Raw genomic sequence first — 60948 nt, forward strand, 5'->3', positions numbered from 1 at the left:
AATAGTATTTTGTATGTATTTGATATTTATGTATCTGTTATTAAATGTTATTTTAGATAACAGTTATTTCAAATTCAGAATAACAGTTGTTATTTGTTACTTTCAAATACCTGTTATTTTTATCTGTTCCAATAAATACGCCTCACGTCTAAGTTGTTTTATTTAATATCACAATATATATGATGACATTGCTTATATCGATTTATCTCAACAACTGTTAAACAAATTGGAACGATTACAAAACATATGTATGCGCTTCATATTCGGGTTGCGCAAATTCGACCATAATATATCTACTACTACATATATCTACTACCATTTAACTGTACGAATATTGTATTATATAACTACGTTTAGTATTATACATTGATTTAATTGTGTGTAATGTACTTGCGTTGTTGATTGCGCACTATTACCGACAGATTTTTCTTATACTACTTTTATTAAAGGTTGACTGAAAGAGATCGCTAAAAGCGATAAGTAGTCAAGCCCACACGCGTTATCAAAAATTAGTCAAAAAGTTGTTATTAGCTCACGATGAAATTTAAAGGTCACACATGATAAACATTAGCTTTCGATTAAATTAAAAATCATTGAAATTGGTACACCCAGTAAAAAGTTATGCGGTATAATACAACGTAGGTCGACGAAAAAATAGTCAAGTAAAAACGCATTATTAGATATAACTCAAAAAGAAGTGTTAGCTTTCAATTAAATTTAAATAAGACCAAATGACACACACCACCTTTCGATTAAAAAAAATATCGAAATCGGTCCACCCAGTCAAAAGTTCTCAAGTAAAATACATAAAAAAATACAGTCGACTTGATAACCTTCTCCTTTTTTGGAAGTCAGTTAATAAAAAGGATTTTGTTTGGTCTACTTACGTTATTCTATCTGCTATAGTTGCCGCAATAATTTTTGATTGATTGATTGGTTTCATGGTTTTCAGTTGTGCTGTAGTTATATCTTTTTGCAAGTAAGACTTGTGTAAATTAGGAAAAATAATCTACTTTAAACACAATAGTGAAAACCTTGTCACCGTGATTATTAATTTGATTAACAGAGGTCGGGCACAGCAGGAAATTTCCTGCTCGAAATATGGAGCAGCCCGACAGGGGAAGTACCTCGACCTTGCAGTAAGAAGATCACAGGTAAATAATACTGTTTTCAAGCAGAGTCGTGTTCTTGTGGTGAGCAAGGAGACCAGAGCTCCTGGGGGGAATAGGGGATGGGGTCGGCAACGCGTTTGCAATACTTCTGGTGTCGTCTGAAACGTCTATAAGCTACGGTAATCGCTTTCCACCAAGTGAGCCGTACGCTTGTTTACCGACCTAGTTACATAAAATAAAATAAAATACAAGATACTGTTACGAAAATTAACAACCGCAGTACAAAATTTCGTCTTAAACAAAGTTACGCAGATCAAGAACAGTCAATATCGAATGTCTGGTTTCTACTTGTTACTAGATGGCACTCATCGTTGGTTGCTTATTGTGAATCGCGATAACGAGATTTTTATTTTTATATGTAAAGTTACTTACGATCACTTCGAAAATTGAAAATCTTGGAGAGCCGCATAACGCATCGTTATTCTGTTCTCCAAATTTTCGCGAATAATTAAATTATAAATTTCAAAATAAATATTCAACGTCGTCACGGACGACACTTACAGACGGTTACCAATACTGAATCGCTGTGACAAGATTAATAATTGAGACGAACAGACAGCGGAGTTTTATTAGTGTCGTTTCTTTAAAATCTTTGGGAAACGAAACTGCAAAAATAGTATTTTGAATTTTAGCAGTTATTTACTTATGTCAGTATCCATTATTTACAATATTTACCGTAGGTATACATTTGACAACTCGACAGTTAGTCTATATGTAAGGACCTCGTAACCTTGTCAAAACAATTGATATTTAAGCATGTTAAAGCTCAGTTCAATAATTGTGTTTGCTCGCTAACGAGAAATAAAGCGACTTCAATTACATTGACTAGTAATGTAACCCAGTAATACAACGTGGGTAGACGAAAAAATAGTCAAGAAAGTACGCGCTATTAAAGATTACTCAAAAAGTACTCATCCGATTGAAAAAAAATCACCACGTTCCAGATTTCCGTGAGCTCATAGCTGTGAAGGAACTTTGTTACTAAACATCGTCGTCCGTCTGTAACAAGACTGACATAAATAATAATTGAAATTGGTTTTCCTTGTAAGAAGTGTGTGTATTTCTTTATTTTTATCCGACTTCGAAAATATGAGAAGATTCTCAATTAGATTGTATTTATAATAATTGTGTTTGCTCGCAAACGAAAAAAAAACCGACTTCAATTACATCGCCGAGTAATACAACGTAGATCGACGAAAAAATACTCAAGTAACTGCGCGTTATCAAAGATTACTCAAAAAGTAGTTATCAGATCTCAATGAAATTTATATGTGACCACATGACAAACATCAGCTTACGATTAAATTAAAAATTATTAAAATCGGTACACCCAGTAAAAAGTTATTGCGGATTTTCAAGAGTTTCCCTCGATTTCGCTAGGATTCCATCGTCAGATCCTGGTTTCCTTATCATGGTACTAAACTAGGGATATCTCCTTTCCAACAAAAACTAGGATCTGATGATGGGATTGCTATACATGCTCTGCAACGTCGAATATACAGTGTTTGTAATCATGTCAAAGAATAATAATAAACGATGACAGTATGACTTGTTTTTAACCGACTTCCAAAAAAGGAGGAGGTTCTCAATTCGACTGTATTTTTTTTTAATGTATGTTACATCAGAACTTTTGACCGTGTGGACCGATTTCGAGAATTTTTTTTTAATCGAAAGGTGGTGTGTGTCAATTGGGCCCATTTAAATTTATTTGAGATCTAACGACTACTTTTCGAGCTATATCTAATAATGCGTTTTTACTTGACGCTTTTTTCGTCGACCTACGGTGTATTATACCGCATAACTTTCTACTGGATTTACCGATTTTGATAATTATTTTTTTCTTGGAAAGGGGATATCCCTAGTTTGGTACCATGATAAGAAAACTAGGATCTGATGATGGGATCTCAGATAAATCGAGGGAAACTCTCAAAAATCCGCAATAACTTTTTACTGGATGTACCGATTTTGATAATTTTTAATTTAATCGAAAGCTAATGTTTATCATGTGGTCACATATAAATTTTATTGAAATCTGATAACTACTTTTTGAGTAATCTTTACATAACGCATAGTTACTTGACTATTTTTTCGTCGATCTACGTTGTATTACTCGTCGATGTAATTGAAGTGGGTTTTTTTTTTCGTTTGTGAGCAAACACAATTATTTTTTAATGCCTTGTTCTAATTTACAAGTTAGGCCAAGATCACTCTGTAACAGTAGTAATGTTTTTATTTTTATTTTAAGTCTTTTTCAATTAAAATTGCAATAATTTTTTTTATTAATGGGATGGCAAATCGTTTTAAAATCTGTGTTTAGTAGGAATATTTTAAAATGAATAGGCACTGACAGTGTAGTTACTTTTTTTACAAAAATCATAAGTATTAACGCAACTAAATTTTAAAATGTATTTTAATGAAAATCTTCCTTTCTTCAATTAAAATTGGATATCTTTCTGTTAAACAAAGGGATCTGCTATTGTGATACCATTTTGAAATTGGTATTTAGTAGGCATATTTTTAAATGAATGGGCACTGACAGCTTAGTACATTTTTTTTACAAAAATCGCTCTTGAATTAGCATGATATGTTAAAAATTTGGGTTTAAAGTAGAGTAAAACCAATTTTTTTCTTCAAAAGCCTTAAATTTACATTAAAAACGTGTTATTTAACGATAGCTCTAGTGTTCAACAGTAATTAACAGTAATCAAAATGAAAAAATAATGGTATTTGTTAAAACTACAACCAAATTTGTAACAAGGGGTACAAATATCGTAAAAAAATTAAAAATAAAAATATTTCCGGAACCTTTGGGTAAAAATGAATAAAATTGTAATATGTTATAGTAAATTACCTGGTTTATCGAATCCTTAACGGTGGACCACTATTTACGCCACACCCTGTATAATGAATGTAATAAATGTAAGTTATAACGGTTTTACATATAAGACATGTGTTTAGATATCTGTTTTATTAATTAAAAGATATGTTTATATACTTTAGGTATAGTTATTTTTTTTTGTCAGTTGTTAGACATATAAAATCCTTTTAAATATTAATATAACTAATTACAGATTTCTAATATATAATGAATTTAATAAATGTAAGTTATAACGGTTTTACATATAAGACAAGCGTTTACTTATTTGTTTTATTAATTAAAAGATATGTTATATACTTTAGGTATAGTTATTTTTTTTTGTCAATTGTTAGTAAGACATATAAAATCCTTTTAAATATTAATATAAAAATAAATATTAATTGTAATAATTTAAATAAAAAAAAGAATGATTTTTATCTCAACACAACTTGTTAATAGTTTAGATTGGTAACACTGGGTGTGAAAAAAAAAGCAAATAATTGGCGGTAAAACACGGCTAGTTTGTAATCTTACTGAAATCCTACTCCTTTTTGTTACTAAAAGTTATGACTCAGTTCTTGAATTAATTATATATTTAGATTCATTACATAATTTATCCACGAAATTAACTCACTGATAATATTGTAAGTATTAATTTTCTCAAAGAATTAAATAAACAATATTTATGATAGAAATTTCTTACTTTACTAATGATGAATAATTTTCGTTTCATAGCCTAAAAGATTATGGAAAGATGATTAGTTAAGTTTTAATATTCCTATTTATGCCATAATACATCTAATAATATTTTTTTAGTGGTAAAAAATCTGTGAAAGTTAATTTAAAATGGATCGCTTCAATTTAAGAAAGAGGAAACGAATAAGCTATTATGAGCCGAGAGAACCCAAGTTAGATGAATACATATGTAAGTAAATGATAATTTTGTAATTTTTATTATGAATAATCATTACATAGTATAAAACAAAGTCCCTTCTCGCTGTCTGTATGCTTAGATCTTTAAAACTACTCAGCTAATTTTGATGCGGTTTTTTCAGTGATTTCAGAGGTTTATATGCATAATACATGCACATAATAGTAGAGAAACACTGATAGTTTTTGTAACCGTGCAAAGCCGGGGCGAATCGCTAGTGTTTAATAACACAAAATATTTGAGGATAAAATTTATAATTATTTATACAAATACAGGCATATATCATTTCTTATTCAATTCTTTTATAAAAAGATTTAAAGAAAGTAATGCTTTACTTTCAAAATAATATTATCTAACAACTATGTCTCGGTAATGTTACATTAATTATAAGACTACATATTTACTTGTAAAATAATTTTATTATCAATGTTTGTACAAACTCCTGTAGATAAATAATTAAAATATATTTAAAAAAATGAAATTCTGTTTTTATTACAGTTTGTTCGGACTGTAAAGACTATGTGTATGAGTACTGCGCCATACATGGTCCTTTGCTTGTTATACCTGACGACAAGGTAAGTGAATCATTTGCACAAAACATGCAACAGTAACAGAAGCATTAGAAAGAAGATTGTAGTGTACTCTCAACATATATGTATAAACTTTGTTTTATCTATGTGTCAAACCTCAAATTGTACATTTTTATGAAGAAAAAAAATTTCAATACAAGTCAAAAAATATATAATTTACATTTTCTTATTATGCGAAAATGCTCTATAATTATAAAGGTTGTGGAGTATAATAATAAACTTTTACTATGCTGAATAAGAACATAATGCTGTTTAACTGTACATAATAACAATTGTCCGATTGATCTCAAGATGCTCCGATGCTGGTCTCTGTAGTTCTGTGTTGATCTGGTTCAACTGGCAGCTAAAATAATGCCAACTCAACTTTCTAAACACTTCAATGTCCTATTGTGCTCTAATAGAGTTTTCAATACATTCTTGGAACAGAATTGGTTCTATTTTTAAAATGTTCTATTTTTAAATATTTGTTTTATTTAATAAAAATAAAAGGCAACTGGCCAGTGTATTAAATTAGTATGATCGTATCTATACAGACTTTTTGTAAAATACATATCTATAGCAATAATAACATCTCACAAAACTCACAGTTGAACAAAATAGATAAAATAAATGGCAATATGAATGTTACCATTAAAGTATATGTTAAGTGTTATCTCCTTTACATCTAAACTTTAAAAATATTGTTTACTTACCTTCTGTATCTGAACGAACAAAACCTTGAAAGTATTTGAAGTTATTTAAAATTTTTACTTTTTAAATATTTTACAGAAAGGTGATTGAAAAGGTAATTTACTTATTTCATACAACTATGTTAAGTGAATGCATATAAATGTGCTCTTTGTTTTATTAACATAACAAAAAAATATATTCCAAGTCACATATAATTGTAGTTATATTTTATTAATGTATTCAGCCCGTAACATCCCCTTGCCGGGCATAGGCCTCTTTCTCCATGTAGGAGAAGGATTTAATCCACCACGCTGCTCCACTGTGGTTTGCCAGATATATTCTTTTTATCCGGATGAGTAACAATTGCTATCAGGTGTTCATGATAACAACTGGGACCGACTGCTAAACATGCTGTCCGAGGCATGGAGGGGAGACTCACAAGGACAGACATCCAAACTGGAAATAAATATTTTTACAAATACAAATATCCTTCTCGAGCGGGAATGGACACCGCAAACCGTCAGGGTTTTTGGCGACTACTCGCAGCATTACACCAGGACGGTTGTTTATATGTAAATTTATATATAACAAAAATGTATTTGTTGGGGGGCCAAAAATTTGACATAGTGTGACCAAGTGGGAGGGAGTGGTTTAAAATTATGAAATTTTGGATGACGTATTTTGGGACGGGTCCTAAGGTTAATTCAATCAGAAATACTGTAGACCAGACCATTCAGACATCAATGGGCAAATCTGGGCGTATTCCTTGATTGCGGTGGCGTCCCCCTCCCCCTCCCTTGACCCCTCAATCCCTCTCCTCCAATGTAACGTATTTCTTATGTCGAATGCAAGGTGCCGGCGCAGTCCCCATACCCCTCTTGTGTCCCCCGCTCCGCGCTCTCCATACCCCGCGTATTCCTTCACCTCGCATGGTCCTCCATCCCAGGTAACCGGAACAGTGAACTGTAACCTGATCTATCCTATACTATTATATTTCTAGTGTTGTTATTTACATTTATTTCAATCGTTATTACTTTTTAACCGACTTCAAAAAAGGAGGTTCTCAATTCGACTGTATTTTTGTATGTATGTTACCTCAGAACTTTTTGAAGTAGTACTTCTTTAAACACGCTAAACTTGGGGAGTAAGCTGGTGAATGCGTGACGAGAGCGTTACGTAAAGTGTGATCGGGAAAGACGAACGGAGGTTCAGGAGGGGGGTGGAAGTTAGATGGAGCTGAAAAAGTTTTACTTTAGTCGTGCAGTCTAAAGCACACTCGTTATTTCGTCTATTTACGTTGTATTACTTTTCGACGTAATTGAAGTCTACAAACGAATTGAGAACCTTCTTCATTTCAAAATCGGTTAAAAACTAGATAAACGATTCTATAGTATTATATTTATATTTATTGAAGTAAAACTTGGGGAGTAAGCTGGTGAATGCGTGACGAGAACGTTACCAAAAGAGTGATGCGTGAGGCGAACGGAGCAAGAGAGAGAGAGATCCGAGCACAAATTTTCTTTTTCTCTTTCTCTCATAGCCAGTTACGTTTCGTATATCTAAGACACAGTGCAGGCATTGTGCACAAGTTTTACTTCATTCGTGTGGTCGAAAGCACACTAGTTTTTATTTTTATTTTAATTGTCAATACTTTTTATTTAGTTTTTTTTTTTTTAAAGATTAATTGCGGAGCTTATTCTCGGCAAATTCGGCGGTAGCTTTATATTAAATTTTATTGGTAAAATGACAAATGTGCTTTTGAATCCTACACGAATACATTTTTGAATATACCTGTATATTACTTATATTATACCTGTATGTCCGGTAATTAATGGATAACCCCGCAGGTGCTTGTGGAGAGCCTCTATTAGTGTAAGTGGCAAAAAATTTGAACGTTTATTAAAAAAACTACGTATTTGAAATTGTTGTTTAAATTATTAATGACACCCATAAAATACACTTTTACTGATTTTCGAAATTAAATTCTTATTTTATTATTTGTTTTGGTTTTATTTTTTATTTTTAATAATAATAATACTTTATTTCAGACCAAAGTATAAGTCCATATTGGGTTAGTACAACAAGACAAGACAACATTCAGAATAAAAAACAAAACAAAATTATATTAAAAAAATCAATAAGTAAAAATAAAATTAAATAGAATAAAAGTAAAATCAATAATCAAAAAAAAAATCCAAAAATTCAAAAATTTTTAAAAATTTAAAAAAAAAATTACAAATAGTGTTAGTAGACAAAACAGAAAATTCAGAAAATAAAAATAATTAACAATAAGAAAAATAGGGCTAGAGAAACACAGGTAGCAATAACTCGGTAATTTGGCAATAAAGAAATTGAGTAAAATTCTAAGTTAAGAAACTTCATGAAGTAGGCATGTTTTTTAAACTATGGGCCACCTAGGTCCCCCTACGTTTTTTTTATACCACAGGTGCTCAAACTTTATCATAAAAAATTCGAATACACTATATTTCATTTTTAAGTATTTAAAATAAAGAAGCAGTTGTGGCTAGAAATATTTTGTAATGCGCGTTAGCAAGGCCAATTATCCACGGTTATTTTCAGACAAAATAAATTCGTTATTATTGAATTTGCAGCCGTAGTGCCTAAAAGTTTGAACAAAGGTATCGAATTTCGTACTTAAATTATTTTTTAAATAAACCCTAGACCGTTGCAAATAGATTTATTTTTTATTTTTTGTCTGGGTTGGCCCTGTGCCCCTCCACAAGCACCTGTGGGGTTATCCATTAATTACCGGACATCCTGTATATATATATATATGTGTAACAAATCTTCGGTCGGCCAGGGGCGGGTATCGGTGTGTTCAGTTCGCTGACCCTGCCGCGCGGCGTGCGCTTCGGGCCGTACCGCGGCGCCGACACGCGCGCCCCGCGCCCCGCCTACTGCTGGCAGGTAGAGGGGGGGAGCTTGCTGCTTGGGAGGTGGGGTAGAGTATAGGGCGTATATATTGGGCGACTAAGGGATAACACAGTTCCACTACCACCTTGGGACTTAAAAAGCCGACTGATGGTGGGATAACCATCCAACTGCTGGCTTCGAAATACACAGGCCGAGGACGGGCAGCAGCGTCGTGCGACAAAGCCAGTACTGCGGTCACCAACCCGCCTACTCAGCGTGGTGACTATGGGCAACACACATGAGTTCACGTTATTTTTGGCGCGAACTTGTGGAGGCTTATGTCCAGCAGTGGACTGCGATAGGCTGAAATGATGATGATGAATTGACACGCACGCGATTGACTCATATGGCGGAACGGTGAAACTACAGGGCTTCTACCCGGACCAAGACGCTGTACCGATAATAATAATGTTTTAATTTTTATATATGACAGTAATCGTACTTAAGTTGCGTGTCGGAGCTGATACACACACTTCTTTCATCTTTACTTTTCATATCACCAAGGTAGGAACCGATAGTACGGTCCGCCTGGTGGTAAGCGAATATCGTAGCAACACTAGAAGCATCGCAAGCGCGTTGCCGACCGTAACCCTAACCTTCTCCAGGAGATTCGATTATATCTTACTCACCACAGGAACACAACATTGCTTGTGAGCTGCGTAATGACACTGCTAATATAGCTGTGATCTTCGGGCAGCCCCAGATTTTGAGCCGGATAGATCCTGCTAACCCTATCTCATTATAATTTTATTGTAATTTTGTTAGTTATTGCCTTATTTGCTTAGTCACGTTATTCAATTCTGAGGCGGTACGACGTTCGCCAGGGCAGCTAGAAATGGCAATAAATGTCAATAAATCTAAAATTACAAAGCGAAAAAGTGTGTTTGTTTGTTGGAACGCGTTTTTCTTCTCCTTAAATTAAACCGCGACTAGTAGGAATATATATCGACAGATACACGACGGTAACAACAAGCGCTCGCACTATGTGGACGCGACGGACGCGAACAACTCCAACTGGATGCGATACGTGAACTGCTCGAGACACAGCTCCGAGCAGAACCTCGTCGCCTACCAGTACAGAGGGATGATATACTACCGGTGACTGCTCTTGGGAATATTGATTACGATCACGGTTCAGCCTGTGAGATCCCGATACTGGGCGTAGGCCTCTTCCTCCATGTAGGACAAGAGTCTGAGCTTAATCCACCATGCTGCTCCACTGCGGTTGGTGGGATATACCTATTCCCTAATGATGAGTAACAATCGCTATCAGTAGCAATCGGGACCGACAGCTTGACGTGCTGGGAAACCACAAGGGCAGAGATCCTAACTGGAAATAAATATTTATACACATACCCATCCCGAGCGGGAATCGAACGCGTGAACCGCCGGTGTTTGTGCGCGTATGTGGGACAGCACTACACAAGTGGTTGTCTAAAATTATTAATCGTTTGAATACAAAAATAAACTAAATAAGTGTTTTTGCTAGCAAACGAAAACCGACTTCAATTACATCGACAAGTAATACAACGTAAGTAGAAGAAAAAAATTAACAAACGTCAATACGATTTTTAAAGGTTTCCCTCGATTTCCCTTGTATGCTATCATTGGTCCTGGTTTCCTTATATAGTACGACACTTGGGATATCTCCTTTCCAACTTTTGTTAAGAATTATCAAAATCGGTTCATAAACGACGAACTTATACGAGAACACAATATATATATATACTTTGAAATTGAGAAACCTCATTTTTTGAAATCGGTTAAAACCAAATTCAATTTACATTGCCTAGTAATAAAACGAGACGTCAAATACGCAGTAGTACTAATCATCATATAATATTTATTTAATTTTATTTGTTCCATATTTATAATACTAATAATTTTTGTTATTTATTATTACAGAACGATAGAGATAATACCAAAATTCACAGAGCTGTTGGTATTCTATGGCGGCGAATTTGCTCATAGACTCAACATTGATATCAAAAAATATAATACACCAATGGGATATGCTCGAACACTAGGTAATTATATAATTTTATTTATAACTTATAACGCTTCAGCCTGTAATACCCCAATGCTGGGCATAGGCCTCTTTCCCCATGTAGAAGAAGGATCAGAGCTTAACCCATGTTGCTCCAATGCGGGTTGGCGACTATATCCCTACTATGAGTGACGACGCTATCAGGTGGACATGATAACAACCGGGACCGACAGATTAACGTGCTCTGCGAGGCACGGTGGGGAGACCAACAAGTACTACCAACCAGATCGGAAATAAATATTTATATAAACACAAATGTCCACTCCGAGCGGGAATCGAAACTGCGACCGTCGGTGCTTAGGCGCCGCCGACACGGCACGCACCATTACTATAGCGGTATCTAATACTATTAAACGAGCAATTCTTGTTTAAATATAATCTGACTCTCGGAAACAGCTCCAACGATTTCCATGTAATTTAGTATGCAGGGAATTTCGGGGGAGATAAATCAATATAGCTAGGATTCCTTTTTTAGAAAATGTCGTTTTATCCCTGTCTTTAGGCAATGAAAAAATGGCTACAATGTCGTTACGAATACGAAGGTAAATTTCGCACTTGTCAGTAAAGTTGTAACAGCTGGGGTGGGAGATCGGCCGGTCGCGATCCACCGAAAAGACCGAGGTTGAAGTCCTCAAATTTCCAGATCGATTATTATTTTTCTTTTTTTTCTAATTGCACTCGTTATTTTTTATTGACTAGCCAGTTATTATTTTTTATTATTATGTCGGTATAATCGAAAAATATTATTCGTATTTTATCAATATGTAATTCGTATTTAAATATGATTTCCAAAACACACAATTTACCAAAAATATCGAGCTAAGCTTGGTCACCAAGGTACTGTAACTTATAAGACGAACATTATCATTGTGTACACTAACAAAACGTTTCAGGTGCCTTTAATCCTCTGAAACTGCCAAACAAAGAAAAAGCGAATGAAGTAGTCAGCAACGAAAAGGCTCCCGAACAACCAAATCCAATACTAGAAAATAGGCCAAAGGAAAGTAATGAACTTATTTTAAAAACAAGTGCAATTAATAAATTCAATAAAGACTCAAATAGTATAAATAAAATACCTAAAAATAGTAAGAAGATAAAAAAGTATGAGCTTCCGAAAAAAATACAGAAAGATTCCATTTTAACTAATTCTAACAATAGTCTTACAGAACCACATGTGACAAAGAATCCAAAAATACATAACCGAAATGAAAAATCAACACTAAATGAAACTAAACCAGCGAATCATATAAACTTAGCACTTACAAAAACTTCAAAAATACAAATAAATGACAAGCCAAATGACAAACAACACGACAGCGATTTTTTTGTTCCGAATAATAAATACATTTGTAATATATGTAATTATGAAACTGTAAGAAAAAAATGCTTAATTGTTCATTTAAGGTTGCACGATACTAAAGAAAAGAAACATTGTTGTGGTCAATGTCAGTATATGACTAATGTGAAAAACAGTTTTAACATGCATCTTAAAAAACACACAGGTGAAAAATCACACGAATGTCATATTTGTCAAAGAAAATTTAGTCATATGGTTTCTTTAAAGATACACATACAAACACACACAGGTGAAAAACCATACAAATGTCATATTTGTCAAAGAAAATTTAGTCGAATCGCAGATTTAAATAGACACAGAAGAACACACACAGGTGAAAAACCATACGAATGTCATATTTGTCAAAGAAAATTTAGTGATATCACTAATTTAAAGCCACACATAAGAACACACACAGGTGAAAAGCCATACGAATGTCATATTTGTCAAAGAAAATTTAGTCAAATGGTTTCTTTAAAGATACACACAAGAACACACACAGGTGAAAAACCATACGAATGTCATATTTGTCAAAGAAAATTTAGTCATATGGTTTCTTTAAAGACACACACAAGAACACACACAGGTGAAAAACCATACGAATGTCATATTTGTCAAAGAAAGTTTAGTGATATCACTTATTTAAAGATACACACAAGAACACACACAGGTGAAAAACCATACGAATGTCATATTTGTCAAAGAAAATTTAGTCAAATGGTTTCTTTAAAGACACACACAAGAACACACACAGGTGAAAAACCATACGAATGTCATATTTGTCAAAGAAAATTTAGTCAAATGGTTTCTTTAAAGACACACACAAGAACACACACAGGTGAAAAACCATACGAATGTCTCATTTGCCCAAAGAAATTTACACAAAAACATGGTTTAAAGTATCATTTAAGAACTCATCATACTTAAATAAAATATATATATTACTTTTTATAAGAGTTTACTCTTTCAGAAGCAATATAAGGAACTGAAATGAGAGAGTGACGCTTTTCATCCCTTTTAGCTTGTATGTAAGGTTTGTTAAGCTTTGGTCTGGTGATCATGACGCACAACGCTGCGGTATGCGCCGCAACGCAGCGTCACGACGCAGCATTTAGCGTCGCTGCGGAGAGGTGGTCAGTTGATTTTGCCGCAGCTACCAAGGTAGACGTGAACATGAACAATTTTTCTGTAATTTGTGCTTTGCTTGAAGAGGAGGAAGAAGAAGAATTTTTACTGCTTCTGAATAGACAAAGAAAATCTCCGAGGAACATGTTTTTACAACGGAGGAGTGAAGGTTATTACGAAACCTTAATAAAAAGGCATTTAATTAAACGTGTTAATAAACGTGTTTCTTTCTTTCTTAATTGATTTAAAATTTTGATTTTTAACTAATTCTATTAAATTGTCTTCGATAAATTCCATATTGACTCAGTGACGCACACCCGTGACGCACACCGCACACCGCAGTGTTGAACCGAGAATGACGCCGCGCTGTGCGGCAGTACACCTCCCCACTTCACCGCGCTTGCCCCTCGCCGCTGACGCATACTGCGACGGAACAAGAGAACATTCTCGACGTTTTTCATATGATTGAGTGTCCGGCAACGCATACCGTATACCGCAGCGTTGTGCGTCATGATCACCAGACCAAAGCTTTACCGAGTTGACCCGCACTCATCGTACCAAGGCGTCTGTTTATGTTATAATTGTAGTTTTAAATTTTATTTTGATTCAATACAACATTTCAAATCTTAAAACTCACAATAGGTAATCGTTTATAAGGAGTTAACTCCAATCGCGTGTCGCAGTTGACACACGCTTTTTATTTGTTCCTATTTTTTTTAAATAAAATATACAATTTTTGTTACGTCGCTTTTTAAGATTACAATTTTCTTTTAATTGTTCGATTGTAAACCATTGTTACATATGTTTATGCCGCTCATGGTATATTTATGCGTATGTATGTCAAATAGTTGACTTTTTTCTATAAAAGGTTTTTTTTTTTGTTTATTTATAAAATTCCATTGTGGGCGTGATTTGTTGTCTTTACTTAGTTTACTTAGTTTTTAATTGCTCCGTCTTTATTTTAAGATAACTTTTAATTATTGTTCTTATGATTACTTTTATAATTTTACTTTATAAATAAGATATTTGTTTGTCGGTTTGGCTTTTTATTTTTTTTTCTACATATACCTTGTTTTGTAATGAGGAGTAGGAATACATTCAAAATGTTTCATATCAAGCTCCCACTGCTACAAAGCTAAACCCTTACGCTAGTGATGTAGCAATTATCGGGTTTTTCTTAATAACCTTTCACAGAGTGTCAATGATGACACATGTATATATGTTGTACGTGTCGCTATATATTTTATTTTATTAATTTCAAAAAGAACCTCTGTAATTATTAAAACTAGTTTTTTTTTATATCACTAGGTCGGCAAACAAGCGTACGGCTCACCTGATGGTAAGTGATTACCGTAGCTTATAGACGCCTGCAACACCAGAAGCATCGCAAGCGCGTTGCCGACCCGATCCCCAATCCCCCCAGGAGATCTGGTCACCTTACTCACCAACAGGAACACAATACTGCTTGAAAACAGTATTATTTTGCTGTGATCTTCTGTAAGGTCGAGGTACTAACCCAATCGGGCTGCTCCATATTTTGAGCAGAAAATTTCCTGCTTTGCCTTACCTCGGTTAAACTCACACTAAGTAATAAAAATACGCCATTAAACTATCACCAAATCATCACATATAAATATTTAATATGATAATAACAGGTACACCTTTATTTCGGGATTGGCCCATAAAGTGTCATTAGGTAGTTTCTGAATCCTATTGTGGCTGCCGCGGAAATGTTTGTAATGACGCATGATAATTATGATAATCATCAACGTGCCTCTCCGCAAACCAAGACTGCGCTACCCTTGACCGAAATGGACACTTCGTGACAGTAGCTGCACATTAAATTAAATATAGATCGATTGTAAATTATTGACAAATCTATTTATTCTTATAAAAATGAGTCGCTGAATGTGTTGCTAAGCGCAAAACTCGAGAACGGTTGGACCGATTTCGCTAATTCTTTTTTTAAATATTCCTTGAAGTACGAGGATGGTTCTTTCGGAGAGAAAAATTGTAAAAAAAAAATTTAAATTTTCTGAAAAAGTCTAAAAACATCACTTTTCTATACTCCCATACAAAAGATTTGTGATAATACTTAAAAGTCAATTTGGACTTTAATACCATACGATAAAGTTTGTGTTAGGCGATACGAAGTTCACCGGGTCAGCTAGTATAATATAAAAATGAGTCGCTGAATGTGTTGCTAAGCGCAAAACTCGAGAACGGTTGGACCGATTTCGCTAATTCTTCTTTTAAAATATTCCTTGAAGTACGAGGATGGTTCTTACGGAGAGAAAAATTCTAAAAAAAAAATTTTTTAAATTTCCTGAAAAAGTCTAAAAACAACACTTTTCTATACTCCCATACAAAAGATTTGTGATAATACTTAAAAGTCAATTTGAACTTTAATACCATACGATAAAGTTTGTGTTAGGCGATGCGAAGTTCGCCGGGTCAGCTAGTACTGTATAAAAATCAATTGCTGTTCGTTTGTTTCGCTAAAACTGGAGTGGCTGGTCCGATTTGGCTAATTTTGTTCTTGAAATATTTGTTGAAGTTCAGGTGAGGTTTAAACGGTGATAAAGATAAATAATAAATAAGTAACAGCAAATAGTAAAAACGACAATTTAATTTTCCATTAAAAATGTTCCGAGCTGTCGTTTAGTCTGTCTACGCCGAGCTGTGAAACATTTGATGTCTTTTGTCAAAATAAATTGTCACTTGGTTGTCAAATATTTATATTATGTATATGCTTTCTGAAAGTATTGTTTACATTCTTCACAAATACCTACATGTAGGTAATTCGAAGTTCACCGGGTCATCTATATCGGGGCTGCAATAAAATAAAAAATGCGTAATATGTTTCAAATTATTGATTGATTCAGTAACGTAGTGGAATAGCATACAATAGTTACCTACTAGTTACGTACTGTTTAAATGAATAATAAAACAACAGTCACCTTTCTATTCCCTTTATTTTACTTCAAATTCGTGTGTTATATAACACTTGATATAATTGCTTAGCTAAATTAATTTAACTATAGACAATTTAATTTATCATTTAATACATTTATTAATATCATTACAATAAAGGAACGTTTGCACAATTCATTTATAAAACATGTAGAAACATGCATATTCATAAAAAGACATGTGCATTACGTTAAAGCAATACATTATTATCAGTCGCTGAAGTTTTTGTAATACATATTATCATTATTTTCGCAAGAAGAACTAACTCCCATATACCGCACTAAATCGCGCGATTTCTACACCCATAGGGTTACATGGTCTTTAAAAATTAATGCGTGTACCTACTTTATTTATGAAAACAAAAAGGTAGCAAACGGTTTGCAATTTATCGCAGTATTTCACACGAAAATTACGAGAAACACAAAAAATTTGATTCTATAAAATACAAATCGAGAATATTTTCCAATTTTGACGTCTAAAAAATTTTACATTATTTCCATAAAACCGACTGCGATCAGTCTGGCTAATTATTATGGCTACGTAGTTACTATGATTAAGGTTTTCCAATTAGATAAAGTCGTTGTAAATGAGACAATTTGTTTTGCGTTACACGACTGAACAAAAATATTGGTGGTCATAACAATCAATCAATTTTGTCGTCTTATATCGCAGTGAAGATGCATACAACAGATATTACGACTATTATAACTACAGAGTTGTCTCAATTTTTTTGGAACGAAGTTCCTTACGGTAGGCTTGACATTTGGCTGGGCGACCGAACTGAAAAAAATGTAAAACTAAAACCGTAAGAAAAATACATAACGGAAGTGACGTAATATCAGTCACATGACTGTATAATATGACGTTTGTAAAACTAAAACATTACTAATAAACTTTTATTTAAATTATTTATGTAATTTTATACTGTCGACAAAAATAAATAAAGACGTTTTTTTTTTTTTAATTTCACTTAATAGTTTGAATTATTATTATTATTATTTTGTTTGATTAATTTTATTTTACGGTATTTGTTATTTTCTAAAATACTAAATTTCCTAAATACTTTTATGTACTTAATTAAAAACCAATCAACAAAATTAAAAAAAAAATCAAGAACTAGAAAATATATATAAAATTCATCATTTTTTTTTTTTTCAAATTGTTTTGCTTCTATACTATCCGAAGGAACTTCGTTCCCACCTGGTGTCCCATGACACCACATAATTTTAATTTTTATCAGATTTATCTGATAACCAACCATGATTAACGATTACGACATAAATCTGCTTTGTACAAAAAAAAAAAAACTATTTACATAAATGAATAAAGAATGTAAAGGATATTTTAATAATTATCGATTTAAATGAAGAAATAACAAAGACTGTTGCACGTTGAATATACCATTTTAATTTGGTGTGGTTTAATTAAATGTGGTGTCCCATGACACCGCATTTTTTTTTCAGTCCCCGCTTCATAAATAAGCGACAAATAATACTTTCGTCGTCGTTTTAGTAATAATAACAATAAAAACTCCTTATTGTACACCAAGAATGAGCATAACTACAAAAAAGTGTGTGTCAGCTCACGACTGGAGTTTACTTCTTCAGATCGACTGTCCAAATAGGCATAAAAAAGGCTTACTACTCGTAGTCTAAGAAAAAGATTAATACCACATCGAATGGTAAATAAACAATTCTTAAAACGCCATTTGGATACGATATAATTATGTTATTAGAAAACGTCATTACGCCTTACTTAGACTTGACGCGATAGATGGCGTTACGAGAGACGTAACGAGGTCATTCGGTCAGTAGATTTTATTTCTCATATTTTTTTCATACCCTTAGCCTTTAGGGGCTTTTAGAGGCCTTATATGAAAATCATACAAAAAATATATGTGCAGTGTATTTTGCATTATGTATATTTTTACACGTTGTGTGGTTACTTAGAACCGCGTTACGATAGTGAACAAATTTTGCTGTTACAATTTAAATGAATGATGGTTTTACCGTCTAGTCAAATGAATTTAATACTGGAGTATTCTCTAAATGAACACAAGAGCATTTACGATTAAAATAGGCAAAAATATTTTGTAACAGAAACACTATCATTAAATTATATTAGGGAACGTATCGGTGCGACAAAGCCAGCCCTGCGGTCACCAACCCGCCTGCCCAGCGTGGTGACTATGGGCAACACACATGAGTTCACGTTATTTTTGGCGTAAACTTGTGGAGGCCTATGTCCAGTAGTGGACTGTATAGGCTGTAATGATGATGATGATATTAGGGAACTTATATATTTCGAATTTTTTTGTTGGTTTCATTTTGTGGTGTAAACTTAACGTTTCTGTCAACGCAGATTAAGCAATATGATTGTCTTGCAAACTAATAACCTTCTTAATTTAGCTTATTTATTACAAAATTGTTATTTGATTGATGCTGATTTCTAATGACATTATTTGTTTGCTGCGAATGACGTCTGTACCTTTGCCTATAAATACTCAAAATAATCTTAATAAACTTAGTGTTAGATCGACTTTCATTGGGTTTGGTTTCCCTCATAACCTTCCCTCACCTGTCATCTCTCACTCAACCAGAGACTGTACCATACATTATGTATAAATAGAAAAAAAAAATCGTCGTGTATATTTTTCAAATGCGATATAATTAATGAAAGCTTGACACAACAAGATGATAAAACGACAATGAAAATTACATTTAAGACTTACACAATATTTAGAATACATTTTTTTATCAATATTCATTTATTTACATATATTTTCATTTAAAATTATTTATCTGATCAGTATATACCTGTAGGCATGAACACACAAACACGTCTTTATCATATATTTGATAACCTTTTAAAAGAAAGAAGTCCTAGTGCATTATTACTTACTGTATCAAATTGTTTAGGATATGGTGTTTAAAATTTTCAATATAATGATGTATTTGAATACATTTTGACTGAAGAAATACAATAACACGGAATTTTGTTGTCCGTGTTGCTCTATGGTAGCAAAGCGAAAATTACAAATGTAATGATTGTAAAGAAAACTTTCGATTGGTTCAACCAACCTTACAAAAAAAATGATCACAGTCATAAACTACTCGGATAATAATTAAAAAAATACATTAGAAGCTAAGTGTGAAGTAATGCACAAGTTTCTCTAATCTACACATCAGGTGGATCTGACATCTACTGACAGTAAACAAATATCACGTAAAGTAATAATAAAAAATGGACGCAACGTAAGTTTCCCATAAAACTCAGATAAAAAAAAAGAATCTCTCAGATCTCATAGACTCTCATAACTGTATGAGAATTTTATGCGTTTGTCTATGTTTTATGAGATTTTTTCACTAGGGTTCATGTATCAAAAAAAAAACAGATTATAAAAAAGAAACATACGCACAAAAACACATTAGTTCATTAATTTACAAATGAATAACTTTTACAACCAATTTATGAAAAGGACTACTAAATATAACGCACGATTTCAAGGCTGAATATATTTCATAAAAAAATCATACATAAATTAAGTTTGCTCTTTTGTCAAATTTAACTTTTAAATAAAAAAAAAAAGAATATCATTATGTGAATATTTATATCATTATGTGAATATTTCTAAAATGGACATATTGGCCACTACGTATATATTATATTATTATATAATTACAACATGACAAGTAGAGTCAAGAGTTAAATATTTGGCGTCTGTACCATGGGGTACATAAAGCATCTGGCCACTATAAAAAATACCATTCCTAAAAAACATGGCCAAATCATCCCATTCGAGCCAAATACAAAACGTTTATTAATCACCAATTACCATAGAATAGTTGAAATCAATTTTGTTAGCGCTCAAATTTAATTTTTACATTAAAATAAATTCTGGCTGTTTGTTTTATCATTTTTTTTTAATGTTTACCGACTCGGTCGTTTCACTTCATAGCGCTACATAAAAACGGTTTTATCGATGTTTTACATCCTAATATTGGCGTTATGCAAAAATAATATATTATACCTATACATAACTTTTAGTCTTGCTATGCATAATATTTTACAATTTACTACATACATAAAGCAATTTTTATGTATCGCAACACCATTTAATGTCAATCTCTAAACTGACAGAAAAAAATTAATTGGCAAAATCATCTGTACTCTTTTGGCGCCATCAAATCGATGGAATATAAACTTAAGTAACAATCTCTTTTTTCCATTTACAAAATAAAATATGTAAAATATTAATTTTATTGACATAAATTTATTTTAATTCAATTGAATTTTTACAAAAACACTTAAACAGGAATCACTTTTCATTCTTTTAAGACTCTTATGTTGGTACCTATTCAATCTTCAAATTTTCGAGTCAAAAATAACCAGAAATTGTTACTGTAATAATACCTTCTTAAGGTAATACAGTAAAAGTTATTATTATACCTCTAAAATATTTATACCACTAAACTATTATTATATCCCATTTTCAAGCCCTAAGGGCTGCAATTTTTATTAACAAAACTATATAGTAAAAATTTACAGGACCGCCCGCGACTATGGCCTCGATAGTTAATACTTGTTTTTGCTCGCAAAGAAGACCGACTTAAATTACATGTACCAGTAATACAACGTAGGTCGACGAAAAAATAGTCGCGTAAATACGCATCATTAGAGGTAACTCAAAAAGTACTTATTAAATCTCAATGAAATTTAAATGGGACCACATGACACGCACTACCTTTCGATTAAAAAAAAAGCGTCGAAATCGGTCCATCGAGTTAAAATTGTTGAGTCCCCCCGTTTTAAAGTAGGTTAATTAATATACAACAGCGCGGTAAAATTCTTATGACTTTAAATGCCACAAACACTAGCTTTTAAATTATTATTTGATTTTGCTACCATGACTCTTTTTTTGACGTTCTATAAGTGTTTACGGCGATATCATCTCACCTAAAGAGACACGAACAAACTGACAGACAACATACGTAATTGATTAGTTCCTTTTTTAACCACTAACAGCACTGGCATTGCTTATTTTACTTATAACTTTTTATATATAAGAAAATAAACCATAAGCTAGTAATTATTTCAAAGTTTTCGTGACTTTTTCCGAGGTTATATTATTTCATCTCCATGATTACTATTTTTGACACGACAAAATGTATAGATATATTTAAAAAAATGTCACTTTATTGAGTGCATGTTATCATCTGTGGCATAGCGTGGCCCTGGCCCAGGGCACACGAAAGAAAGGCGACAAAATCCAAACTATTTTTTTTTATTATAATTCCAAATCGTGTCCGAAATGAAAATTGTGTTTGCAGTGAGTGTGTCAAACTAATTTGGCAAAATAATAAATGAATTGGTAGGGGCAGCAACCACCACGCCACGCCACTGGCTATCATAATTAATTTTGATTTATAACAAAATTATTTGATCACAATGACGACATTATTTTACACACACTATCATCATACCTCACACACATCAATAAAATAAATTTAGATAATTCAACTGAAATCAGCGGTTAGATGTGTGTGTACTATTTCAAAAATTTAATTTTAGTATCAACAACGCGTATTTTTACGCTTTTCTCGCGAGAGAACAGGAAAATATAACAAATAAAAATTGCATTGTTTAAAGCACTAAAAATTTATGACAGATTAAAAATATATAATACATATTTAGCAAGCGTTTTCGAAGACGTGAAAATATAAAACCTATTTAGTGACACGCACACAACGAAAAGATAAACGCAAATGAAAATTATCAACCAAAATTATTTCTATGATCTACAATTCTATCTTTCATTAAAACCATAAGAAAGAATGGCAAAGTATTTTTTTTCTATGGTTATTACTGGATGGTTTATCTTAAAAATATAATACCTTTTTAGTATATTAAACGTAATATTATGATTATTCATACTGCGAAAACAACCCTTTTTACAGTGTATCATTTCCAAATAATATAACCACAAATAAATCACTACACGCGATTTGTCTTCTCGTTAGAATATTGTTTGTTTTACCATAATTGTGTTTGCTCGCAAACGAAAAAAAAACCGACTTCAATTACATCGACGAGTAATACAACGCAGATCGACGAAAAAATAGTCAAGTAACAACGCATTATCAAAGATTACGCAAAAAGTAGTTATCAGATCTCGATGAAATTTAAATGTGACTACATGATAATCATCGGCTTTCGATTAAATTAAAAATCATTAAAATCGGTACACCTAATAAAAAGTTATTGCGGATTTTCAAGAAGTTCCCTCGATTTCTCTGGGATCCCATCATCAGATCCTGGTTTCCTTATCATGGTACTAAACTAGGGATATCTTCTTTCCAACAAAAAAAGAGTTATCAAAATCGGTACACCTAGTAAAAAGTTATTGCGGATTTTCAAGAGATTCCCTCGATTTCTCTAGGATCTCATCATCAGATCCTGGTTTCCTTATCATGGTACTAAACTTGGGATGTCTCCTTTCCAACGAAAAAAGAATTATCAAAATCGGTACATCCAGTAGAAAGTTATGCGGTATAATACAACGTAGGTCGACGAAAAAAGCGTCAAGTAAAAACGCATTATTAGATATAGCTCGAAAAGTAGTTGTTACATCTCAAATAAATTTAAATGGGACCAATTGGCACATACCACCTTTCGATTAAAAGAAAATTTGTCGAAATCGGTCTACCCAGTCAAAAGTTCTGATGTAACATACATAAAAAAAAAAAAAAAAAAAAAATACAGTCGAATTGAGAACCTCCTCCTTTTTTGGAAGTCGGCTAAAAACAAGAGATGTACAAACTTTTTCTTATAAACTTTTTTCTTTTAAAATGCTGCCTTTTAATTTTCAATTACTACTGTCAGCTCACTTTCCCTATAATGGGATGATAATTAATCGTCCCTATAATAATATTATAATTGTATATCTTATTCAAATTATCTTAATCATTGACGAAATACTTTTATAACACTTGACGTTGATTCAGTTCTTTTTTTTCAAATAAATTCATTAATTAAATGGTTTTATTTTACTTGCTTATAAGAACACAATTATTTTGGATTTTTATATCAGTAAAGATATATAAAAAGTGTGTGTGTGTGTGTGTGTGTGTGTGTGTGCAATTCACACACGGAAGAAGTGAAACTTCTGGAAAAGTCGTAGGAAGATAAGTCATTGCTATATGTTCTATCAACTATGATCACGGTCTCGTGGAAAAAGATCGTAAGCGCCATACAAACCGCGCCTCTGACGCGTTCTGATTGGTAATGTATTCAATCTCGTTATCTCATATACATTTATGCTTTTGTTTCTTTATCGAGTTTCAAATCACAACGATCCTAAGGAAATTTCACTTCAAGAAAAAAAACTTTTTTCCCATTTCAGGTGTTTACGCGTAATTCCAAAATCCACATCATAATTATTATTTTATTAATAATGAACCATTCTATTTTAATACTAGCTGACCCGGCAAACGTTGTCTTGCCGCTAAACGCTATTTAAAAATAGGGGTTCATGGTAGAGGGTTGAAAATTTAGGGTTGTATGTATTTTTTAATGTTGTATCATAAAAAAATAGAAATTAAAAATTTTGTCTAAAAAATAAAAATAAAAATTTAGGGGTGGACTAGTCCTAACATTTAGGGGGATGAAAAATAGATGTTAGCCGATTCTCATAGATACCGGATAAGCACAAAAAATTTCATCAAAATCGGTCAAGCCGTTTCGGAGGAGTATGGCAACGAAAACTGTGACACGAGAATTTTATATATTAGATTGTCAATCAATGACATTTAGGCAAATGTGTAACAATAATGACGCCTTCATGACACGAATTCAAGTGACATGTTAAAACTGTCAAAAATAATTATTACGAATGCTACCGACTGACCACTTTCATAATAATATACAAAATTAAGTTTACTGTTCGTTAGCCAATAATAACAGGTCTATTATAGGTAGATTATTTTTTTAATTTATAGTACTAATTACCGGGAGTTGTAATTTTTGATTGACGGTTGAGAATGACACTTATGTCGCTCTTCGAGTAGAAAATTCTTAACATTTTGTTAGCTTTGTACTAACGTATACAGATTAAATAAGAGTGTGAATGAAATAATTATGTTCGTTTGCAAACAAAATAAAAAACAATTACATCAACAAGTAATATATGGCGTAGGCTATGCGCAAAACTGTCAATTAAATATTCATTATTACAGATAGCATAAAAATTACGTCAGATTTCGATTTAAAAAAATCATCGAAAGCGATCCACCCAGTCAAAAATTATGCGGTAACACAAATATACAATCGAATTGGAAACCACTCCTTTTTTGACGTTGGTTAAAAAAGTTTAGTACTTAGAACAAAAGATTAAAACCGCAAAATTTTCATGTTATTTCGACGCTTTAAAATATTTACGACATTTAGATAAATCCTACTAAATTTTTTTTTAGATGGTCGCTTTCTTTTTGACAGATGTCAATTTTTATCCAACATGGCTGTTCTTCTAGTTACAGATGTCATTTGTTCCTAGGTTAGTTGTTTTCCAATAGTTTTTATATACTGCCGAAAAAATCGACATCTTTTAACGTCTTAGATACTTATTTTAGTGATATTCAATCGACGGACGATTCAGAGTCTTCGTTTTTAGTGCTGAGGTGGAATGCTATGACAGGGATCGAACCGAGGACCATACAGGAGCCCATTCCGTAGAAACACCAGGAGTAGCCGCCGGTGACGTCGCGAAGAAGGCCTGCAATATTACATATGAAAGTTATATTATTTTAAAATATTTGCGGTTATCAGGCGTACATGATAACAAACGGGACGGACGAAGTTAACGTGCTCTACGAGACACGGTGGGGAGACACACGAACAAGGACAGATACACAAATCGGACACAAATACGTATTTGCAAATACAAATATCGCGGACGTTGGTGCATAGGCGCTTTCATTTCAAGCTTTCGTTTTTTTATTCATTTTTTCATTTCATTCTTTCTACATCAGAGCGGTTGTCGATATCTTACATAAATTTAATAAAACCTTCGCATTCGCATCGCATCGCGTCAAGCATGTTAAATCCCACTGCTGGGCATAGGCCTCTTTCTCCATGTAGGAGAAGGATTGGAACTTCCTCCATCACGCTGCTTCACTATGAGTTGGCGGTTATATTCTTTACTACGATGCCGGGATTGACGGCTTAACGCGCTCGCCAAGGCATGGTAGGGAGACCCACAATGACAGACATCCATCCGAAAAGAAATATTCGTACAAATACAAATATTCAACCCGAGCGAGAATCGAACCTGCAAGCCGTCGATGTTTGAGGCGACTACATGCACCACACACCAGAGCGGTTGTTAATAAATCCATAATATATATATCACTTTTGTGGGTGTCTTTGTCATCTTACATCACCTAATCAGCTGACCCGATTTGGTTGAAATTTCGTGCGTACTATCAATGGAGTCATCGATGGTTTGAAAGTATAATTCGGTTACAAATTGGAGCCGGTATAAGGCGCTGCTGTTTGTATACGCTTCAGCCTGTGATATCCCACTACTGGGCATAGGCCTCTTTCCCCATGAGGTCAGACCTTAATCCACCACGCTGCTCCAATGCGAGTTGGCGGATATATTCCCTACTATGAGTAACGATCGCTATCAGGTGTACATGATAACAACCGGGAGCGACCGCTTAACGTGCTCTCCGAGGCACGGTGGGGAGACCCACAAGGACTGCACAAACACCCAGACCACGGCAAACACCTGTATGGCCAATACAAATGTTGGTCATGTGCGGGGATTGAACCCGCAACCACCAGCGCAACAGATACAATCCATGGCTGTAACCGTTGCGCCAACGCGGCGTCAACAATTAAATTCAGTAGCTGCTACGCCTGGCAGGACAACCTCTGCAGCGTCCGCCAGTATTTTGTATATTGAAGACAATTGTTACGAGCGCTGGCTCAACATTACAGTAACCTGTCACTACTACTGTACAACTCACCGGCAGTGGGCGGCACGGAGACGGCCGCCAGGCTCTGGAACATCCGCACGAGGCCGTACGAGGACGCGATGCGCGCGGTCCCGAACGCGTCCGCCAGCAGCACGGGCACCAGCAGGAACCAGCAGCCCAGGCACAGCCCGTACGCTCCTGCGGGCCAAGGCAACTAATTTGAGTACCCCTGGCGTTTTACGTGCTTTCTGCTCCGGGGGTTGTGGGTTCGATTTGGACCGAGTCTAGGTGTAATGTTTGTATTTATTTATAGATGTACTAGCTACTGCCATATATGTTATTAACCCCCTTAATCCCCTTAAAAACAAAATAAAAATAGCTTTATTCAAATAGGCTCCAAGAGCACTTTCGAATCGTCATTTTACAAATTAAAACTTTAGAAATTAATTATTATTTTTGTAAAAGTGAAGCTACCACCGATTCGGAACGTAGATTCTGCAGAGAAGAATCGGCAAGAAACTCCACAGTTACTCTTTTGATAATTGTGTTTGCTCGCAAACGAAAAAAAAACCGACTTCAATTACATCGACGAGTAATACAACGTACATCGACGAAAAAATAGTCAAGCAACTACGCGTTATCAAAGATTACTCAAAAAGTGGTTATGTGATCTCGATAAAATTTATATGTGACCATATGATAAACATCAGCTTTCGATTAAATTAAAAATTATAAAAACGGTACACCCAGTAAAAAGTTATTGCGGATTTTCGAGAGTTTCCCTAGATTTCTCTGGGATCCCATCATCAGATCCTGGTTTCCTTATCATGGTGCCAAACTAGGGATATCCCCTTTCCAACAAAAAAAGAATTATCAAAATCGGTACATCCAGTAGAAAGTTATGCGGTATAATACAACGTAAGTCGACGAAAAAAGCGTCAAGTAAAAACGCATTATTAGATATAACTCGAAAAGTAGTTGTTAGATCTCAAATAAATTTAAATGGGACCAATTGACACACACCACCTTTCGATTAAAATAAAATTTGTCAAACTCGGTCTACCCGGACAAAAGTTCTGATGTAACATACATAAAAAAAAATACAGTCGAATTGACAACCTCCTCCTTTTTTGGAAGTCGGTTAAAAATAATATATAAACTGTGTTTTAGTACGAAATTAGAAACATATTGCATGAAATACAGCGTCACTAAGTCCACACGCCTTTATCAACTATAAAATCCTGCACCAAATAATAAGCTTTATCTATTAATTTTTTTTTTAATAAAAACTTTAAATTTATGTCGAGACAATTCCAAAATTGTTTGTGGTATTTTATTATACATGCAAATACCATGACCCAGAAAGGAAATTATAATTATAAATTAGAGATATGAAAAATAGATGTTGGCCGATTCTCAGACCTACCGGATATGCGCACAAAATTTCATTAAAATCGGTCCATCCGTTTCGAAGGAGTATTGTAACTAACATTATGACACGAAAATTTTTAACCGAATTCCAAAAAAGCAGGAGATTCTCAATTCTATTGTATTTTTTTTATGTTTGTTACATCAGATCTTCGAACTAGATGGACCGATCTCGATGAAGTTTGTTTTAATTTAAAAGCGTTACGTGTCATTTGGTCCCATTTAAATGTAATTAAGATCTAACAAGTATTGTTTGAGTTACATCTAATAATGCGTATTTGCTTGACTATTTTTTTGTCGACGTACGTTGTATTACCGCATAACTTTTTACTGGTTACATAGATTTTTGAAAACATTTTAATTGGTCGAAATTAATAAGTACTCTTTTTATAATTTATCAGGATTTATCGTTTTTTTTTTAACGATTTTGATGATTTTTACTTTAATCGAATTTGATCGAGATCCGATGACAACTTTTTGAGTAATCTGTGATAACGCGTATTTACTTTACTGTCTCATCATCATCATCATCGTATCAGCCTATCGCAGTCCACTGCTGGACAAAGGCATCCACAAGTTGGCGCCAAAAATGGCGTGAACTCATGTGTGTTGCCCATAGTCACCACGCTGGGCAGGCGGGTTGCTGACCGCAGGGCTGGCTTTGTCGCACCGAAGACGCTGCTGCCCGTCTTCGGCCTGTGTATGTCAGAGCCAGCAGTTGGATGGCTATCCCGCCATCAGTTGGCTTTTCAAGTTCCAAGGTGGTAGTGGAACTGTGTTATCCCTTAGTCGCCTCTTACGACACCCACGGGAAGAGAGGGTGGCAATAGGAAGATCGCAGATAAATAATACTGCTCTCAAGCAGCGTTATGTTTCTGTGAGTAAAATCTTCTGGTGTTGCTGGTTATAGGCCACGGTAGCTTACAATCAAGTGGGCCGTTAGCTTGTTGTCTATTGTAGTGGCACAAGAACAAATGATAGAATCTATATACGTGATGCAAAAACTTTGTACCCCTTTTTGCAAAAATTGCTCTGACGGTGGACTATGAAATTTCGTTCACTTATAGTTTATATAGAGAAGGAGTGCAGAAAAAAAAAACATTACACACACCATCATGTATTTGACACACACACATATACTCTTTTGTTTAGATGTACCTATAGAAGTATAGTCTTTGACAACAGAATCTTAATAATGTTCAACCTTATAATCTAAATTAATCATGGTCGAATTCCGACCACTGGGCGACCACTAGTACAGTAAAAGTACCTGACGCGACAGCCAAACTCCACCACGACGACAAACTCGGGAGTGACAAAACAGCAATCCCGGCAATAATGATACTGGAAGCAAACCATTATTATATTCAAAAACAAACGCAACAAGTTTACAGCCAAATGTGAAAGTCAGAATATCTAAGACCGTATTGTCTTTTGGTCCGTCATTCCTGTCAAAGAATGTTCTTAAGAACGCAATAGGCAGGCACTTAGGACTATTTTAGAGGTTAAAATGTGTGTTTTTAACAAAGGTTAATTAGCTGACGCGATAGTCTTTATCCTTTTAGGCGAACTGTCAATACAAGTAAAATTATACAATTTTGGTTCAGTTTTTTAATTTTTCATCCCACAAGGACCATCTGCTAAGTTTATAAAAATCAGCGGGAATCGGTCCAGCCAGTCTTCTGTGCTGATAAACTTTAGCGATCATTTTTGAAGTGAAAACTTCTTTTGGCGCACCGCACACACACATTTTTTTGTAAGTAGTAAGTTAGGCTGATCCGTCACGTTTTGAAGTGAAAGGCTGGATCGGGTGAACTCGGGACCGCCGAGTGTACCCGAGCGAGAAAGACACAGACAGCTGGTCTTTGCTGTTGTGTCGTTGTGTTTAGTATATTAATTTATATAATTTGACAGATAATGTCGTGTCAGAAAAAAAAACTTAATTGAAATCGTGCACACCAGCGAACTCTATCATTTCTTTATAAATTCTATAGAGTGTACATATTTTAGACTAGTTAGTAGTACCTTAAAATATAAGCCTTTCGCCTGCAAAATAAATGCAAGTCACAGAGCCATCCCAGTCCGAGGCGGCCGCAAAGGTCCAACACGGCGCTTATCGCTACCAGGCGTCCTGGAATTGATAAAATTACTATTATTTTGTATGTTTTGCATGTGATGTAGGAATCTGAGGTAGGCCACAGCAGGAAATAACCTGTCATAGCCTGGAATAATCTGGAGCAGCCCAACTGGGGAAATACCTCGACCTTAAAGAAGAACACAGCTAAGTGATACTGCTGTCAAGGAGTGATGTGTTCCTGTGGTGAGAAAGGTAACTAGATCTCCTAGGTTGGTGATAGGGTCCTCCACCAATTACGCGCTTGCGATGCTTCTGGTGTTGCAGGCGTCTATAAGCTACGGTAATCGCTTACCATCAGGTGAGCCGTACGCTTGTTTGCCGACCCAGTGACATAAAAAAAGGTACTGGGGGGATTGGGTGTAGGGTTGGCAAAGCGCTTGTGGTACTTGTAATGTTGCAGGCGTCGCTACGATAAGCGTTTACCATTAGATTAGTCGTACGCTTGTTTGCCGACCTAGATGTACCGAAAAAATATTTCTTTTTAAAAATATATAGTTATAGATGACTTGGATTTTTCCAAATAATTTATATTCTCTCATATGTACTTGTTAGGAAGCGATTAATTTTTGTTATATACATTTATATAATTTTTATATTACTTTGATAATTATATTTGCTTGCAAGGGAAAAAACGACTTCAATAATTACAACGACAAGTAATACAACGTAGGTAGACGAAAGAAAAAGGTCACGCATTATTAGATATAACTCGAAAAGTACTTGTCAGATCTCAAATAGATTTAAATCAGACCACATGGCACGCACCACGTTACGATTGAAAAACAAAATCCTTCCAGTCAAAAGTTCTGAGGTAACGAACATTAAAACAAAATGGCAGTTCTAGGGACTGCCGATAGAAGTGAAAACTTAAAGCTTTTCGTATTCAAATTTGAAATTTTACAATGATTGAGGTAAAATAATCAATATCTGTGATGTCGGTGATTCGAACTCATAAGATTTTACGCAACCAAAAAGTGCCCAACGCGACTAACGAAGTTTTCACTTTAAAAAAATACAATCGAATTGAGAACCTTCTCCTTTTTGGAAGTCGGTTACAAAGAATTACTATTCTGCTACTACCAATTCTTCTTAGTAGAAATCTACCTTTCTGTGAGGTGATGACAACCACCCTTCTGGTTTAGTGGTGCCTATGTCATGTATGTGATTAACCGCAAGTGACCGTCGGTTTGCGTATTCGATTACCGCCCGGAATGGATATTCGTATTGTAAGGCTAACTCCTGTGTCGGGGGTCCGTAACATACACAATACACAAGCACAAGTGCCCAGACCACGATATACATATGGCCACTATATGGCCAATACAAATGTTTGTCATGTTTGAGATCGAACCCGCGACCGCAAGCACAACAGCCAGTGCTGTGACCGCTATTATATAATTGCTAATATTAGCAAGTTAAAGCCGGTTTCACCAGTTGTGGATAACCCTATCTGAGGGATAAAGATATCCGACAGATAAAAAGTTTTTAATGCATTATAATTTTTTATCGAGTTTAACTATATTTATGACCGCCAACCCGCCTGCCCAGCGTGGTGACTATGGGCAAAACACATGAGTTCACGTTGTTTTTGGCGTAAACTTGTGGAGGCCTATGTCCAGCAGTGGATTGTATAGGCTGTAATGAACTATATTTATGAGCCTTTCCTCCACTGGTGACAAGAGGGCTGGTGCACTTTTTGCCCGGAGAATCAGCATAGCGATTCAACGAGAAAATGTTGCCAGCATTCTTGGCACAATTCCACGCGGACATGATTTGTACCAAAACTATCTGTAAATATTTAGTTCTTAAGTTGTGAATTGTAGATATGTATAATGTTTAACACACTTGTGGGTCTCCCCACCGTGCCTCGGAGAGCACGTTAAGCCGTCCCGGTTGTTATCATGTACACCTGATAGCGATCACTACTCACAGTAGGGAATATATCCGCATATACTGGAGCAGCGTAGTGGATTAAGCTCTGATCCTTCTCCTACATGGGGAAAGAGGTCTATGCCTATGGGATATTACAGGCTGAAGCGTAAGCGTATGTTTAAATAAAACTTGTGTATACATTGTAAGTATTAAAACATTATACATGAAATAATTGTGTTTGCTCGCAAACGAAAAAAAAACCGACTTCAATTACATCGACGAGTAATACAACGTAGATCGACGAAAAAATAGTCAAGTAACTGCGCGTTATCAAAGATTACTCAAAAAGTAGTTATCAGATCTCAATGAAAATATATATAAAAAAAAAAAAAATACAGTCGAATTGAGAACCTCCTTTTTTGTAAGTCGGTTAAAATGAGATATTTTTCTTCGCTAAACTAAATCAATAACACTAAAAACTTAATTTTTTTTCTCACCAGCGGCCGCTTTACTGTGGCCAGCCGCCACGGTGTAGGCGGGCAGGTAGTACAGCGCGTACGGGGACCCGCACGACATCAGGGCGACGGACGCGCACAGCAGACCGAACCGCCACGACTTCAGCAGCGATACGTCGAGGTATCTGGAAAGTAAATTGCGTTCCAAAATCAAATTTTTAAAAAAGGAATACGTTAGTGAACAAAATATTAAGTGTTCAATTTGGATAGGTTTTAAGCACGGTCTTATATACGGGTCATGCAACTAAGCCCAATCTCAATGGTGAGAAATTAGCTTAATGTCATAACTTTTCGTTCGCGTCAACGCCATGGTACGTCACTGCTATCGCTGTGTGGTTCATTGTTAATTGGTTATATTGAGTGACGTTTCATTGTAATTGGTTATATTTTAAAACATAATCCTCATGCTTTGGCGGTCGTAAATTGAAAAAAAAACCCAACAATTAAGCCGATGTACCCTCACTACTGCAGTTGCACGACCTGTATATAAGACCATGGTTTTAAGTAATGTAGACATAAGTAAACTACTATTTTTTGATAAAGATAGAATCCTGGGTAAAAACCAGAATATGACAAACATATCTACAGTATCATCCTCGTGATTGCATCAAATTATCCTCAGTGACAACCACAACCCATTAATAGACTATCTTTTGAAACAGTAGAATACCAAAAACTGTCAAAATCTATAATAATATCGACCTGGATGCTGTGTGGTTACGGCATCAAAGAATATAGCTACCCCTCTCTTTCCGTGGGTGTCGTAAGAGGCGACTAAGGGACAACACAGTTCCACTACCACCTTGAAACTTAAAAAGCCGACCGATGGCGGGATAACCATCCAACTGCTGGCTTTGAAATACACAGGCCGAAGATGGGCAGCAGCGTCTTCGGAGCGACAAAGCCAGCCCTGCGGTCACCAACCCGCCTGCCCAGCGAGGTGACTATGGGCAACACACGTGAGTTCACGCCATTTTTGGCGTGAACTTGTGGAGGCCTATGTCCAGTAGTGGACTGCGAAAGGCTGCTGTTATGGTATGATTTTTATCGACCGCTAATTACATACTTGCACTAATGGTCCACCTAAAATAATCAGAATAATTCTCACCTGGATATTTTCTCGACGCACCCTCTCTTCTCCTTTTTCTCTTCCGCGTCCTCTTCTTTTAACTCTTGCTCGTCCTTCTTCACACTGTTGACCGGCTCCGACAGCTTGGCTTGTATGATCCTACTTGGTAACGGAGGCTTGATGTATAAGGACCTGCGTGAAATAATATTGACAATGTTGAAGTCTTATTATTTTGTATTAAGGCGTTTACAACGTTATCTGCTTAACCAAGTTGTTGTCCATTAGTTATGGTTTAAATACCTGTAGTGTGTTAGCTCATTATAGCGTATTACATTATATTAGCGTATATACATATATCCTAAACCCAAGTATAAATTACGTGAGTAACATATTAATAATAAAGTAGTCTTACTAAAGCATTCGACATAGTTTGATTTCCATCTCCCATTACAACCCTTATATACTATTAGCTAAGAAGAAGAACATGTTTTGTCGGCAGCTGATAAAGTCCCAGATACTGTCACACTTTTATACTTAGATTATGGTATCAGGGACCGCACGCATGTTTCAATTGTAATGTTATTTAAAAAAAAAACGTGAAAAAAAACTTCTTTACGCACGCTTGACTTGGAGAGTAATCTGGTGAATGCGTGACGAGAGCGTTACGAAAAGTGTAATTGGACGAGGCGAACGGAAGTTGAGAGGGAGATATAAGCTAGTGATAATAGAAGAGAGAGAGAGAGTTACGTTTCGTAAGTTTTACTTCAGTCGTGTGGTCTAAAGCACACTCGCTTTTTTATCAAAAGCTGGTGCTAGTTGTGTGGTCATATTTAAATTTGGAAGCAATTTGACTGGTATTTTTTTTATACCACTAAGTTGACGAACAAGCGTACGGCTCACCTGACGGTAAGCGATTACTGTGGCTTATAGACTCCTGTAACAACTAAGCATTTCAAACGCGTTGCCGACCTTACCCCCAATCCCCCGGAAGCTCTGGTCACCTTACTCACCACAGAAAACAAAACAGCTTGAAAGCAGTATTACTTAGCTGTGATCTTCTGTAAGGTCGAGGTACTACCCCAGTCGGGCTGGTCCATATTTTGAGCAGGAAATTTCTGCTGTGCCCTACCTCAGTTAAACGCATTTATCGAGGAAGGCTATAGGCTTTATATTATCACGCTAAGATCAATAAGAGCTAGTATATATGTACACTTAAGGTTATATACGGAGTAATACCTAAAACTACTGTACCGATTTCAATGAAATTTTACACAGATATGTAAACTATGTCCTTAAAATATAGGACATATTTTATTTAGATTATTGACCACGATATTTTTATTGCAAAATAAAAGAAAACTTAGGCATTAAGTTCACCAGGTCAATAGGTCAGCCAGTATTATTTTCTTACCGACTCAGTGTCCTCCCCCTGGCTTTGTAGACACACGTGCTGTCTGTCGACAAGTCCTCGACGGAGTGCAGGATCGATGACGAGCGGGTCGGGCGTAGTCGTAACCTCGCCACTTCCTTTGGTAAACCTGAAATTACATATTGTTAACCGACTGTCAAAGAAGGAGGATGTTCTCAATTCGATTGTACTTTTTATGTGTGTTACTTCAGAACCTTGGATTGGGTGGACCGATTTCACGTGGTTCCATTTAAATTTAATTTGAGATTTAACAATCACTTTTCGAGTTGTATGTAATAATGCGGATTCACTTGACTATCGTTTCCGTCTACCTGCGTTGTGTTAATGGTTGATGTAATTGAAGTCGGTCTTTTTTCGTTTGCAAGCAAACACAAGTTTTCGAACATATTTATGGTTTGTAAAGTTTAAGTGATCATAGCTTACCGACTACTCCGAGTACATCGAGACCTTCCGAATCTTCGGAATCCGACATCTGTGATGGTAGTGGTGGTCGGGCAACCTGAAAAGTAAATAAAAAAGTGTGTGTATTTATGTACGCTCGTAAGAAGTCATACTTCATTGGCTGCTAACTTCACGTTGCTAACTTCTTGTATGTTGACTAGCTAACTTCAGGTTGTCGGATTTTTATTATGGTGTGCGCGCGCATCGTAAAAATGTAATCTCATCATTTTTTCCTAACGCGCTTTCACGTAACATTGTATTCGACGTTTCATTGTAATTGGTTAAGAGCCATTTCACAATTTTACGCTCTGCAAGTTTAGGTAAATTTGGTCGCATCGCGCGAATCGTACGAGCCGCGCGATCTTTGTGCTAGTGAGTATAGTGTGACAACCAAAAGACTATCTTGATCATTTTCTGATGTATAATAAAAATTATAACTATGGTATAAAATGTTTTTTACATAATTAATTTGTTAAAAATTTCAAGTGTGTTATATAACAACAGTCAATAAATTTAAAATAAAAATAAAAAATCAATTTTATGAAACAATTTTTTTTAAATTGATTTAGTTTTTTCAGTTTACGAATGAATCTAATATTTACGATATGAATAAAATAGCATTTTATGACATCGACACCGACAAACATATTAATTAACAAATAACAAGACAAACAGATTGAAATGCCTATTTGTATTGATAGTGTGAGAAAAGAAAATTAAATTATACATTTGTTTACAGAAATTATCATTATATTATTTTACAGTCATTTTCGTAGTATGTTTATTTTATTTATATTTTATTATGAAAGTATCAAATGCGTTTTATCCGCTATAACAACAGGCGCTTGGCGCGTGTGAGCGAAAGAGACGGCTGCGCAGAATTTGGCGTGGACCTTACCTCTAAGAGCGCTAGCGCTCGACTGATTTACCGGGCTTGATGCGTGGCAATATATACTATCTTTTTATTATTTAATATAAAATGTATTAAAAATAATTACATCTTTTAATTATTTTTTTTTTTTGTATTCCTTAATGATGTAAGTTTACTTTGATGAAGATAGTTCGTTAAAATTTCTTAGTTTTCTAAGAGAAATATCGCTTTTAAAATTGTACTTATTTGGAAAATATTCGTAACTTTAAATTTTTTTTATCGTTTAATAGAGATACAAATGGAATAAAAATCTATGATAGTGTGCAACAAAATTATATTCCACATATTATGATATTTTTTTAAAATGGTTTCAACGTAGAGGTTATTGAAAAGTAGAACTTCAAAGTATACATTGCGACCGTTTACCCAGGGAGGAGGCTGATGAAAAGGTTAATAATTTTATACACATAATATAAATCAAAATTCTGATCTGACTATGGACTACAACAAAGGTTGCTCTATTATATTTCAAGAATATAAATTACATTATTGCATCCAACACTGAGATTAACGACGTCAAAATATTACAATTTCACGGATTGTTACCGATTTTTGTGAAATGGCTCTTAATACTAATATCATAGAGAGGTAAAGTTTATAACTTTGTTTGTATGTAGGGGGTAATCTTCGCAAATACTGATCTGATCATAAAAATTCTTTCACTAACAGAAAGCTACACTATTCAGGAGTGACACAGGCACACACAGGATATATTTTATTGTAATTGAACAAAAATTCAGTAAATAAGAAAAAGATTAAAATATAACATCAAAATGGTAAATAAATTAGCACCATCTCTCGCTATTAGAAAACAATTTATTAGTCTTTCGACGTTATTAATTTAGTCTTATTTTAGTCTATCGACGACGTTTTCTCAATTTTTGATAGATGGCGTTGGAGCAACATATTATTTATTTAAGTGCTATAAAAATTGTTCTGTAAAGTATGTTATTTGGTTAATATAATAATAATTAGCACCCAACGAAGTGGGCACGGGTCGGCTAGTTGGTTATATTTTAAAACATAAATGCGTGACGTGTGATAGAAAAAGAGACAAAATGCTATTCTGTCATCGTTGCACGCCAAGCGATCGTCATGCCTCTGGCGGCTGTAAACCATTAAGCCGACGTACCACTGTAGTTGCCCGACCCGTGTATAAGACCGTGGTTATCCGCAATTGGTGACAAAGCCCATAGTGTATTTACCAACCTCGATGAGACTCGGGTGTATGATCTCACTCAGGAAATTCGTTCGTTTGTCTTCACTTAACAATGCGTTCTTCTGGTTCAACGACAAAGTCAATTCTGTTTCTGGTTGGAAGAGGTTCTGTAACTTGTTGTCCTTGTTTTGAACTATTGGTTTAACTGAAAGACAAAATAATTATTTTAATAATAATTGTGATGATGGAATTCTAGAGAAATCGAGGGAAACCCTCGAAAATCGTAGTGACGACTAGTGCGTTTGTTAATTTTTTTTTTTTTGTCAACTTAGTTATATTACTTGACTTTGTAATTGAAGTCGCTTTTTTTCGAGCAAATAAAATTATAACCGACTCCAAAACAAGGAGTAGGTATTCAATTCAACTGTATTTTTTTATATCTGTTAGCTCATAACTGTGTGTATCGATTTTGATGATTCTTATGATGATGATTATTATTAACTCTATTTAAATTTGATCGAGCTCTGTTGAAAAATTTTAAGTAATATGTATTGTAATTTACTTGTTGATATAAATTTAAGGCCTTTTTGTTTTATTTGAGAACATACATAATAGTACAAGTTTTGTTTGTATTTTGACACAAAACGAAGAATATAATTTCATTGCCATGTTGTGTTTCTGTGTTGGTTAAGGTAGCCAGAGCTCCAGAGGAAGGTCGGGGGTGTGGTCAGCGACGCGTTTGCGATGTTTCCGGTGTTGGAGACGTACAGGCTCCAGCACTCGTTTACCATCAGGAGAGCTGTGTTTGTTTTTTTTTTAAATAAAAACGAAATATGTGGCAGAATACCTTCCTGTATGTCGTTCAGCAGCGTGGTGTTCTCGGTGGTGGTGGTGGTGGTGGCGGTGGTGGTGACGGGCGAGGCGGCGCGCGGCGCGGGCGGCGGCCGGTACAGCGTCGCCGACACGCACACGTGCAGCATGCCGCCGCCTGCACACACGCGCATACTGCACACGTCTACACTGTGGCGCGATGAGCTCGTGTGGCACTCTTACACACACACGCACTCCCCGCACATACTGCACACGTCTACACTGTGGCGCGATGAGCTCGTGTGGCACTCTTACACACACACGCACTCCCCGCACATACTGCACACGTCTACACTGTGGCGCGATGAGCTCGTGTGGCACTCTTACACACACACGCACTCCCCGCACATACTGCACACGTCTACACTGTGGCGCGATGAGCTCGTGTGGCCCTCTTACATACACACGCACTCGGCATAATTTCATTTTTTTTTCCAAGAATGGTGCATAACTTTGTACCGAGTGGTATAGGTAGGAAGGAAGACCTCCCCCCCTACCAGATCCTCCCCCATACCAGACCCTCTCGCCCAAATTCGTGCTAAGCCATTCTACGTCCAACCCATTTTACATGTTTATAAAAATAAAAAAAAAACAATGCACACATCAATTTGGCTATAACACTGGCGTTGAGTCCGCGTCCTATCTTAGTAAAAGACGACCGTGTGTGTCTGAAGCATGGCTCACCTAAAAGCAGAACGGTTCCGTGCAGACCATACGTTTCGACCAACTTTTCGATCAACATCGGAAAAACGAAACTTCCAGCTGCTGTCCCGCTCACACATATGCCATTGGCTAATGCTCTGAAAGATATAGAAAACACGAAAAATTAAGAAGGACATTCTGTAAATATCCTTCTACGTATTTACGTACTAGCTTTTACCCGCGACTTCCCTTTTTGCAATGTAACTTCTAATATCGTCAAGAATATGTATACGAAGTTTCATGATAATCGGTTAAGTAGCGTAACAAACAAACTTACATTCATTCACATTTATAACATTACTAGCTGACCCCGCAAACGTTGTTTTGCCATATACATATGTTATTAGCCCCCTTAATTCCCCCTTTATAACTTAGGCGTATGAAATTAGATGTGGGCCAATTCTCAGACCTACCCGATATGCACACAAAATTTCATAAAAATCATTACAGCCGTTTGGGAGGAATATGGTATGTACAATTTTTATTTTTGTGTTACCCACAATTAGGAATTCTAAACATTTTTGAATATCATATCAAAAATGTTTAGGAATATGGTAACTAAAATTGTGACACGAGAATTTTATATATTATAATAAGTAAATAAGTAAATAAATATTTACACAATACACACACGGTCGTCTGTTCCTAAATTAAGCAACTTAATGCTTGTGTTATAGGTAACAGCCGACTGGTATATAGCTACATATTTTTTTTTCGATAAACATACTTATAAATAATAGATATATAAATAAATATTTATATTACACCCAGACTCGGGGTGGGAATCGAACCCACAACCCTCGGAGCAGAAAGCAGGGTCACTACAAACTGCGCCAACGGGCTAGTCGAACTCGTCGTTATATATTATGTGTTTTCCAACAACATCAGTAATTAACTATATATACCTACACTATCTTAATGTATCTAAGACTACTTTAAATAATATTGAGTTAATTGAAATTGAGTAATTATTACAAAACCCAATAGGGTTCCGATAGATGGCGTTGCGAGAAACGTAACGAGGTCATTCGTTCAATAGATTTTACTTCTCATATTATTTTCATACCGGGACCTTATATAGAAATCCATTCTTACGGAGTAAGCTCCAATAAATTCCAAAACTGTTCCATTGTATTTAAAGTTAATGAAACTTAAACAAAATTGAATGTGTAAAATGAAACTAATAATTTGATCGCTAGTTACCTGTGTTTATCGAAATACTGCGACACTATAACGATGCCGGGAGTCGTTGACAGACCGCCTCCGATACCTGAAAAAAGCTTATGTCAATAACTGTATATTCTATAATAATAACAATAATAATAATAAATAATAATCTCCTTGCCGAGGTGTATTCCTCCACCCGCTTATGTTGACATAATTATGTAAGTATAAGTATAATATATAATTATGTATCTATTGTATATTAAGCGGGTGGAGTGACATCTAGTCACATAATAATAATAACTTTATTTGTTAATCACACAGATCCAACACACACAACATATACATATAACACCCGAGACAGGCGTTACATTCAAAGTCTTAAATCTAACACAATATTTGAGGAAAAAAAACAATAAAAGAAGATAGTTGCGCAGGTAATATATTCCGTGCATTTTAACCGACTTTAAAAAAAGAATGAGGCTCTCAATTCGATTGTATTTTTTTATGTATGTTACCTCAGAACTATTGACTGGGTGGACTGATTTCGATGATTTTTCTTAAATCGAAAGATGGTGCGTATCATGTGGTCACATTTAAATTTAATCGAGATCTCACAAGTACGTTTCGAGTTATATGTAATAACGCGTATTCACTTGACTATTCTTACGTCTACCTACGTTGTATTACTTGTCGATGTAATTTAACACAATTAAAAACTCTCGTATCGTGGAATGAATAAAATAATAGAAACACATGTTTATCTTTATACCAATACATTATCTATAATAGAGAGGGATATTACATAATTTTTTACATTTGCTGAAGATCGTGACACGATCAACAGTACACTTTAGATTCTATAAAGGACATACAGACAAACATTCATTTATATATATATATATATATATATATATATATATATATATATATATATATATATATATATACTAGCTGTGCCCGCGGCTTCGCCCGCGTTGAAATTAGTGTGTAACAAAGTTTTCCCGGCAAACTACCAGTGAAACTCTCATCAAAATCGGCTTAGCCGTTCCATAAACCTTCCTCTTGCCAATGGTGGAGCCCTCTCTCCAATGGTGAAACTGCATGAAATCCGTTCAGTAGATTTTGAACGAATCGATCACATACACTTTTGGGGACTTTGTTTTATAATACACTAACTGTTGCCCGCGACTACGTCCGTTTGTTTATGAAGATATGCATTACTATTAAGATGTTTAACGCAAATTATTTTTTTATTTCGTCACTTGAAATGCTTATCAAACTGAGTAACTTTTTAAAAGGCACAATTCGGTATAATTTAATAGTTATTTTTATAAAACCTTTCTATACACAATATTTTTAGTTTTATTTTCAGGCTGTATATGTTTCATACAAACTATCAACCCCAATGAAACCCCCTTAGCGGTGGAATATCGTAAAATCCGTTCTTAGCGGACGTCTGCTAACTATAATCTACCTCCCTGCTAAATTTTATCTTTGACCAACCTGGATGGATAGACCATCCAGCGGTTTTTGAGTTCTCGTGATGAGTGAGCTAGTGACCTTTCTCTTTTATATATATAGATTACTATGCATTATTTGGACACCTTCTCACCATCTATAGAGCATATATTTTAAATTTCAAGTCTCTTACTTCAAAAACATAAGACTTTCATACAAACTTCCGACCCCCGTTTTATCCCTTTAGTGGTTTGAATTTTGTAAAATCAGGATGATTCGATAAATCGGATGTCTACGCCCTATAAGGAACCTACCTGCTAAATTTCAAGTTTGTAGGTGTTCCGGAGATTTCGTGAGGAGTGAGTCAACCTACCATCCCCCGTTTTAACCCCAAAAGAGAGTTGGTTTCTAAAGATACATTATTTGGACACCTTTTCATCATCTATAGAGCATATATTTTAAATTTCAAGTCTCCTACTTCAAAAACATAGAACTTTCATACAAACTTCCAACCAACCCCCGTTTTACCCCCTTAGGGGTCGAATTTCGTAAAATCCGTTATTAACGAATGTCTACGCTTTATAAGAAGCCTTCCTGCCAAACTTCAATTTTGTAGGTGTTATAGTTTCGGAGATTTCGTGATCAGTGAGTCAACGTACCATCCCCCGTTTCAACCCCAAAAAGGGGTTGATTTCTAAAGATACATTATTTAAACACTTTCTCACCATCTATAGAGCATTCTTTTTAAATTTCAAGTCTCTTACTTCAAAAACATAGGACTTTCATACAAACTTCCAACCCCCGTTTTACCCCCTTAGGGGTCGAGTTTCGTAAAATCCGTTCTTAGCGGATGTCTACGTCCTATAAGGAGCCTACCTGCCAAATTTCAAGTTTGTAGGTGTTATAGTTTCGGAGATTTCGTGATGAGTGAGTGACCTTTCGCTTTTATATATATTATTATAGATATAAAGTGAGGTGGGTAACAGCAAACAATATCTTGCTGAAAGCTTGGATCAGCCCCACTGTGGAAATACCTCATCCCTTCAGAAGAAACAGCCAAATAACATGACCCTTTAAGTAATTTTGCATTCCTAAATTAGTAAGGTGGCCAGAGCTCCAGAAGAGGATTGGGGTGGGGTTGGCAACTCACTGGAAATGCCCCTAATGTACGGTTCTGCCAGCGGACCGTAGCTTATTTTACACCTTGTAATAAAAAATCATCATTACAGCCTATACAGTCCACTGCTGGACATAGGCCTCCACAAGTTTACGTCAAAAATAACGTGAACTCATGTGTGTTGCCCATAGTCACCACGCTGGGCAGGCGGGTTGGTGACCGCAGGGCTGGCTTTGTCGCACCGAAGACGCTGCTGCCCGTCTTCGGCCTGTGTATTTCAAAGCCAGCAGTTGGATGGTTATCCCGCCATCGGTCGGCTTCTTAAGTTCCAAGATGGTTGTGGAACCTTGTTATCCCTTAGTCGCCTCTTACGACACCCACGGGAAGAGAGGGGGTGGCTAAATTCTTTAGTGCCGTAGCCACACAGCCATACAGCCATACATACATACAATATTATTTACCTGTCATAACGCCAAAACTCAACAGTAAGTGCAGCAGGCCGGTACTAAAGAACGACATGGCCAGGCCCGTGGCGCAGAACAAGCCCCCGATGAAGACCACCAGTCTACATGAATACTTTTCACATAGAGCTGATGAAAGCGGTGCTGGAATAGCGAAAAAAATAATGGTACAATTTTTTTTTTTTTTATATCCTTTTCTTTTTTAGGGACTTTAGTCTTCACCAAAATACCAGTCCCATCATACCCTAATTCCCATTATGTCTAAGAAATGGAGAAATAATAGATGGAAAATAAATGGAGAAAGAATGGCTGGTAAGCCGACTGTCACAGCTAAATTTTTTGAAGTGAAACTTCTTAAGGCGTATGATGGTAAAATTTTTACGGATGAATTTTACGAAGATGTGCAACGTTTTGATGAAACAATATATATATATATAAATACACATATTACAGCCAGACTCAGGCGGGAATCGAACCCTCAACCCACGGAACAGAAAACAGGGCCACTAGCCCACTACAAACTGCGACAATGGGCTAGGCGACATGTTTTGACTGTTTGACAAAATCGTAGATCCAGACTACAAAAATAATTGTTTACACTCACCCAGTGCAAGGCAAAGCGTCGATAAAGCGGCGGGAATCCAGGACGCGACGCTCTCCGAGGAGTCAGGAAACGTTTCCATAATTTCAACGTAAAGTACTCCGTACGACTTAAAAAGGCCTGCGACCCAGAACTGGACCATGAAAGCGCCGAATACTACAACCCAACCGTAACCACCGTCTGGTGGAGATGTGATGCTGGAAAGATTTTAAAAAACATATTTTAAGATATAAAATCAAAAATAGCGCTTCGTCTATGCCTCGTTGTTATTCTTTCACAGTGGACTTGTAAAGGTATACGGTTTTCGTCGACCTACATTTTATTACACCGCATAACTTTTTACTGGGTGTACCGATTTTGATGATTTTTAATTTAATCGAAATCTGATGGTTATCGTGTGGTCATATTTAAATTTCATCGAGATCTGATAACAACTTTTTGAGTAATCTTTGAATAAACTTGACAATATTCTCGTCTTCCTACGTTGTATTACTTGTCGATGTAATTGAAGTTGTTTTTTTTTTTTCGTATGCGAGCAAATACAATTATTTATTTCATACTTTGAGTTTCATTGTGCCTCGTACCACGCTGTGCTCATTACCGATTCTCACTTTATTGATTACGAGAACTTTATTATCTCCATAACCTTTTTAACCGACTTCAAAAAAGGAGGAGGTTCTAAATTTGACTGTATTATTTTATGTGTACCTCATAAATTTGTACTTCGTGGACTAATTTCGATGATCCTTCTTTATATCGAAAGCTAATGCTTATCAGACAGTCCCATTCTTTGATTGAGATCTGACAAGTACTTTTTGAGTATTCTTTGATAACGCGTATTTACTTGACTATTTATTCGTCTACCTACGATGAAGTATCGTCGATGTAATTGAAGTCGGTTTTTTGACCCACATCAAAAAGGGATGAGGTTAATCAATTCGACCATATATATATACATTATGTATGTTCGGGGATAACTTCGTCGTTTATGAATCGATTTTGATAATTCTTTTTTGTTGCAAAGAAGATATCCCAAGTGCGGTGCCATGAAAGGAAATCCAGGATTTGATGATGGAATCCCAGAGAAATCAAGGGGAACCCTCGAAAATCGTAGTGACGACTAGTGCGTTTTTTTCGTTTGCTAGCAAACACAATTATTTTCATTTGCGAACAAACACACTTATACACATTTATTTGTAAATTCTTTTTATATAGTGTTGTCTAATAAAAAGTTGTTATTATGAATTTTGTTTGTGTGTGTGTGTGTGTGTGTGTGTGTGTGTGTGTGTGTGTGTGTAACAAAACTATATAAGTTCATCTCACTCTGTGGATTCGTTGTGAGGCCGTAATTTCCTCGAGGCGGCGAGCAGCGGGCGCGCGGTGACCGACGAGAGCGTCAGCAGCGAGTCCTCCTCCTGGTCGGTGGGGGACATCGCGGACAGGTACGCGCCGACTTGCTGGCGGGCAGGTAGTCAATTACTACCTACAGCTTGTTCCATCTACCTATCTCTGGTTTGACTACTAGCGATTGTTTTTGACATGCCTTATCGTACCTCCTATAGCGCTAATTCGTTTTGATCAGATCCTAACTGAGGTAGGGCACAGCAGGAATTTCCCGCTCAAAATATGGAGCAGCCCGACTGGGGTAGTACCTCGACCTTACAGAAGATCACAGCGAAATAATACTGTTTTCAAGCAGTATCGTGTTCCTGTTGGTGAGTAGGGTGACCAGAGCTCCTGGGGGGATTGGGGATTGGGTCGGCAACGCGCTTGCGATGCTTCTGGTGTTGCAGGCGTCTATAAGCTACGGTAATCGCTTACCATCAGGTGAGCCGTACGCTTGTTTGCTGACCTAGTGACATAAAAAAAAATCTTGTCGTGAATACAATGAGCATTTCGGTAATTTTGGTTTATTTCATTTTACCTTTAGCTGAATATGAAAAGCAAATGTCGAATTCAATAAAAACGATTTAATGTTGAATGGAATTTATTAGTGGTTTGTATTTGGTTGACTTTTTAATATTTATCATTGCATTATCTGAATGCTTTTGTGTAATAGTAATTAGTGGAGTTTGCTGGATTTTGTGCAATTCGTTTGTGTTAATTTTAATATGGATACCTGTATGTTTATTTTTCAAACATTAATATATAAATATAAAAAGATTGATTAATTATCAAAATTATGTATATGGCGGATTTAATTTTGAGACAACGTCAACATGATTGACGGTCGGAAAATTTTATTACTTATTTAGTTCGAATTATTCGCACGGGTATTGCTAGTAAATAAATAAATAGATAATTTGTATGGAGTTTGAGTCAAAATACTATCGCTAGTAAACAAATTCAGAGATGGATAGAGTATTGAAACTGGCCGATCAACTAATCTAATAGCTATCTAAATATAAATTAATCATCAAGACGATCAAAGCTAATGAAATAACACTGCCTTCAAACTGTGTTGTGTTTCTGTGGTGAGTGAGGTTAACTGAGGTAGGGACACAGGAAGAAATACCCAATTAAAATCTGGAGCAGCCCGACTGGAGAAGTACCTTACAGAAGATTACAGGAAAATAATATTGCTTTCCAGTGTTATGTTCCAGTGGTAAGGTGACTAGAGCGTTGACAGGTGGAGGATGAAAACGCGCTCGCGATTTTGCAGATATCTATAAGCAACGGTAACCGCTTACCATCAGATGAACCGTATCCTCGTTTTCCACCTTATTCGTATTAAAAAATCTCAACTTACAGTAGCTAAAGGCAGCTCTAGGAGCAAGCTGACAGGTCTCTCGCGGGGCTCGATGCGTTCGCTCTGCTCGGGCGGCGCTGACTGAATCGACAGCAGCGATCCCGCTTTATCCGGGGACAAGACCTAAAAAATGAAACAACATTGAATTTAGGGGATTATTTGGAAATCACAGCTTGCATTCGTCTGGGCATGCTAGCGAGTATATCTTTTATGGTTTCTTGGGGAATACGTTCCCAATCCGCGGTAATCACATTCTTTAGCTCTCTGATGGTCTGCGGAGCCGGCTGCACTGATCTCACTCGTCGCTTCAGAACGTCCCAGACATGCTCTATGGGATTGAGGTCCGGACTTCTAGCTGGCCAGTCCAAACGGCGAATTCTGACTTCTAGCACATACGCTTCCACATCGCCAGACGGGCGGGCGCAAGCGTTGTCGTCCATAAAAATTGAGTTTTCGCCAAGAGCGGTTAAAGCGGGTTGTGCATAAGGAATTAGAACTATCGTTTTGTATCGGTGTCCAGTCAGTGTACCATTTTCGATGAAGACTAACTCCGTACGATCCATAGAATTTATTCCTGACCAAAACATAACAGAGCCCCCTCTATAAGGTGTGATTTCTTCAAAACATGCCTCTGCAAAGCGTTCTCCTCGTCTACGTAACACTCGCCGACGTCGGTCTTCAACATGCAGCGATATCCTGGCTTCATCGGAGAACACGAAAACGATCATCCCGTGGTTCGATACATGTCTTTCTGCCAGAACCAGGCCTTCTCTTGGCGGAACCGATCTCTTGATAGCGCTGCCAGGTCCTTTGAACTGTCGACCGACTCACATTTAGCCTCTGAGCCACGAGGCATTGACTGCAAGCTTCTTCAAGCAGCGCAATAATTTTGCTCGCTTTTATCACTTTATCTACCGTTTTCGAGATTGCTAAACAGCAGTAACAATATTTTTAAATGTCAAGGACATCAGATAATTTAATAAAAATTGACAAAAAGTTAATTAGAGTCGATATTAACTATAGGGAATTCGCGCCACAAAATGTAGTTAAAAGTTGTTTTCTTTGAAAACCAGGCTCAGTCAAAAATTTGAATTTCGAATGTACTCTTATAAACATTATGGCATTTTTATAACTGGCCAGTAACATGTTCAAATGATTAAAACCTTTTTGGTATTTTATTTTTTTTTAATCAGGAAGAAAATCGAAACCGCTCGTTTTTTTTTTGCAAATGAGTGTATATACACTAGCTGTGCCCACGACTTTGTCCGCGTGGAATAGTGACTTTGCACAGCAGTTTTTGGATATATCGTTTGGTTAATTTATAACCCCCGACGCAAAAAGAGGGGTTTTATAAGTTTGACGTGTCTGTCTGTCTGTGGCTCCGTAGCTCGCGAACGGATAAGCGATTTCAATTTGGTTTTTTTTTTTTTAGATGAAAGGTGAGTGAAAATCGGTTTAGTCGTTTCAAAGTTGTGGGGGGTGAAAGTGGGGAGGAATAATCGAATGTCTACAAATATATAAAGTATAAAATATAAATTAAATTAAAAATTAAAAAAAAACCCCGACACAATAATCTGAGTTGCCTTTAAAAAGTAAAAAATATTTAAAGAAACTCAATCAAACCACTCCCAAACCTAACAATTCAATGACAAATAGTCTAAACTAACCCAAATTAATTAAGCAACAGATGAATTTAAAAATAAAATTAAGAAAAGAAAACTTTTATAAAATTACTTCAAAATATTGCGTTTCGGATACGACCGTCAACGACGTCTGCCCAAATAATAAGGCTCGGGTAAAAGACTTAGGTAGGCATGTGATACTAATAATAATTGTGTTTGATCGCAAACGAAAAAAAACCGACTTCAATTACATCGACGAGTATAATACAACGTAGATCGACGAAAAAATAGTCAAGTAACAACGCATTATCAAAGATTACTCAAAAAGTAGTTATCAGATCTCGATGAAATTTCTATTGTGACCACATGATAAACACCAGCTTTCGATTAAATCAAAAATTTTCAAAATCGGTACACCCAGTAAAAAGTTATTGCGGATTTTCAAGAAGTTCCCTCGATTTCTCTGGGATCCCATCATCAGATCCTGGTTTCCTTATCATGGTACTAAACTAGGGATATCTTCTTTCCAACAAAAAAAGAATTATCAAAATCGGTACACCCAGTAAAAAGCTATTGCGGATTTTCGAGAGTTTCCCTCGATTTCTCTGGGATCGCATCATCAGATCCTGGTTTCCTTCGTGGTACTAAACTAAGCATATCCCCTTTCCAACACAAAAAGAATTATCAAAATCGGTACATCCAGTAGAAAGTTATGCGGTATAATACAACGTAGGTCGTCGAAAAAAGCGTCAAGTAAAAACGCATTATTAGATATAACTCGAAAAGTATTTGTTAGATCTCAAATAAATTGTCGAAATCGGTCTACCCGGTCAAAAGTTCAGATGTAACATACATTAAAAAAAAATACAGTCGAATTGAGAACCTCCTCCTTTTTTGGAAGTCGGTTAAAAAAATAAATAGTAGCTAATAAATAACTTTATACATAATACACAACTTTTTACTGGGTGTACCGATTTTGATAATTTTTAATTTAATCAAAAGCTGATGCTTATCATGTGGTCAAATTTAAATTTCATCGAGAGCTGATAACTACTTTTTGAGTAAAGTTGTATTACTTGTCGATGTGATTGAAGTCGGTTTTTTTTCGTTTGCCTGCAAACACAATTATTTAATATCATATCAAAAATCGACCGTTCCAGCGGGGATCGAACCTGCATCTCCGACTGACCGTGTCGGTGCTCTAGCCAATTAAACTATGGAATGATGTATTAGCTAGATTGAAATTTTTGATTGATGATTTTATATTCGGTCTAAGCGACCGTGGCGCCGTCTATAGTGAGTTCTTTACAGAAACCAGTAACTATTCAAAGTTTATTATTACAATGAAAATCTTTGACAGGAGACGACACCGTGCTATTTTTTAATTTGTATCATTTTTATTTTTGTGTTACCCACACATTAGTAAATCGCTTAGAAAATCAAGGTTGTAGTGACATTTAAATTTGTTTTAGGTCTGATAACTACTTTTTGAGTAATCTTTAATTACGCGTATTTATTTGACTATTTCTTCGTCTACCTACGTTGTGTTATTTTTTTTATCAATTATTTTATTTACGGGTGACACAATTATTGATCTAATAAGTAAAAAGTTCTGACGTAAGACATAAAAAAATACAGTCGAATTTATAACCTTCTCCTTTTCGGAAGTCGGTTAACAACATACCTCAGCGATTGGGTCCGCCGATAACTCGATGGAGCACGAAGCCGGGGCCATTGTCGTCGGTGGGGCTGATGAGCCGAGCACCAGCCCGTCGAACTTTGACAACTCCTGCAAAGAGTTACAATTTGAAAATGTATAATTAGGAACCGACTACCACTACTACATTTTTTTTATATGGGTTACCTCATAATTTTTTACTGTTTGGGCTCATTTGGATGATTCTGTTTTTGAATTAAAAGCTGGCGCTTGTCATTTGCTCGCATGTATCCATAATTTTTTCGAGATCTGACGAATACTTTATGTCTTATCGCTAATAATGCGTATTTACTTGACTATTTTTTCAACTACCTACTAAACTTACTAGTAATTTTCATTACTTGTTAATTCAATGCAGGTATAACGTAGTTATAACGTAAGAGAAGAGAAGATAGCCAAACACGAACACAGGTATCACCAGGCGGTCTACTAGTTATATTATATTAAAAAAACCATTAACTTGTAAATACAAGAAGACTCTTGAAAAGCTGTTAACAATAATTGTGTTTGCTCGCAGACGAAATTACTTCAATTACTCGACTAGCCCGTTGGCGCAGTTTGTAGTGGCCCTGCTTTCTGTGCCGCGGGTTGCGGGTTCGATTCTCACCGAGTCTGGGTGTAATATAATATTTGTATTTATATATGTATTATTTCTATGTATATTTATCAAAAAAAAAAAATAGTTATAACCTGTAACACAAGCATTAAGTTGCTTACTTTAGGAACAGACGACCATGTGTGGATGTTATATGATATTTATTTATTTATTATTTCATTACTTTGACAAGGAACGTGAAGTAGGTGGTCGATAACACTCAGATCTCAATCAAACTTGAATGGAACCATACGACAAGTATCAGCTTTCAATTAACAAAACAATAATTAAAATTCGTACACTCAGTAAAAAGTTATAAAGAAACACACATAAAAAAGTGTACTTATGTACGCACGTAAGAATTATACTTCATTGGCTAGCTAACTTCAAGTTGCTAACTTCTTCGTTGACTGACTAACTTCAGGGTGTCGGTTTTTTGCGGTGGTCGCATCGCGCGCGCGCGTTCTTATTTACTCTCATTTTTAACCGACTTCCAAAAAAGGAGGAGGTTCTCAATTCGACTGTATTTTTTTACAACTACTTTTCGAGTTATATACCTATCTAATAATGCATTTTTACTTGACGGTTTTTTCGTCGACCTACGTTGTATTATACCGCATAACTTTCTACTGGATGTACCGATTTTGATAATTCTTTTTTTGTTGGAAAGAGAATATCCCTAGTTTGGTACTATGGTAAGGAAACCAGGATCTGATGATGGGATCCCAGAGAAATCGAGGGGAAACTCTTGAAAATCCCTAATAACTTTTTACTGGGTGTACCGATTTTGAAAATTTTTGATTTAATCGAAAGCTGGTGTTTATCATGTGGTCACATATAAATTTTATCGAGATTTGATAACTACTTTTTGAGGAATCTTTGATAACGCGTAGTTACTTGACTATTTTTTCGTCGATCTACGTTGTATTACTCGTCGATGAAGATAATTGAAGTCGGTTTTTTTTCATTTGCGAGCAAACACAGTTATCCTCTAACACGCCAAAAGAACTATAATTTCAAAAATACAGTCTTCTTGAGCTCTTCCTTTTTCAGAGTGGATTAAAAATCTTTAACTTCTATGTTAAGAAATACTCTAAAAAGTTTTGAAAGAAAATAAAAGTTTTCTACCTCTTGTGAATGAAGGAATGTTAAGAATGGATGTATCAAAACGCAGTATAGGTGCCCTTTAGATGATATAATAGGTACGATTTATCTAGTACCTAACGACATTTCAAAGGCTTAGTCACTTACTTAGACTTACGCCCGGTTTCCGAAAGGCTGGTTAACGCAAAAATTAACAAAACATCTGTCAAATATCTTGTTAAGTACCAAATGAGTTGCTAAAAGCATGGTTAAACTACTTAATTTAAACATCCTGTCAGTTGACATAGCTGTCACATTTGACTGTGGAATCGTATGTTAACCGCTATTTTGGGTTTCTGAAACGTGATAACATTGATCAAATGTCTGTCAAATACTCGGTCAACTAATCGGTGTATATCGGTGAATTAACTTAAGGAAAACAATTATTTTCTACGTGAAACTACATTTTGTTTCTTTAAAGGTATGTAAAGCATATTTATAACCAAGTGTTATAAATGTAATATATGCTTTTTCTTATAAAAGTCTACATTTTGGTCTTGTTAAACTAAAATTTTTCGTTCTTTGTTGTAGGTTACACAGATGTCTATTATTATCACCAAGAAGAAACTGGTCAAAGTTCAATAATAAATGAAAACACTGCTGCGTGGTCATGTCTATTATTAACACATTTTAATTGTTATTTTTAAATTTTATTAGTAACAATATATAAATAATAGGGAATTTCAAAAGAAAAGGTCATAAAATATATATCTAAATATACATTTATAGGAACTATTAAAAAAAATACTTATAATAACTTAATAACTAGAATTTAAACCAAGCTATTACAATTATAATTACTTTATCATATTTTCATACTCTTTCTGTATATTTTTTTTCTAGATTTAATAACGAATGTTTTTTTTTAATTTAGTCTATATTCTGATAATTTAATTTTTTCTTCTAAGGATACGCTCTTCATCTTTTTTTCATAATATTGTTTTTTTTAAATATATATATATTTTTTAGGAACTATTTTCTTTTTTTTTTCATCTTCTTTTATATGATGCTTTATTGGATGTATCTGTATTATCAGATTTATTAAATAAAATCACAACTAACAGATTCTGTAGGTTTTGATACATCACTAATATATAAAATAATATTTAATTATAATGTTACATGACCACATGTTACAAAACGAATGTCAAATCAAACTAATCGAGGATTAGTTAGTTTTGCTGCGAATGACGTTTTAGCAACTCAAATTTATTTGACAGCCGTGTTAAATCTAACAGTCGTTTAGTAGACCTATACTTTGACAAACGTTTCAGAAACCGGGCGTTATATAAGAGAATATAGGCATAGCGTTAGGTTAGAGGTTATATCATAGGTTTATATTATAGGTAATAGGTTAGAAGGAAAATAATTTACTTTCATAATTTAATTTCTTCATTAATAATTAAAATATAAATAATTTAAAATATGTATGTACGTATGGAAATTTTGAAAAACTATCACATGTTACACTCGAATATTTCAATTAATTAAGAAACAAACTATTTAGTTAAGGAATATAATAGGTCTTTACCCATGAAATTGCCGTTTTTGAGGAAATAAGTTAACGCTCTTTTTTTCTATAGTTTTTTATTTTTTATTTTTATCATTCAAAGTAAGTACGCATGGAATCAATGCATTTTTGCCAACGTAGTGGTAACTTATTGATGCCTTTCTTGAAAAACTCTGCTGGACGGGAGGCAACAAACTCTTCAAAGGCATTTTGTACTGCCTCTCGGGTGTTGAATTTTTTTCCCGCCAAAAAGTTATCCAATTTCTGGAAAAAGTGGAAGTCTGTAGGGGCAAAATATGGTGAGTACGGTGGATGACGGAGAACTTCCAACCCCAGCTCTTGTAACTTAGAGACCGTTTGCTGTGCAGTATGAGGTCGCGCGTTGTCGTGCAGGAGCAGCGGAGCCGAGCGATTGACCAAAGCTGGTTGGAGACGTGCGGGCATCCCCATTATTGTGTTTAGTTCTTCACAGTACACATCTGAAGTAATGCTCATGCCATTTGGTAAGAAGCTGTGATGAATTACACCAGCGCTAGACCAACAATAGTTACCCATCACTTTCTTAGGGGTCATTTTTCGTTTAGGGGATTGTTTAGGTACTGAACCAGGATTTAACCAACTAGCTGAACGCTTGCGATTGTCGAATAGAATCCATTTTTCATCACAAGTAAATAAGGCGATTCAATGTGCCTTCGTTTGTGTGTCTGTTGAGAAGCGCAAGGCACGTCACGACGCGTATTTCGCGCTGGCGTTAATTCAATTCCTGAGGCACCCAATTGTCGAGCTTCTTTACCTTGCCTGTTAGATGCGAATGGACCAATATTGTTTTAGTGCGAACTTCGAAAGCTGCTGCTAATTCAGCTGTAGTTTGAGAATCATTAGCCTCCACAATCGCTTTTAATTCGTCTTTGTCGACCAACATTTTCGGCCGACCACGTGGTTTATTGCTTACGTCAAAATTTCCGGAGCGAAAGCGAGCAAACCAATAACGGGTGGTATGATCGTTAGTAGTGTTCGCAAGCACGTCGTTGATGTTGCGTGCCACTGCTGCCGCTTTGTTACCACGATGGCACTCATACTCCATAATCACTCGAATTCTTAACATATCCATGATGACGAAAAACGTACAAATACGATGTAAACAGAACGCTAACCATTAAACAAATTACTAATTATAAAAAAAGAATATTTTTAATATAAAAATAATTTGAATTTCGAGTTCTTAGTGTTTTTTTTTTAAATAGCCAGTACGATGAAACGGCAATTTCATAGATAAAGACCTAATATAATTTTGTCTAGTCACATAGTCGGTTTCATATACCACTAGCTGCGCACCGCGGCTTCACACGGGTTAACTTGAGAAAAGAATAGCATATAGCCTTCGGTGTGTGTCTTCGGTGTTTTTTAATTCAAACCATTAGTTTCTGAGATAAGCGCGCTTAACTCTCGTTGTCCCGTAACGCTCATTGTACGCTTGCGTCGCATCTATCTCCCTTCCACTCGATTGGCCTGTGCGTCCGAGGAGATGTTTTGTTATGACGTTGTCACGTTAAACTATCGTCTGTAAACGAACTAATTTTTTTGTGCCTATTTAGACAGTCAATCTGAAGGAGTAAACTCCAGTCGTGCGTCGGAGCTGGCACACACACTTTTTTCCTTATAAATTTTTTTTTCTCTAGTTTTCAACATAAATGTTATTTGTTATTATAAAATTGTGTTTGCTCGCAAATAAAAGAAAAACCGACTTCAATCACAGCGACTAATAATACATCAAATATTCTTTATTGTAGTCCACAAATAAGCGGAAAAAGAATAAAATAATGACAAAATATACATTGTATATAATACGACATTACCAGACAATATTGTATTAAACCTATCTCCTATCATTACCTGTCTATTGACATTGGATATAATATGAGGTTCCGAAGAGGCTCAAATCGATAACTTGACTTTGAAAAGGTTGTACTTTGTATCAACGTAGATATGAGAAATATAGTATTTAGTTTTTTTATTTATTTATTTATACTTTAGCACATCAATAAAAAGTTATCAAAATTAATCAATACAATGTCAAATCAATTGCAACAGGCGGCCTTATCGTCAATACTGCGATCTCTTCTAGGCAACCTTTGAGCAGATGACTAGCACACAGCGTGTGGAATGGGGCACAAAAATTTTACGTAACAGGAATTTATAGTATCTATAATACTTGATAAATTTTAAATTAACTAGTGGCCCCCCAGTAGTCGAAATTCAATATGCCGTGTTTTATTTATTTATTTATTTAACGAAACAATAGTACAATAAATGTATAACAGTATAAATTACTGTTACATACACTTCATGAGGCTAACAATCACTTATCAAAGTTTACAAAATGTTTACAATTACTCGTAACAACATAAAATACTAAATATGACGAGATAAATACACATATGTTTTACTGTGATCTATTAATAGTAGAATCAATTTTGACAAGAAGGTAGATTTAAAATTAAAAGAAAATATCAAACGTAACTGCATAATAGGAGGCGATCTTATCGACCAGTATGAATTACGTGATGCGAGCTACCTCGCCGCCCGCTCCCTCTTACTTTACAGACACTTGCGGGGATGTCGATACGGCGTTTGAGGCGCGCTCAATTGGACATGCGCGTGCTCATAGCAACTACTGCTATTGAATGACGGAAACAATAGGTAGTGATGAGGCAAACGATACGTACCGTATTTGTCGATATTAGGCAAATCTGATATTTTTAAGCTATTGCATAGCTTCTATCGCGGGCCTTGAGCGCGGGGACCGAATCCAGAAATTCCGTAACGAAAAAATCTCACGCTCCCCCACTCCGACGGGCACGGAGGTGTGACTTGAAGGCCGTGCATCGTCTAACGTCGTTTCAGTTCGGCAGTCTTCGACACGGCGTTGTGTGCGTGCGATTAGACGTATTGTACGACTCTACGAAACTCGCACGAATCGAGACGAGCTGCTCCGAAATCGGACGAATATATAAGCAGCTGTTTATGAGAAAGTATATAGGTGTATAGGTATTTATGTACAACAGTGAATAGCTGTACTTGTAAAATTTGTGTATAAAGTGTTTTGAATATGAATGAACAAAGTGCAGTTCTTATTTCTTAGTTCTTAGTTCTAAGTTCTTATTTCAGTTATCATAAACCTATAGTTTCAATGATAAATATTCCTGAATAACCAACAGCTACTGTAAGATAATAAAACCCACATGTATTGTAAAATAATAAAAATATTTTAAACAATATTAACTTTTTATTTATTTAATAAAAGAAAAAAATTTGTTTTCTTATCGGTCACCACGCTCAAAAAGTGTAACTTGAATTAACATCAAAGAAAAAGAAATACTGCATAAATAAAATAAATAAATAATTATAATTGCATAAGTTGATACAAAATGCTATGCAATAGCTTTACCGCGGCAGTCCCCGAGTGCCACACGTCTTTTTTTTAGTTTTTTAAATTGGACCATCGGCTCTTCCCTTCTCATTCAAACGATAATATTACTAAAATAAAACGATATATAATAATTTAAATAATCAATCAAAACTATATATTAATAGGTGAAGCAAAAAAAATGGTTATCTGTAAAGTTGGTCTACGGACAATAGTTTAACATGACAACGTCGTAACAAAACATCTCCTTGAACTCATAGGCTAATTGAGTTTAAGAGAGATAGATGCGGCGCAAGCGTACAATGAGCGTAACGGGACAATGAGACATCCTTTTTCGTGCATCCAACCGGCGTTCATCAATTTATTAGATGTTGTCACGTCAAAACATTACACACACTACCATGTATTTGACACACACACGCATAATATATACTCTTTTATTATAGAAGTATAGTCTTTGACAACAGAACCTTCATCATTGGCCTTAGTCCGTCTATTGCAGACGATTTTTTCTCTTTCGTTTAAAATTATACAAGTATATTCTTTGACAACAGAACCTTAACAATGTTCAGACTTATAATTTAAATTAATTATGGTCGAATTTCGACCACCGGGCGACCACTAGTATATATATAATTGCGTTGTTCGCAAACGAAAAAAAACCGACTTCGATTACATCGACAAGTAATACCACGTAAGTTGACGAAGTTAATTAACAGACACACTAGTCGTCACTACGATTTTCGATGGTTTCCTTCGATTTATCTGGGATTCCATCATCAAATTCTGGTTTCCTTATTATGTTACTACCCTTGGGACATCTCATTTCCAACAAAAAAAGAATTATCAACATCGGTTCATAAATGACGAAGTCATCCCCGAACATACATACATATATAAATATATACTATAACTCGTTGTATTCGACTAGGTCATTGCTACGTTCTTGTACTAGACAACTGGGACGATCAATACTGTTTTCATACTGTGCTTGAAACCGCAACTAGACTATTTTTAACCGACTTCGAAAAAGGAGGAGGTTACTCAATTCGACCGAATTATATATAGTATAGCTATTTCTGAGCAAATAAAAACAACTTAACTATCTCGCTTACACCCATATGTTTTTGTAGTCGTCTTTGTGACCATACCGTCGATGATAGTATTGTTTAATTAATAAAGAAGAAGCTATTTTTAATAAGTAGGGTAGACGCAAAACTTTGTTTAATAAAAATTGTCTAAGCTTAGTATAAATGTGTTTTTGTAATTATTGTAGTTGTAAATGTTATAGCAATATTCATCTATATTATATTATAAAATGTGTGAGACCGTTACTTGCGGACAAGCCCAAGGGCTTTTGCAAGTAAATGTAATGCATTCTTTTCTTAATGTTACAAATAAAAATAAAAAAAAATTAACCGATTTTGATAATTCTTTTTTTGTTGGAAAGGAGGTATTCCACGGGTGGTATCGTGCTAAGGAAACCAGGATCTGGTGATGAAATCCCAGAGAAAGCGAAGGGAACCCTCGAAAATCGTAGTGACGACTAGTGCGTTGTTAATTTTTTTTCGTCTACTAACGTTGTATTACTTGTCGATGCAATTGCAGTCGGTTTTTCTCGTTTGCGAGCAAACTCAATTAATATTTACTATCTAAGACTGCTGCTGCGTGGCTACGGCACTAAAGAATTTAGCCCCCCTCTCTCTTCCCGTGGGTGTCGTAAGAGGCGACTAAGGGATAACAAGGTTCCACAACCACCTTGGAACTTAAGAAGCCGACCGATGGCGGGATAACCATCCAACTGCTGGCTTTGAAATACACAGGCCGAAGACGGGCAGCAACGTCTTCGGTGCGACAAATCCAGTACTGCGGTCACCAACCCGCCTGCCCAGCGTGGTGACTATGAGCAAAACACATGAGTTCACGTTATTTTTGGCGTAAACTTGTGGAGGCCTATGTCCAGCAGTGGACTGTATAGGCTGTAATGATGAATAAATAATTGATGTTTGCTTAAAACCTAATACAAATTAGGGTCACAAATACAGACAGAATTATCTGAATCACAAGAGACAAATGACAGCAATAATTTAACAATTATTGTTGCAAAATCACAATGAAGAAGCGACAGCAAAGCAATAGATGTTATAAAGAGGGCACTGCAGGAATGTGGGGTCGTACCTCATCTTCAAAATAGCGTTGTGTTCCTCTAGCGAGAAAGGTAGTCTGAGAGCTCCTCAGCTCCTAAGGAGGGTCAGCGGTAGATCAGCAGTAGACCATGTGCTTGCTTAGTGATATAAAAAAGTCGATACTTCTGCCTTGGCATAACTATGGCACCAACTTCAATTCCATCAGTACGTACGAGTACATACAATTAATAGTACATACAAATAATGGTATTTTACTAAAGGTAAGTTTGCATGAGAAGACGTGTTTCAAATTAACCCTTTATTAGTATAAGTTAATTTCTCCGTTCTGGTAAAGTGATAAGAGTAGTCGCCTAAAACACCGACGTTTTGCTATTTGAACAAATATTCCTTTCCGGTTTAGATGTCTGTCCTTATAGGTCTTCCCATGGTGCCCCGGAGAGCACGAAAAGCCGTCGGTTCCGGTTATTATCATAAACACCCGAAAGCCATCGTTACTCATAGTTAGGGAATATATCCGCCATCCTGCAGTGGAGTAGCGTGGTGAATTAAGCTCCAATGCTTCTCCTACACGGAGAAAGCCTATGACCAGCTGGGGGATGATACAAGCTACACGCGATACGATGCGAAGTTATTTTTTACTTTTTATTTTGGAAGTCGGTTTTTTTTTAAACGGATATGTGTGACCAATTAGCAATTAATAATTTAAGCGACTTCATAAAAAAGACGACGTTTTCAATTTAACTGTATTTTATTATGTGTTACCTTATAACTTTTTACTGGGTGTACCGATTTTGTGATCGAAAGCTGGCGCTTATCATATCATAGGTAAATAAACGACAAACAAACGCTTCACACTCAACGGCCCCCAGTAGGATTTTCTCTTGTGTCGGGGATCCGGAAACACACACACAATACACAAACACAAACGCACAGACCACGACAAACAGATGTTTGTCGTGGTCTAACACAAATGTCTAATAGTCATGGCTAATACAAATGTCTGCCACGAGCGGGGATCGAACCCGCGACCGCCAGCGCAACAACCAGTGCTGTGACCGCTGCCCCAACGCGTCGTCGAACCAGATATAGAACCAGTCATTTATAGTTGAAAAGTGGTTTTTGAAATCTAATACCTTTAAACGAGCAATTCTTGCATATATATAATCTGATTCTCGGAAACGGCTCCAACGATTTTCATGAAATTTAGTATGCAGGGGTTTTCGGAGGCGATAAATCGATTAAGATAGGATTCCTTTTTAGAAAATATCATTTTATCCCTGTTTTTAGGCAGTGAAAAAATGGCTAAAATATCATTAGAATACGAAGGTAAATTTCGCCATTGTCTATCATCATATATATATTAATACGCTAAGGTTAATGTTTGCCTCCATTTAAAAAAAAAAAAACTCGCAATTACTCCACATAAATTATATATCATTTTATAGGTATTAACTTGCTCTACCGGCATCAACAACAAAAATATATTATAGCTTTCGTTTTTGTAAATTAATTAATTATTAAGATTATATATATATATATTCATTGAGACACAATACAGCAATGCTGCCATCTGACGGCTTTAATTTTGAAACAACATCAACATGATTGACGGTCGGTTAATTTTTTGTTCGATTTCAAATCACCGCACGTATAAAAACTTTTTTGTAATTTTGTAAAGTAATCATTATTATACTTAATTAGTGCGAATTATTCGCACGGGTATAGCTAGTAAGGTTATAATAGCTCAGGTGGAAATCGGCCAGTCCCGAAATGAGAATACCCCGATTCAAATCCTCATGTCTCGAGATTGATTATTCTTTCCCCTTTTTATTTTTAATTGCAATCGTGAATTTTTTATTTAAAAAACCAGTTTATATATATTTTTTATTATTATGACGGTAAGATCGAAAAATACTATTAATATTTCATCAGTATGTAATTCGTATTAAAATAAAATTCCCAAAAAAACACGATTTACCAAAAAAACCGAACTTAGCTCGGTTATCCAGGTACTATCACTAATTAGCGAAATTAATTTTTTATTCGACTACCTCCCTTGATGATGTTCTT

At 35.4% G+C, this 60948-nt stretch overlaps 4 protein-coding genes and 1 long non-coding RNA gene across 5 annotated transcripts; 2 read left to right on the forward strand and 3 right to left on the reverse strand.

The window, feature by feature from the left end:
• The first annotated feature begins 4626 nt into the window (after positions 1-4626).
• Positions 4627-5666, forward strand: LOC123666167. The gene is made up of 3 exons (XR_006745161.1): positions 4627-4673; positions 4846-4954; positions 5459-5666. It is a non-coding gene; the product is annotated as an uncharacterized LOC123666167 (long non-coding RNA).
• A 2384-nt stretch (positions 5667-8050) lies between these two features.
• On the forward strand, positions 8051-13567 carry LOC123666006 (histone-lysine N-methyltransferase PRDM9-like). The gene is made up of 5 exons (XM_045600220.1): positions 8051-8066; positions 9041-9147; positions 10106-10251; positions 11059-11180; positions 12094-13567. The coding sequence occupies exons 1-5, from the start codon at positions 8051-8053 to the stop codon at positions 13461-13463; spliced, it is 1761 nt and encodes a 586-aa protein (XP_045456176.1). The 3' UTR covers positions 13464-13567.
• Positions 13568-25267: 11700 nt separating this feature from the next.
• Positions 25268-51131, reverse strand: LOC123666007 (monocarboxylate transporter 12-like). The gene is made up of 18 exons (XM_045600221.1): positions 51126-51131; positions 50024-50128; positions 46718-46840; positions 45292-45425; positions 43972-44165; positions 43368-43511; positions 40368-40434; positions 39147-39262; positions 38440-38580; positions 37643-37797; positions 35485-35560; positions 35044-35170; positions 33672-33824; positions 32546-32688; positions 30065-30170; positions 29310-29383; positions 26663-26809; positions 25268-25404 (listed from the first exon to the last, which is right to left on the reverse strand). Exons 1-18 carry the CDS (start codon positions 51129-51131, stop codon positions 25268-25270), a joined length of 2148 nt encoding a protein of 715 aa, XP_045456177.1.
• A 2266-nt stretch (positions 51132-53397) lies between these two features.
• LOC123666008 (histone-lysine N-methyltransferase SETMAR-like) lies at positions 53398-53877 on the reverse strand. The gene has a single exon (XM_045600222.1). It carries the CDS (start codon positions 53875-53877, stop codon positions 53398-53400), a length of 480 nt encoding a protein of 159 aa, XP_045456178.1.
• Positions 53878-54055: 178 nt separating this feature from the next.
• On the reverse strand, positions 54056-54415 carry LOC123666009 (histone-lysine N-methyltransferase SETMAR-like). The gene has a single exon (XM_045600223.1). It carries the CDS (start codon positions 54413-54415, stop codon positions 54056-54058), a length of 360 nt encoding a protein of 119 aa, XP_045456179.1.
• Between the last annotated feature and the right edge of the window lie 6533 nt (positions 54416-60948).

Source organism: Melitaea cinxia, chromosome 25 (genome assembly GCF_905220565.1).
Source record: "Melitaea cinxia chromosome 25, ilMelCinx1.1, whole genome shotgun sequence".
In the NCBI taxonomy this organism is placed as follows: Eukaryota; Metazoa; Arthropoda; class Insecta; order Lepidoptera; family Nymphalidae; genus Melitaea; species Melitaea cinxia.

What these genes read in the sequence shown, in the direction of transcription:
- LOC123666009 (XM_045600223.1), bottom strand. Translation starts at nt 54,415, where the DNA reads ATGGATATGTTAAGAATTCGAGTGATTATGGAGTATGAGTGCCATCGT.
- LOC123666006 (XM_045600220.1), top strand. An exon ending in AGAGGGATGATATACTACCG is followed by an intron (nt 10,252 to 11,058) that starts GTGACTGCTCTT and finishes TTATTATTACAG; the next exon opens with AACGATAGAGATAATACCAA. An exon ending in GGGATATGCTCGAACACTAG is followed by an intron (nt 11,181 to 12,093) that starts GTAATTATATAA and finishes AAAACGTTTCAG; the next exon opens with GTGCCTTTAATCCTCTGAAA.
- LOC123666007 (XM_045600221.1), bottom strand. An exon ending in CGGAACCGTTCTGCTTTTAG is followed by an intron (nt 38,581 to 39,146) that starts GTGAGCCATGCT and finishes GCGTGTGTGCAG; the next exon opens with GCGGCGGCATGCTGCACGTG. An exon ending in GAGTTTGGCTGTCGCGTCAG is followed by an intron (nt 26,810 to 29,309) that starts GTACTTTTACTG and finishes CTTGGCCCGCAG; the next exon opens with GAGCGTACGGGCTGTGCCTG.
- LOC123666008 (XM_045600222.1), bottom strand. Translation starts at nt 53,877, where the DNA reads ATGACCCCTAAGAAAGTGATGGGTAACTATTGTTGGTCTAGCGCTGGT.